Below are 71,131 nucleotides of genomic sequence, written 5' to 3'. Positions count from 1 at the left end.
ATCACTTTAAGTATATCATGCCACTCCCTTCTGGCTTGTAGAGTTTCTGCTGAGAAATCAGCTGTTAACCTTATGGGAGTTCCCTTGTATGTTATTTGTCATTTTTCCCTTGCTGCTTTCAATAATTTTTCTCTGTCTTTATTTTTTGCCAAGTTGATTACTATGTGTCTCGGCATGTTTCTCCTTGGGTTTATCCTGTATGGGACTCTCTGCGTTTCCTGGACTTGGGTGGCTATTTCCTTTCCCATGTTAGGGGCGTTTTCGAGTATAATCTCTTCAAATATTTTCTTGGGTCCTTTCTCTCTCTCTTCTCCTTCTGGGACCCCTATAACGCGAATGTTGTTGTGTTTAATGTTGTCCCAGAGGTCTCTTAGGCTGTCTTCATTTCTTTTCATTCTTTTTTCTTTATTCTGTTCCACAGCAGTAAATTCCACCATTCTGTCTTCCAGATCTCTTATCCGTTCTTCTGCCTCATTCTGTTTTGATGACTGTAGCTTTGTTGTATAGTTTGAAATCAGGAACGTGATACCTCCATTTTTTTTAAATTTATTTTTTGGCTGCATTGGGTCTTTGTTGCTGCCCATGGGCTTTCTCTAGTTGTGGTGAGCGGGGCTACTCTTTGTTGTGGTGCGAAGGCTTCTCATCTTGGTGGCTTCTCTTGTTGCGGAGCACAGGTTCTAGGAGTGCAGGCTTCTGTAGTTGTGGCACAGGGGCTCAGTAGTTGTGGCTCATGGGCTCTAGAGTACAGGCTCAGTAGTTGTGGCACATGGGCTTAGTTGCTCCATGACACGTGGGATCTTCCTGGACCAGGGCTCAAACCTGTGTCCCCTGCATTGACAGGTGGACTCTTAACCACTGCGTCACCAGAGAAGTCCTGATACCTCCAGTTTTGCTCTTCTTTCTCAAGATTGTTTTGGCTATCCAGGGTCATTTTTGTTTCCATACGAATGTTAGAATTATTTGTTCTGCTTCTGTGAAAAATGCCATTGGTATTTGATAGGGATTGCATTGAATCTGTAGGCTGCCTTGGGTAATATGGTCATTTTAACAATATTAATTCTTCCAATCCATGAACACGGTACATCTTTCCATCCATTTGAGTCTTCTTCAATTTCTTTCATCAGTATCTTATGGTTTTCCAAGTACAGCTCTTTTACCTCCTTAGGTAGGTTTATTGCAGGTATCTTATTCTTTTTGATGCAATTGTAAATGGGATTGTTTTCTTAATTTCTCTCTCTGATAATTTGTTGTTAGTATATAGAAATGTAACAGATTTCTGTGTATTAATTTTGTATCTTGCAACTTTATTGAATTCACCATGGATTCTAGTAGTTTATTGGCAGCATCTTTAGGATTTTCTATGTATAGTATCATGTCATCTGAAAATAGTGACAGTTTTAGTTTTTCTTTCCCAGTTTGGATTCCTTTTATTTCTTCTTCTTGTTTGCTGAGGCTAGGCCTTCTAATACTATGTCAAATAAAAGTGGTGAGAGTGGGCATCCTTTTCTTGTTCCTGACCTTAGAGGAAATGCTTTCAGCTTTTCACTGTTGAGTATGATGTTAGCTGTGGGCTGGTCATATATGGCCTTTATTATGTTGAGGCATGTTCCGTCTATACCTGGTTTGCTGAGATTTTTTTTTAAATCATAAATGGATGTTGAATTTTGTCAAAAGTTTTTTTTTACATCTATTGAGATGATCATATGATTTTTAAAAATTTGTTAATGTGGTGTATCATATTGATTGATTTGTGGATATTGAACCATCCTTGCATCCCTGGAATAAATTCTAGAATATTTGCATCTATGTTCATCAGTTATATTGGCCTGTAATTTTCTGTTTTTGTGATACCTTTGGTTTTGGTGTCAGGGTGATGCTGGCCTCATAGAAAGTTCAGAAGCACTCCTTCTCTGTAATTTTTGGAATAGTTTGAGAAGAATAGGTATTAACTCTTCTCTAAATGTTTCGTAGAATTCACCTGTGAAGCTATCTGGTACTGGACTTTTGTTTTTGGGGAGCTTTTGAAATTATTGATTCAATTTCATTACTGGTAATTGGTCTATTCATATTTTCTATTTCTTCTCTGGTTCAGTCTTGGGAGATCGTACATTTCTAGGAATTCATCCATTTCTTCTAAGTTGTCTATTTTATTTGCATATAATTGTTCTTAGTAATATCTTATGATCCTTTGTACTTCTGTGGTGTCAGTTGTAATTTCTCCTTTTTCATTTCTGACTTTATTGGCTTGGGCCCTCTCTTTTTTTCTTGATGAGTCTAGCTAAAGGTTTATCAATTTTGTTTATCTTTTCAAAGAACCAGCTGTTAGTTTCATTGATCTTTTCTTTCTTTCCTTCTTTTTTTTTTTTTAGTCTCTAATTTATTTCTGCTCTGATCTTTCTGATTTGTTCCTTCTACTAACTTTGGGTTTTGTATGTTCTTTTCCTAGTTCCTTTAGGTGTAAGGTTATGTTGTTTGTTTGAGATTTTTCTTATTTCCTGAGGTAGATTTGTATCACTATAAATTTCACTTTTAGAATTGCTTTTGTAGTGTCCCATAGATTTTGGATTGTTGTGTTTTCATTTTCATTTGCCTCCAGGTATTTTTAAATTTCTTCTTTGATTTCTTCAGTGACCCATTTGTTGTTTAGTAGCATATTGTTTAGCCTCTACATGTTTGTGTTTTTGCAATTATTGTTCCTTGTAGTTGATTTCTAGTCTCGTAACCTTGTAGTCAGAAAAAAAGCTTGATATGATTTTAATCTTCTTAAATTTACTGAGACTTGTTTTGTGGCCTGGCGTGTGATGTATCCTGGAAAATGTTCCATGTGTGCTTAAAAAGAATGTGTATTCTGCTGCTTTTGGATGGAATGTTCTATATATATCTATTAAGTCCATTTCATCCAATGTGTCATTTAAGGCCAGTGTTTCCTTATGGATTTTCTGTCTGGATGGTCTGTACATTGACGTAAGTGAGGTATTAAAGTCCCCTACTATTATAGTGTTACAGTCAATTTCTCCCTTTGTCTGTTATTTTTTGCTTTATGTATTAGGTGCTCCTTTATTGGGTGCATGTATATTTACAATTGCTATATCTTTTTCTTGGATTGAATGCTTGATCATTATGAAATGTCCCTCTTTGTCTCTTGTTATATTTTAAAATCTATTTTTTATATAAGTATTTCTACCTTGGCATTCTTTTCATTTCCATTTACAGGAAATACCTTTTTCCATCCCCCCACTTTCAGTCTGTGTGTCTCTTTAGATTTGAAATGAGTCTCTTTTAGGCAGCATATATATGCGTCTTGTTTTTGTATCCATTCAGCCACTCCATGTCTTTTTTTTAAAAAGTTTTTATTAGAGTATAGTTGCTTTACAATGTTGTGTTAGTTCTGCTGTATAACAATGTGAATCAGCTATATGTATACATATATCCCCTCTTTTTTGGACTTCCTTCCCATTTAGGTCACCACAGAGCATTGAGTTCCCTGTGCTATATAGTAGGTTCTCATTAGTTATCTATTTTATACATAGTAGTGTATATATGTCAATCCCAGTCTCCCATTTCCTCCCACCCCCTTTCCCCCTTGGTGTTCATATGTTTGTTCTCTATGTCTGTGCCTCTATTTCTGCTTTGCAAATAAGTTAATCTGTATCATTTTTCTAGATTCCACATATAGGCAATATTATACAATATTTGTTTTTCTCTTTCTGACGTACTTCACTTGTATGACAGTCTTTATGTCCATCCACATCTCTGCAAATGGCACAATTTCATTCCTTTTTATGGCTGAGTAATATTCCATTGTATATATGTACCACATCTTCTTTATCAGTTCCTCTGTTGATGGACAGTTAAGTTGCTTTCATGTCCTGGCTATCGTACATACTGCTGCAATGAACATTGGGGTGTATGTATCTTTTTGAATTATGGTTTTCTCTGGGTATATGCCCAGGAGTGGGATTGCTGGGTCATATGGTAGTTCTATTTTTAGTTTTTTAAGGAACCTCCATACTGTTCTCCACAGTGTCAGCCACTCTATGTCCTTTGTTTGGAGCATTTAGTCCATTTATATTTACGGTGATTATTGATAGGTATGTACTTATTGCCATTTTGATAATTGTTTTGGGATTGTTTTTGTGGTTCTTTTTTTGTTCCTTTCTTCTTCTTTTGCTCTCTTCCCTTGTGATTTGATGACTATCTTTAGTGTTATCTTTGGATTCCTCTCTCTTTGCTGTGATTGCATCTATTACAGATTTTTGGTCTATGGTTATTTTTTTTTTAAACCCAGATTTATAGAATTGCCATTACATGATGCTATCTTTTTTTTAAATTTAATTTAATTTAATTTATTTATTTTTGTCTGTGTCGGGTCTTCGTTTCTGTGCGAGGGCTTTCTCTAGTTGCGGCAAGCGGGGGCCACTCTTCATCGCGGTGTGCGGGCCTTACACTATCGCGGCCTCTCTTGTTGCGGAGAACAGGCTCCAAACGCGCAGGCTCAGTAATTGTGGCTCACGGGCCCAGCTGCTCTGTGGCATGTGGGATCTTCCCAGACCAGGGCTCGAACCCGTGTCCCCTGCATTAGCAGGCAGATTCCCAACCACTGCGCCACCAGGGAAGCCCAGGTCTGTGGTTATTATGAGGTTTATATATAGCAATATATATGTGTGTGGATGTGTGTGTGTGTGTGTGTGTGAAAAATTTAAATTACTGATTTCTTAAGTTCGAATGCATTTTAACAATCCTACATTTTTACTTCCTCCCACTGCACTGTTTAACATTTTTGACGTCATATTTTACATGTTCTTTGTTTTGTGTATACCTCAACTACTTATTGTGGATATAGATGATTTTACTACCTTCGTCTACTACCTTCCCACTACCTTTATACATGGTTGATTTACTACCTTCAACTGTATATTTGCCTTTACCAAAGAAATTTTTCCTTTCATAATTTTCATATTTCTAGTTGTGGCCTTTTATTTTTCATGTAGAGAAGTCCCTTTAACATTTCTTGTAAAGCTGGTTTGATGATGCTGAACTCTTTTAGCTCTTGCTTGTCTGTCAAATTTTTGATCTCTCCACCAGGTCTGAATGAAAGCCTTGCCAGGTAGAGTATTCTTGGTTGTAAGTTTTTCCCCTCCATCACTTTAAATATATCATGCCACTCCCTCTGGCCTGCAGAGGTTCTATTGAAAAGTCAGCTGATAGCCTTATGAGAGTTCCCTTGTATGTAACTTGTTGCTTTTTCCTTGCTGCTTTTAATATTCTCTCTTATCTTTAATTTTTTGCCATTTTAGTTATAGTGTGTCTTGATGTGTTCCTCTTTGGTTTGATCCTGTTTGGGACTCTCTATGCTTCCTGTATTGGGAAGTCTATTTCCTTTCCAAGGTTAAGGAAGTTTTCAGTTATTGTGCCTTCAAATATGTTCTCTGCCCCTTTCTCTTTTCTCCTTCTGGGACCCTTATAATGCGAATGTTAGTATACTTGATGTTGTTCCAGAGGTCTCTTAAACTGTCCTCATTTTAAAAAAAAATCTTACTTATTTTATTTAATTTATTTATTCATTTATTTATTATTTTTTATTTTTGGCTGTGTTGGGTCTTCGTTGCGGTGCATGGGCTTGTCTCTAGTTGCAGTGTGTGGGCTTCTCTTTAGTTGTGGTGTGCGGGTTTTGTTTTTGTTTTTTTTTCTCTCTAGTTGTGGCGCATGGGCTTAATTGCCTCACGGCATGTGGGATCTTAATTCCCTGACCAGGGATCGAACCCGCGTCCCCTGCATTGGAAGGTGGATTCTTTACCACTGGACCACCAGGGAAGTCCTTGTCTTCATTTCTTTTTATTCTTTATGCTTTTTTCTGTTCAACTTCAGTGATTTCCACTACTCTGTCTTCCAGCTCACTGATCTGTACCTCTGCATCATCTAATCTACCATGGATTCCTTCTAGTGTATTTTTTATTTCAGTTATTGTATTCTTCATCTCTATTTGGTTCTTCTTTATATTTTCTAACACTTTGTCAAAACTTCTAACTTCTCACTCTGTTCATCCAATCTTTTCCTGAGTTTTTTTAACATCTTTACAATAATTATCTTGAACTCTTTATTGGGTAGATTGCTTATTCCACTTCACTTAGTTCTTCTGGGGTTTGATCTTGTTCCTTCATCTGGAACATATTCCCCTGTTACCTCATTTTGCCTAAGTTGCTGTTTTTATTTCTATGTATTTGGTAGGTTGGTTATGGTTCCAGACCTAGGATAAGTGGCCTTTTGTAGAAGACATCCTATGCGTTCCAACAGCACACTCTTCTTTGTTTACCAGAGCTATATGCTCTAGGAGTACCTCCTATCTGGGCTGCATGGGTCCTTCTGTTGTGGTGAGCTAACTACTATGCATGGTCTGGTAGATGTGGCTGTCCCCCAGTCTGGTTGGTTGCTGCCATGCCTGATGCAAAGGCTTGCTGGCCTCTGGTGGGTGGGGCCAGGTCATTAGGTGGCTTCCTGCAGGGCCCCAAGTGTCCTGGATCTAGTCAGCCCACTTCTGGGTGTGGCCAGATTCCAGAGCAGCTGTCTGAGGGGCACAAGTTGTCCCAGAGCTGGCATTGGCCTTCTGGTGGTTGCACTAGTTCCTGACATGGCATGCTGCATGGCTGTGGTGGTCCTGAGGCTGATGCCTGCCCACTGGTGGGTAAGGTCAGGTCTTGGGGCTAGTGCTGGCCTACTGGTGGGTGGAGCTGAGTCCTAGGGTCTCTGGCTGCAAGGCCCGTGTGCCCTGGAGCTGGCATCAGTGCACTGGTGGGGGTGACTGAGGCCCAGGGCGTCCTAGGGCTAGTGCTAGCTCATTGGAGGGTGGAGCCGGGTCCCAGGGTCTCTGACTGCAGGGCCCTGGCAGTCCCAGAGTTAGTTGACCTGCTGGTGTCTGGGGCTGGGGCCTAGGAGGTCCTGGAGCTGGTGTCTGCCTACTGGTGGGTGAGGCTGGTCCCAGGGCTAGTGCTGGCCCACTGATAGGCTGAGCTAGGTTCTAGGTTCTCTGGCTGCAGGGCCCTGGGGGTCTCAGGGCTTGGGCTGATGCACTGGTGTGCAGGGCTGGGTCCTGGGCCCTCTGGTGGATGGGGCTGTGTCCCTGCCCAGCTAGTTGCTTGGCCTGAGTTGTCCTAGTACTGGTGCTGATAGGCTGGTAGATGGGCCCGGTTTCTAGTGCTAATAAGCTAGAGGGAGGATTCTAAAATGGGTCTTGCCTGCACCAGTGTCCTTATGGTAGAATGAGCTCTCCAAAATGGCTGCCACCAGTGTCCGTGTCCCCTGGGTGAGCTGCAGTTGCCCCCTGCCTCTCCAGGAAGCTCTCCAAGATCAGCAGCTAGGTCTGACCCAGACTTCTTTCAAACTACTTCTTCTGCCCTGGGTTCTGGAGAATGCGAAATTTTGTCTGTGCCCTTTATGAATGGAGTCTCTATTTCCCACAGCCCTCTGGCTCTCCTGAAATTAAGTTCTGCTTGCCTTCAAAGCCAAACGTTCTGGGGGTTGTCTTCCCAGTGCAGGACCCCTGGGCTGGGGAGCCCGATGTGGGGCTCAGACCCCTCAATCCTTTAGGAGAACCTCTGCAATTCTTATTATCCTCCTGTTTGTGGGTTGCCCACCCAGGGGCACAGATCTTGACCATACTGCATCTCTGCCCCTTCTACCCATCTCGTTGTGGTTCCTTCTTTATATCTTTAATTTTAGAAGATCTTTTCTGCTAATCTTCAGGTCTTTCTCATCAGTAGTTGCTCTGTGAATAGTTGTTATTTTCATGTGGGGGGAGGCGAACTCAGGGTTTTCCTGCTCTGCCATCTTGGCCACTCTCCTAGCAACACATTCTTTTATTACTCTTTTAGTTGTTAACCTAAAAAATTACAACATGCATTCTTGACTAAAAGCTACCTGCAATTAGTACTTTTATTACTGCTTAATGTAAGGACCTTTCAACACTTTAACTCACTTTATTCCCTTTTAAGTTGAGTTGTTGTCATGTGCTGTTAACGTCATAAATTTTAATTCATTGTGGTTTTTTTTAACCCACAAGACATTTTTGTAAAAAACTTTGAAACAATCTCAAACCTACAGAAAATTTTAAATACACTATAAAAAAGTTTTTTCCCCGAACCTTTTATGTGTAAGTCACTGACATGATGCTCTATCACTTCAAAATATTTCCATGTGTATTTTCTAGAAAGCAAAGACCATTCTCTTACAAAACTAGATATAACCATCAAATAAGAAAATTAACATTGATACATCACTATTATCCAGTAATGAAATCCCACTCAAGTTTTGCCAGTTTTGCCAATAATATCCTTTATAGCCAAAGAATCCAATTCAGAACCAAGCATTGCATTTGGTTGGCATGTCTATTTAGTGTTCTTCAATCTGCAACAGTTCCTCTCTCTTTCCTTGACTTCCACGACCTTGACACTTGAGGATTATTATTTTGTAAATGTCCCAGTTATTTCATAAAATGTCCCACAACTTGGGTTTATCTCATGTTTCCTCATGATCATATTCAGTTTATAATTTTTTGGCAAGAATATCACTGAAGTGATGCTTTGGTCTTTTATTACATTAAGGTGGTATCTTCCAGGCTATATACATATATATCTCCCCAGTTCCTAATCAAACTACTTATTCATTCATTCATTCATATCAGTATGGACTCATGATTTCTTACTTTATTCAATGGGTTTTAATCTAATACTATCATTATTTACTGTGATTTTCAAATTTAGCCAGTGGGAGCCCTTTTAGGCTGCCTTCTGTGTCCTTTTGACACTTCCCCATCATTCTCTGAGCACTTCTTTACTTTTAGAGACAAAAATAAGTTTCAAGCTGCTCATTCTTTCTGTGCCCCAGTTATAGAATTAGCTTTTTCTCCAAGGAGCCTGGTTCCTTTTTAATGGAGAATGGTATTTAGAAACCAAGATCTAGGAGCTAGGACTTTTCATTCTTATTAGGGTTGTTATGGACTAAATGTGTCCCTACAAGATTCATATGTTAAAGCCCTAATCCCCAATGTGATAGTATTTGGAGATGAGGCCTTTGAGAGGTAATTAGGTTTAGATGAGGTCATGAGGATGGGGCCCCCATGGTGAGATTGGTCCCCTTACAAGAAGAGGAAGATACCAGAGCTCTCTCCACCATGTGAGGATACAGTGAGAAGGTGGGAACTAGGAAGAGGTCTGCAAACCAGGAAGAGGCCTATCACTAGAACCCAACCCTGCTGGCCCCCTGATCTCAGATTCACAGCCTTCAGACCTATAAGAAATAAATTTCTGTTGCTTGAGCCACTCAGTCTATGGCATTTTGTTATAGCAACCTGACTAAGATAAGGGTGTTGCTGCTCCCAGGCCCTCTCAGTGGATTAAGAGTGAGAAATATGGTACCTATTTTCTTATTATAATCCTATATGTAATCAATCTTCTGCAGCTATAATTCTCCATATATCATTTAATTTCATAAGTATATCAGTTACAATTATTTTCAAGCCTGTGTCTGAGAACTCTAATATCTGGATCTTCTGTGGGTCTGTATCTATTGCCTATTTTCTCTTAATTTTTCAGTCTCTTGATTTTTTAACATGCTTCATTATTAGTGATTAAATGTTGGACACACATAAAAAGTTGAAGAGATAATTTGAGGTGATGGATGGCTGATGCTATCTTCCTCCAGAGGGGATTTATTTAGTTTTATTAAAAAAATTTTGTTGTTGGTAAGACTTTATTTTTTAAGGGGACTTTTAGGTTCATAGCGATATTGAGGGGAACATACAGAGATTTCCCATATACTCCTGCTCCCACACATGCACTGCCTCCTGCATTATTAACCTCTCACACCAGAGTGGTCCATTTGTCACAGTTGATGAACCTACATTGACACATCATAATCACCATTAGTCCATAGTTTACCCTGGGCTTCACTCTTGATGTTGTACACAGGGGATTTATTTTCTCACTCTGGCAAGCACTCAAGGTACAGATAGATCATCTTAATCTGATCAGAGATTAAGACTGGGCTTCAGTCTTTATGAGTGCTGATCTGTTTCCCATTCCCTTTTACCCTAGGTAATGGCTGTTTGGTGGATTCAGCTGAAATTCTGTGGTGTTTATCAGGGCTCCTCCTCCTTCACGGGCACTCAACTCCATTTTACCACTTTCAGCTCCATGAGACTTCTGAAATCTCTGCTCAGCTTCTCAGACTCCCAGCCACTATTTTCTGCACTGTTTTCTCCTCGGGTTCTTAGCTTCTCAATTCACAGCTTTCAGACGCAAATGCCTTAAAAGCAAAAATGCAGCCAGATGTCTGGCTCATTTCTCTCTCTCTCTTTCTAGATTCTCTAGAATCTTGGCCTCTCAAGTCCTTGCTGCCTTGAGGGCCCTTCAATGTGACCAAAATATGTCTTTTCATGTGTTGATCAGCTATTATAGTTGTTCTCAGTGGGATGGTTAGTCTGAAACAAGTTAGTCCACCACTGACAGAAGCAGAAATTGCTTTAGACTCATGAAAGATAACTCTGGCTATTGTGTGGAGAGTTAAGAGGGGGTAAGAATGGAAATAAGGATACCAGGTAGGAGGCTTGATAAGATGATGGCTTGGACAAGTGTGAAAATAGAGGCGTATGGAAATGGACATAGGTTGAGAGATAGGGGCGAGAAGTAGAGGGAAATATAGGAGACTTATCTCTTCATCTTACAAAGAGGGGGGAAATACCTCTGGTTGGGTTGAACAGGAAACATAAGTTTAAGCATACTATTTAAAGTAAAAAAGATAACCATTAGAGGAAATAATACTAATGTGAAAATTATATTGGAAGGAATGGATGAGAGGTGCAAGTGCTTGAAGTGAGCTTAATCCTCGTCTCTCATCACATTATTTAATAGGTAATGTCAAAGAAGAAAGAAGAGGGGACACATTTGAAGAATTTTTAGGAGGTAAAATTTTCAGGGCTTGGTGATTGATTTAATTTAGTGAGTAAGGGAGGGGGGAAGGCAAAGGTAATTTACAGATTTCTAGCTTGAGCGGTTGGATGCATGCGGCATTACAACGGAGATAAAGACAATAGAGGAGTATCTAGTTCAAGAGAGAAAATGATAAACTCAGTTTTAGTCATATGTGGTGCATTGTGGTTGAGAATGTATAGTAGGTAAACATACACACGTGGGCAAAAGTTCTTACCACAATAAAATAAAAAAAGAGAAATTAACAATAAAACCGTAGCAAAAAAATATCTGGCCACTTAGAAATTTTAAATGACCTTGTCTAAAAACTCTTGGGTTAAAGTGGAAAAGAAACAAATTACAAATTGTTTATAAATACATGATAAAGCAAAAAAAGAGAAGAACCCATGCTACTGTTGTTATAGATAAATATCTTTGCTTTGTAGACCTCTGCTGTAGACTGAATGTTTGTGTCTGCCACAAATGCATATGTTGAAACCTAACCCCCAAGGTGATGATATTAGGAGATGGGACCTTTGGGAGGTGCTTAGGTCATCAGGGTGGAACCCTCATGAATAAGATTAGTGCCCTAGGGAATTCCCTGGTGGTCCAGTGGTTAGGACTCGGCGCTTTCACTACCATGGCCTGGGTTCCCTCCCTGTTTGACCGCTGGTCAGGGAGCTAAGATCCCGCAAGCCGCGCAGTGAGACCAAAAAAAAACCAAAAGTATTAGTGCCCTTATGAAAGACACCCCAGAGAGCTCCCTTGCCCCTTCCACCATGTGAGAGCACAGTGAAAAGACGTCAGCTGTCTAGGAAGCTGTTTCTCACCAGACACTGGATATGCTGCTTCCCTATCTTGGACTTCCCAGCCTCCAGAACTGTGAGAAATAAGTGTTTGTTGTTTATAAGCCCCTCAGTTTATGGTATTTTGTTATAGCAATACCAATGGACCAACACAACCTCACTGTTAACTACAGTCAGAATTCTGTACACAGAGTGGGCAGATGAGATGAGCCTCATCCCTTCTGTGATGCTAAGTGGGGCCCGTGTTTGCCTGGCAGTGCCATACATTTCATTTTGTCTTGCATTCATTTATAACCCTCAGCAGCAACTCCTCTCCCAATGATAACCTTGATATAAATTGGCTTCATACTCTAATAGAACTTGGGAATGTTGATATGCTCAAACTATGGTATCCCAATGTTTCCATAGTAACTAATGCACACCCAGGGGGAAAAGATGGAAAATAAATGAGAATAGCGTTTTAACAAAATAAGTGAGGGGCGAAGAGGCTTTAGACATGTGATTACTTCTTATTTAGGAATATGAAGATATTCATCTCCTTAATAATGGGGTTATAAAAGTTGTTACAATGAAACATGTCAGTAGCCATTTATATTCCATTTTTCTCTATAATCATCACCATTGAAAGCATTTAAATGCTTTTTTTGCCCAATAATATTGTAGAAAGTGAGTTAAAAGGACATAGTTGCTGTTCTCCTGTGAGCCTGCAATCAGGATGGGACAGGTTAGGCCAATGTTCATAGTCCAGCCTGCCAGACAGAGCTTTGCCCCAGTGAATATTGGGAGGAGTGAGGGTTCAAAGCAGCTTATTCAATCCGGTGGAATTTGTTTGCTTTGATGCAAGACTTTGCTAGCAACTCAACACTCTCCTGGTTCAAGACTACGAGTATAGGTTGCTGCTGCTCCTCCTTTCTTATTCCACCAGCTGATTTTTCCCATTCCTCCCTAACATCCTTATTCTTCCTTCCCCAAATGCATTCTATGCACCATCTCTACCAATTTCAAAACAATTTGTTCACTTTGCCTCTTGGCTGGTTCTAATGTTCTCTATGTTTGTATATATGTAGGTAGCTACATGCTCCCTATATATATCTCTGATAAACTGATAATTTACTAAAATATGAAACAATCTGTTTTAGTGCTAAACCAGTTGTTAAGGACTGAATTGTGTCCCTCCCCCTCAGTTCACATATTGAAGCCTTAACACCCAACGTGACTGTATTTGGAGATAGAGCTTATAAGGAGGCAATAAAGGTTAAGTGAACTCATAAGGGTGGGGCCCTAATCTAATAAGACTGGTGTCCTTATAAGAAGAGGAAGAAAGACCAGATCTCTCTCCCTCACCCCCACCTCCATTTCTTTCTCTTTCTGCATGCCAGAGAGGAAAAGGCCACGTAAGGACACAGCAAGAAGACAGCTGTCTGCAAGTCAGGAAGAGAGCTCTCACTAGGAACCTAATCAAGCTGGTACCTTGATCTGGGACTTCTAGCCTCTAGAATTGTGAGAGAATAAATTTCTGTGTTTAAACGACCCAGTCTATGTATTTTGTTATGGCAGAGCGAGCAGACGAACATATCAGAGTTACATGCGCAACCAATTAAGCTGTTATCAGATAGGAGCAGACTTTGTAAGAGCGAAGAAATACCTTTTTTATTTTAGAATAACAGAGATCAAATTTCTACAGATAAATATAATAGCTAATGGGATATTATTCAACCCGGAACAGAAACACAGAGAGTAGAAGGGCAAAGGTATACTGAATAGCTCCAGGTAGTTAGATAGCCTGGTTTAGCTGATTCAGCTTAGCCAGCTTCCTTCCCCATTTAGAAGAGAAATTAAGAAACACATTCTTTTTTTTTTAACATATTCATATCACCTTTTGAAAATTAGTCTTCAGCTTACCTTCTATGCAAATGAATTCAGAGATTAGAAGCAAGATGTGATGGGAGGTGCCAGTAGGGTGAGGTTCCTTAATGGGAATTAAAGTCAATTTCTTGGAGTTTCCAGGGAAAGATACATCAGACTAGTGACCGTTTACCTTGGATGGCCAGAGATCTGGTAGACATTCTCAAGTTCAGATAAAAAAGGAGTATATCTTCATAAGAGAGGCTCAGTTTGGACAAGGAACATTTCTATTTTGTTTTGTTTGTTTTTAACTTGTGACATTCTGTTTTACAGTCACTGGGTAATGTGGAAGTTTTCAGGAAGTGAAGGTCTCAATAAAGCATTCTCTCCTCCCAAGGGATTTGGTCTCTATCATCATTACATCCAAATTAAAACAAGGCAGAGACTATTTATTCCTGGATAGAATGGTCGTCTCTTGTCATCTATGACACAGAGTGCTAAAAGCTCCTGGTCAATCAATTATATATCATATTAAAATGTAATTAAAATTTTGTCACTGCGTTTTTTCAGACCTCTAAATATCCTTAAAATTAGTGCTTTAGTGAGGTAGATGGACATTATAGTTTACTATAGACAATTTTCTTCTACCTATTTCAGCACAATTCAAAGAAAATCACATCAACAAGGAACATATATTCGCAAACATTAATTTCTTTTTAGTTTTTTCTCGGTGTGGGATTCAGTCTAACAGATTGTCTGAATATATATTTAATACTTCAGTTCTGAGTATAAGAAATGGGATAATTTTGTATACATTTGTAGCTGGGTAGAGGTTTGGCTTGAGATCCAAATACTGTAGTTTTGTACAGTACATTGATATAGACATTAATTACAATTTCTGTTAGCTAATATATGCACATGGAGCAAAATTCCAAAGCTATAAAAGAGTGTACACTGAAAATTAGCTTTCTCTCCCACCCTTATATCCAAGTTCTCCAGTTTCCACCTCTGAAGGCAAGCACTGTTACCAGTCTCTTGTGTTTCCTTCTACAGATCTTCCACAGTGCGTTGATGGTGGAACAAGATCTTTCCCTTCCCTTGCTGGCACTCAGTACCTGGCAGCATGAAAATGCTGCTCTTTGAGGTGAAAACTAATGCTATGAGCAGTAGCAAGGAACAGTGACTGCCCTTGCTCTTCTCACAGCCCTCCTTGGAAACCATATACCCAAAGCAGATCACCAGACATTTGTCTAAACCACTTCTAACTGGACATAACACTAACACAGATGCATTTATCAGGAATACACAGCAACAGAAACACCTAACAGATCCATACATTAAATATTTACTTAGTTGTGTATGTGAAAAAGTAGATTCTTTTTCTAGTTGTTGAGCAGGAAGGGGTTCTGTTTTTACGCAGTATGGACTCAGTGAGCAATTGTTCACTCTTTTCCAAGGAGTTGGAGAAGGTTTCATCAGAAAGGTGTTGTGTAAATAACAGAAGGGAGAAACCTTGGCCTCGAAGGTGCGGGAGAGGCATTCCAGCATGCGTTGTGGTCTGGGGGAAATCTTCAATTTGGAGTTTGGGTTAAGAGAAAGAAGGGAGTGTTGAATGTTGATTTGTGAAGAGCCGAGGGGATGAACTGGACTGGCAGGAAGAGGCAGTGCAGTGAAAGTGAGGTAATATGGGATGAATGGCCATTTGCGTTTGTGTGTAGTGAAGTTTTGTATAAGGATCTATGGACAGAGGTCAATCAGTCCCTCTATGCCTTCCATGTTCCTAGTACTTCCATCAGTCCAGAATTTTTCTCTAACAGAGGCACCAAAGAATGGATTGTAGGATAGTATGGTACTTTTCCTCCATTATGTTCTTCTCAGAGGTTAGTTCTATTTACTCAACAGCCATAACTTTCCTTAGTAACTTGCTATGGATCTATCATCCACACATTTATGTAAAGCAGTTTCTCAGTCTGACCACTCTTGACATTCTGGGTTGAATAATTCTTTTGTGAGGCACTGTCTTGTGCATTGTAAGATATTTAGCAACGTCTCAGGCCTCGGCCCACTTGATGTCCGTAGCGCTCCACCCCCAGTTGTGACAACCAAAAAACGTCCAGACATTGCCAATGTCCTCTGGGGCAAAATCGTCCCCAGGTGAACTTACGTAGTTTTTTGTTGTTGTTCTGTAAAACCCCCTTTTAAAAATGAACATTTATAAGTGTTTATCAAAGTGATACATTCATGTGGTTAAAAATGAAATAGTGCCAAAGGGCTTCCTTACAATAAAAAGCAACTATCTCCTGCCCCACTCCTCCCCACCTGTGGTCCCATTCCCTGAGGGTTACCACATTTAACTATTTCTGGTTTGGGTTTTTCTAATGTTCCTGTAGTATCCATCAACCTGTTTATCCATTCACTCAAACCACATATTTATTAAGCGCTGTGTTAGTTTGCTAGGGCTGCCATAACAAAATACCACAGATTGGGAGGCTTAAACAGCAGAAATTTATTCTCTCACAGTTGTGGAGCCTGGAGGTCCAGGATCAAGGTTCCAGAAAGCTTGGTTTCCTTGGAGGGCCATTTGGGAAGGATCCGTTCCAGGCCTCTCTCCTTGCCTTAAAAATGGCCACCCTCTTGCTGCCTCTTCACGTGATTGTTCCTCTGTGCATGTGCACCCCTGGTGTCTCTTCCTCTTCTTATAAGGATACCAGTCATCCTGGATTATGACCGCTTCCCAAGGGCCTCATTTTAATTTAAGCACGTCTTTAAAGACCTTATTTCCAAATACTGTTACATTCTGAAGTACTGGAGGTTGAGACTTCAACATATAAATTTTGGGAGCATGCAATTCAGCCCATAACAAGCACCTACTGTGTGCTAGTCACTGTTCTCAGCACTGGGGAAAGAGCAGTGAACAAAACACAAAAACCCCTGCTCTTATTGAGTTTACATTCCAGTGGGGGAGAGCAACAATATGCAAGATAAATAATTAAAATATATAGTATGTTAAAAGACAGTAAGTGCTACGGAGAAAAAGCAGAAAAAGGAGACAGGGAGTTCTTGGGGGCGTGGGCCTGCAATTTCAAATAGTGTAGCCAGGGAAAATCTCTCTGAGAAGGGGAGATTCTGAGTAAGGACCTGAAGGAGGTGATAGAGCAATCCATGCAAATATCTGGGGGAAAGAGCATTCTAGGCAGACAGAACAGCTGGTGCAAAATGGTCCTGTGATAGAACATGTCCAGTTTGCTCAAGGAACAGCAAGGAGGCCACTGGGGCTGACGCAGAGTGAGCAAGGGGGAGTAGCAGTAGATGCAGGGCTTGGGAGATGCTGAGGCAGATGACTGGCTGAGGTCTAGTAAGCCATTGTAATGACTTTGGCTTTTGTTCTGAATGAGATGGTGAATTAGAAACACCTTGTTTTTCCCTCCTGTGTTTCTCCTTTACTCTCACACAACTGCCATACTCACAACACTTCTGACACCAGTTGTGTACGTGGGCTTCCCTAAAACAGGCAATACTCGGTGCCACCAGCTGGGAGTCCTACACTTTAACTCAATTCTGACACTTTCCACCTGGAGGGAGCATCAGATTGCACAGGTTAAGGGCTCAGTCCCACAAGACTACTGCCTCCCCCCCAACTTCAGATGCCAATGGTGAGTTCAGGTTGTCACCTCTACTTTCGACTGATGGGCTGTAAGTCTGAGGTTCCTATGACCCCCTCCTCGGGTTCAATTAATTTGCTGGAGCAGTTCACAGAACTAAGGGAAACACTTACTTATGTTTGCCAGTTTATTATAAAAGGATATGATAAAGGATACAGATGAACAGCCAGATGAGGAGATACATAGGACGAGGCCTGGGAGGGTCCTGAGCGCAGGAGCGTCTGCCCCCTTGGAGTTGGGGTGCATCACCCTCCCAGTATATGGATGTGTTCACCAACCTGGAAGCTCTCCGAACCCACACTTTTGGGAGCTTTATGGGGGCTTCCTCACTTAGGTATGATTGACCATTAACTCCATTTCCAGCCCTTCTCCTTTCTCAAGAGAATGGGGGGTGGGCCCGAAAACTCCAAGCTACTAATCATGGCTCTGTCTTTCTGGTGACCAGCCTTCATCCAGGAGCCAGCCAGGAGCCCACCCAGCGCTGCCTCATTAGAACAAAAGACACTCCTATCACCCAGGAAATGACAAGGGTTTTAGGATCGCTTTGCCAGGAACTGGGGGGCAGAGACCAATAAAATTTTTTTCTATTATTTCACAGACGGGAAGCCATTGGGTGGCAAGGTCTGAGTTAACTTTTAAAAGAATCTCTCTAGCTGCTGTGTTAATAATAGACCAAAAGGGGGCAAGGGTGGAAGCAGAGAGACCAGTAAGGGGAGTGTTGTAATAATCCATTTTGTCTAAATGATACGTCCTTCCTTGGTTGACCAGGTCTAGACATCGTCCATCTAGTGACTTCCTGCTCTAATAAATGGAGATTTAGCTCACTTACACTGCAGCAACCACTTCTCTCTTCCTCCTAATACATCACTCCTTTTAGTTCCTCTATTTAATTCCCTTCCCAACAGACAACCATTTTAATGCGTATCTTTTTGTTTGCATGTCTTTTTTGGTTATCTTTGTGCCTTTATATAAGACACATAAATCTCTATTTCTTGTTCCATCATCTATAGATCGAATCTCTTGAGTCTATACTTTCTAAAATTAGAATATTAGTGCCTCTACGCATCCTTCCACCTCCCCTAACTTCATCTACCTTTCAATTTCTGTACCCTATGCTTCTTCATTGTTTGTTGACATTTACTTTATACTTTGTAATCATAATTAAGTTTCCGGTGATTGTCTCTAGGTTGGATTCCAAAGGTTAAAAACCGAAAAAGATAGTGTTTGTCTTATTACAGTTGTAGAGTTTTCAGTGTAAAGCCAAGAATTGGGCCTTGATTACATTTTCATGTTACAACTTCCATCAATTATTCTATATCACTCCATGTTCTAGTTGTCTTCATTATTGGAAAGTGGCATTTTTGAACAGTTTTGTATTTTCCTTGAATTTTTTTTTGGCCTAGAACAAAACTTTATTTAAAATTTGACTTCCTATGTAGGTCCTTCCTTAACAATTATGATTCGTGATAAGTAGAATTTAATGAGTAAAATTATGGTTTTTAACATGTCAGACTTCAGATTTTTCAAATGCTGAATAGAACTTCCCAAATAAATAGGAGCTGTTTGTTTTCAGTCCCATCGAAAACTACCTTAATGATGAATTGTGTATGAATGTCTTTTTTGAGCTAAAAAGGGAAAATAAAGTACCTCCAAATCATTAGGTAAAACTATAGAAGAAAAATGTTGTTGATTTGGGGTAGGAAAGGCCTTCTTAAATAAAAATTGCAAATATAAAAAAAAAACTTTAGCAAATTTGACTAAATTAAAATTTAAAACTTTTACACAAGATATCTTAAAGAGAAGTGATAAAATAGGAGAAAAAAATGCAATATGTGTCAAAGAACTGATTCAAAATTTACAACAAACTCCAATAAATCAGCAAAAATGACACCAAAAGGTAAAAAATTTTTTAAATGAGAAGCAGATATATATAAGAAATTTTTAAAACAGGAAATAAAAATGGTCAAAAGACACATGAAAAGATGCTCTACCTCACCAATACCTGGAGCAATTAAAACGAGATACAAGGGCTTCCCTGGTGGTGCAGTGGTTGAGAATCTGCCTGCCAATGCAGGGGACACGGGTTCGAGCCCTGGTCCGGGAAGATCCCACATGCCGCGGAGCAACTGGGCCTGTGAGCCACAACTACTGAGCCTGCGCGTCTGGAGCCTGTGCTCCGCAACAAGAGAGGCCGCGACAGTGAGAGGCCCGCGCACTGCGATGAAGAGTGGCCCCCGCTTGCTGCAAATAGAGAAAGCCCTCGCACAGAAACGAAGACCCAACACAGCCATAAATTAATTAATTAATTAATTAATTAATTAATTTTTAAAAAAAACCAAAAAACGAGATACAATTTCTTAACCATCGACTGGCAAACAACAAGTGTTGTTGCAGGGAGGAAATGCCTCTTTTGTCCGTTGCTGGCAGGTGAATACGCAGGAGGCTTTGTATTTTCCTTGAATTTTTGATTGCCTTTTTTTTTTTTTTTTGCTGTGGGTCGATTAAACATATGCTGTCTTTACCATATCTCTGCTATTTTCCAGCTTTCTCATTTTGTCTAGTGCTCAGAATAAATTCTATTTGTCTAGAAGCCCACTTCCTGTGTTAATTCTATCCAATTCTTCACATTTTCACATTTGATCCATGGACTTCTTGTACAGATTTTGTTTTTCTTGGCGTTTCTTCATTGCCTCTTTTTAGATTATTTCTTGCATTCTGTGCCTTTATTGTATCTTCAGTTTTCCTAGCTCTTAATCATACCATCTCTTTTGCCAACTTCCCTTTTTCCTGGATGCCTCTTTTTATGTTCTGTATGGTGTTTTTCTGGGCTGGTTGGTTCCAATATCAGCCTTAGTTTTTGTGTGTTCAGTCAATACCGTTTCCTCCAATTTCTGTCTTCCAGACATTTGTGAAATATACTGTCATCTAATGCCCCTCTTCTCTTCTTTGTTATGAGCTTATGCCTTTTTAATCCCTTTACTATAATTCTAATGGTGTCTTAGGAGAGAGTGGATATAAATGCATGTGATCATTCTGCCATATTGAATGAGAGGTATACAGCCTTATAATAATTTTTTAAATCTTTCTAAGTCCTAAAATTAATAATACTCCTTGCAACTAATTCAGACATGAAAGAAGTGTGTAAAGTAAAACTTAAAAGTTTGTTCACCACTCTCACTCCTCAGAGGTAACCACTGTTCAGTAAATATCCTTCCAGACTTTTAAAATAAAATATACATACATAAAATCATACACTTACACACACAAAATGTTTTTTTAAATTTTGTAAAGTTTGGATTTTATAAAAGTTTAGACACTTGGTTTTTAAACTTAGTATATATTGGGCATACTTGATGTCATTTTTTAATGTAAAATCTTTATTGAAATATATACACATACAGGAAGGTGACAGTCTACTCCTTCCTGTGTATACAGTTAAAGAACTTTTTGTTTGCTAACTTTTGCAATGACAAACAATGTTATAGTGAACATCTTTGTACATATATCTTTGAACATATGTGCTAGTATTTCTCAATAGAAGTAGGATTGTTGGGTCAATGGTTATATAATGTAAAAATATTAAGAGATACTACTGAACAGCCTTACTGAAAGATTTTTCCAATTTCCTCTTCTATCAACAGTATTTGAGAGGGTACACCCTTCTGAGGCATGCTCTCCTTAAAAGGTTGGAGACTCTGCTGTGCGTGGTTGAGAATTGGACTCTGCCCTGTTTCATGTTTATCTTTAATGACTTCACATGAGCTGGTCTTTTCTTGCTTAGAATATTTGAAGTTCCTTAGAGCCTGGGATCATGTCACTTACTTCTTTGGTATTTCCCATAGTGCCTAGTACAGGCTGGGCAAACTGTGGGTGCTTGACACATACTTAACGATTGACTGACCGATAAACCAGTTTATAGTTTTGGGCTACACAATCCCTTGAGGTCAGCTCCTGGAATGAGAAGGCTGGGCAGAGTGGGAGGCTAGGGCTGTGCTGGGTCAGTATCAGATGCTCTCACTTAGACATCAAGTTTAGACCATAATCTAGGAACCTAAACTGTGAGCACCTAGCACAATTCCTGGCTCAGGGATTAATAGAGACCTTAATAAATGGTCTCTATTGATGTCATTATGACTCCTGTTTAGTGAGAGGGTAGTCTTAGGACTAGTGTTGAGGGCTCTGGCACAGCATCTAAAATCATTCCTGGTGGAGTCAGAAATCCACAATCTAGAGATGAAATAAAATTCAGAACCAGCGAGAGCAGACAGGCATCAGAGGCAGAAGCAGCGGCTGGGTTTGAGCAATTTAGTTGCATTGTGATAGCACCTTCCCTGTCACCCCAGGCAGTTTTTATTGGACTTTTTGTATGTTTGGCTTTCACACGGTGGCATCTTTAAGGTGCTTCTCAGTCTCTGACAGGAGCCAACAATCCCAGCACAGAGATGTGAACACAGAAGGTGTGTAATGAAAGAGATGCCATTGATCTCTCACCTGTTGAAACAAATGATGTGGAGGCAATATTGAGGATTCACTTGAGGTGATGGTGCTACAGAACAGCCATTCCACTAGACCAAGATTACATCCCAAGCTTTTCCCAAGCAGCAGTAAGTTTCCCCGGGGATTGAGAAACTAAGTGGCCAGTCAGATAAGGATTAATTTCAGTGACGGATTTAGAGGGTCTGTAAACATGCGGCACATGGATGACAAGGGTTCGACAGAGTGAAGAATGGGTCTCCTTCTTCTTACCTTTCTCCCCCAAGTCAGCAGTGCAGGTAAAGGAGGGAGGTGGGAAACGGCAGTTACCACCGACGTCATTAGAACATACAACATTGGTTGTGTTTCTCCTATATGCCAGACATTTAGCACACACACATTACCTCCAATCCCCTTTATCACTCTATGAAGTGGGCATTAGCTCTATTTTACAGATGAGGAAATTGGCTCAGAAAGGAGAAATTACTTGCTGTAGTTTACACAAGCTACTAAGTAGCAGAGCCAGGATTTGAACCTGGGTCCTTCTGGCTGTAAAGCTTTGGAGCTTTCTACTATGCATACCATCATGTCTCTTCTGCATCAGTGATAGCAGCCCGGGCGTCAGGGAAACAGCTGTTGCTTAAGAACACTAGTTGGTCATGTGTGGACAGGGTGTCCGTGGTTCTCTCCTTTGTTCATCAATTCATTCTACAAATATATGTTTATTTATAGCCGGAAAGTAAGGAGAGGAGAGCAGGCCAGGTAGGTGAGGTGGGAAGGGACACTTGTGTGGGGAGGAGAGCAAGGGGCATGGAAGGGTTGAGGCTAAAGTAAACAGAGAGAAAAAAAAAGGGCCAACAAGAGTTGACCGCAGGATGCGGACTAAGTTTTGGGGTCTGTTCTTGGATACAGTACTGAAGGGGTCTCTGGGTGTTTACAGAAGAGATGTCTGAAGCAACACTAACAGGCAAGCTGCAACCCAGTGGTGGCACTCAGGATCTGAGGCTGTTCAGACAGCACTTTACACCTACACGCCATGAACACACACTCACACAGGAACCATCAATATGGAGACAGGTGTTTTTAAACAAGCACACCAGAATATATGTGACCGCACAGTAGAAGCCTAGACCTTTATTCCATACTGTTTCGAGTGCTCACCATGTGACTGTAACTCCCTTCAAAGGAACCAACACCGATTTGGATGCATGAAGTCTAGAGATTTGTGGAAGAGCAAACAGAAAAAAGAAAGAGAAAAGAAAAAAACGACGATCTTAGTTTATAGTCACAGTGTAGTTGGGTGTGTGTATTAAGACTTTCGGGATTATAGAAAACGATGTAATGACATAGAAGGAATTGGTATGGAATGTTTGTTCATATACATTTTCCTTATTTTTCTTTTAAAGGTGAGCACAAATAATAATAGATTGTAATAAAGCAAGCCTGACCTACACAGCCACTTAATCCCAGAGGGAATGTGACCCAGAGGAGGGAGGGGCAGAGCTCAGGAATGTGTTGCCGGACACATTGATTCCAGGACGCCCCGGACTTCACGTGCACCTGAGATGTGGACAAAGTATGTTTGGATGCTGTGGAGGTTTCTTTTTGTCCGCTCCCCAGTCAGGAGGATGGCAGCTGGGGTGACTGTGCCACTCCTAAGGGCATCTGGTGTACACAGGCTTGGGAATCCAGGGGCCTGATGGGGCTGAGGGACGTTCCTCTCCCTTCCATACCAAGTGTGTGCAATACCAGCAGCCTCCAGGATTTAAAGGGGAGAACTGGAGGCAATGATACTCATCATAAGGTTCATAAAGACTAAACCGATGATTATAATCAGCATGAGTGCTGGGGAACAATAGAACCTTTATAAAGACATACTTTCCCCTACAAATTAATTATAACACATCTCTCTCATAAGAGAATTACCTAGTGATTTTTTTTTTTGGCTGTGTGGGTCTTCGTTTCTGTGCGAGGGCCTTCTCTAGTTGCGGCAAGCGGGGGCCACTCTTCATCGCGGTGCGCGGGCCTCTCACTATCGCGGCCTCTCTTGTTGCGGAGCACAGGCTCCAGACGCGCAGGCTCAGTAGTTGTGGCTCACGGGCCCAGTTGCTCCGCGGCATGTGGGATCTTCCCGGACCAGGGCTCGAACCCGTGTCCCCTGCATTGTCAGGCAGACTCTCAACCACTGCGCCACCAGGGAAGCCCACCTAGTGATTTTTTAATCCTTTAAAATTTTTGATTGAAGGGTGCCATGAAAGTGTCAAATGTAACTATCATTAGGTAGCATTTTGCTTCATATCATGTGGGACCCAAATCCTGTAAAAGGAGAAATAGTTCTTGACCATGCATGTGGTCCTTCAACTAACACAAAAAACTGCTGTGGGAAGAGCTTTGGCAGTCTCTTTTGTATTCATTGCAAATACCTTCACCCTAGAGAAACTTTATTCAAGCTCAGGAAAATAGCTGACAATCTGGGCACTCTCCCTAACCGTGTGACAGGTAAGGAAAGGCCACCTTCAGCCCTCTCTCATATTTCCCGTTATATTTGGAAGCCAAGAGCCATCCTAGTGGAAACAGACCTAGTGTCTTTTAAAGTCTGTTGTATAATATTGATACCATGGTTCTCAACTGTTTTCCCCACTCCAATCTTACTCTAAAGGATGCCACTCACTCAGATGAGTAGCAGTGGCTCATCATGGTAATAACTGCCCTGCTGAGGAAGGTGACAGAAGGAAAGAATCAATGTGGTTGGTGGGTGGAGATTCTGCCTTGGATCCCCGCTCCCCGCTCTCCCCGCCCCGCCCCCCGCCTCATTTTCACAAGCTCTTCAAATCTAATACGAATTTACAAGCATTTTGGGGCAATCTTTACTTCATTATCTACCTGAAAGAATTTACGTCCTGTAAGTAGAGTTTCTCTAAACTCATCACTGTCAACTTTTTGTTTACGACACTGCAAAATTATTCTATTCTTGGGGACAGTTATCCCTTTCAAGTTCCTTTTTACGTTTGTTTGTTTTGTTCTGAAAGCCTTAGAGATGCAGGCCAGGGTGACTGGGACAGAGGTGGGGTCCCTACCTAGTGAATAGGACTTGGGAGGCAGGGGACTTGTTTTTACGCCGGTAAAGAGTAAAATCCCGAGTCACAGTTGATTTCATGCAAGTAGGGCTGGAGAGGCCCAGGGAGGACCTAGTTTGGGGTGAGCACCGGGATCTGTGAGCCAGTGTTGCTCCAGCGTCTCACGGTACGTGTGGGGGGGAGGCAGGTCCCCTGTCCCTCCTGGTCCCATTGGCACTACCCTTCACCCCAGTCTCTGCGGAACTATATTAATAGAAGGCGACACTTCACACATTGGCGCTCAGACCCCAAAGGGAGTCTGGCAATGGCTTGGCAGGTGGGCACGAAGCCGGGAGATGGGTGGGGGAGTGGGGCGGAGGCATCGTCGAGCGGCGTTTGGCTCAGCCAATGGTAGTTCGGGGCAGGGGTGGCAGAGGCGGAGGCACCGAGGCGGATCAGCCAATGGAGGGCGAGCAACTACTGGAACGACCTGGTGACGTGAGGAGCGTTCCATTCGCCCAGCGGTGGGCGGTTGCCACAGCTGGTTTAGGGCCCCGACCACTGGGGCCCCTTGTCAGGAGGAGGCAGCCTCCGGGCTGGGGAGAAGCCGCTGCCACCTCGGGCGGCCGACGCGGTCCCCTGGGACAGTGCACTTCCTGGCCTCGGTTCCCGGCCGAGTTCGGTCTCCGGGGTTCAGGTAACAAGGGGTGGGGGTGGGGGTGGGGGTGGGGGTCTCCGGGGTTCGGCTGCGTGGTAAGCTACCGCTCCCTCGGCTGCACCGGGACGCGCGGACCCTGGGTCTCTTCTTCTCGGCTAGGCAACTGCCGAGCCCCTGGCCGGGGGTGACTACACGTGGCGGGGCGTGTGTGAGTGTGTACGAGCGTGCGGAGGTGGCGCTCGTCCCAACCTGCCCGGGGCGGTGGTCGGCGGCGTGGCCGAGGCAGGGCGGGCCTCCCGAGGCCGCGCCCGCCGCCCGCCCGGGACTCCGGCCTCGGGCCCCGTGCCGCTGGGCCGGTCGCTGGTTCTTGACGGATTTTGATCTTTGTTCTCCCAGGCCCGGCTCCCCTTCCTGGTCTCTCTTCTCTCGCTGGGCCGGTTTATCAGGAGAAGATTATTTTCCAGGTTAGTTTTACACAAAGGAAGTGTTCTCTGTACCTCTGGTGCCCCCTCCCCTTTCCCAAGCCTTCCACCTTCTCCTTTCCCTGCTCAGTTCCTCGTCTCTCTTGGGACCCTTACCCTCTCCAGTCCAGGAATGATTTCGAGTTGGTTGTTCCTCATCAGTCAGTTGGGCTGCAGGCTTCCGCCTCATTCTTGCCAGCGCGGGGCATGTGGTATCAGTAAATAGAGGCCACAGCACCGCACCTGAGAGGAGGAGAAGGGTGGCAGTGGCGGAGAAAGGCTGGGCCTGGGGATTCAGGATGCTAAGTGGAGATGGTACTTCTGAAATGTCCCAGAAAGCACCTTTATGACTTTTCTTGACTGCTGCCGTGCCCCCCTCCCGCCCCTCCTCCCCCCAGCCATAGCAGAACCTCTCCTGCTTAAGTCAGCCTTTCACCTACAGGTCTGTGATGTGGTTTCATTAAGATTCCCACAAATGTTAGGCTAGACCAGCAAGGTTGGTTCATTTCCCGGACTCAGGAAGTTAGGGGGGTTTGATTAGGGGAAATCTGTTTTGAGTAAATACAACCTGGGTTTGTGTACAGAGTGTCCACAACCTAGCTCTGCCAGAGGATGACTTGTTCCCTGGTGTGATTCACATTTGAGTGGCTAATTGGAGAAAGAAGGCGAAGAAGTGGAGGAGGGGTGGGAATGGCTCCTTAAGGACAAAAACTCTCCTATTATTTTTAGAGTCCTCTTTGTGATGATTATAGAAGAATATGGTATAGTGGAAAGTTCCCTGGACTTAAAGTCAGCAGACCTGTTTTCTTGGCTTAGCTTCGTGGCTTTGTGACCCTGGAGAAGTTATCTCCCCTCTTCGGTCTTCACTTTACTCATTTCCAAAACAAAGTAATTGGGCCTATCAACTACAAAATCCCTTCTAGTTCCAAGGTTCTATGATAATCACATCATCAGTATTATATTGGAAGTAAAGGGGTATATTTAAGGAGATATGCTAGCCCCCTTCTCTTTTTGAGAACCTTTAACCTTTTCTTCTTTTAGGGGACAAAAACAGATTGGAAATAAACTCTCCCATTTCTTCACCCCCATCCCTTCAAGTGGTGCTCATCTTTCTGCCTCTGGGAAAGGAAGATTGAACTGCATTTTCTTGTTCCTGCCTCATTTTTTTTTTTTTTGTGCTTTTTCTTAGGGCTAGAAATTGGACTTCTGATGATGTTTGACGCAGCGGCAGCAATAGCAGGCAACGTGATTTCAAAGCTGGGCTCAGCTTTTGTTTCTTCCCTCTTGTAATCACAAAACCCATTTTGGACCAGGAATTCCAATCATGTCTGTGATGGTGGTGAGAAAGAAGGTGACACGGAAATGGGAGAAACTCCCAGGCAGGAACACCTTCTGTTGTGATGGCCGCGTGATGATGGCCCGGCAAAAGGGCATCTTCTATTTGACCCTCTTCCTCATCCTGGGGACGTGTACACTCTTCTTCGCCTTCGAGTGAGTTTCCATTGAGTAGAGTTGCCTGATTATGGTTCCCTTGGGTCCAGGGGAAGAACCTTCTTTCTGGAGAGTTTGTGGCTAGTCCTTGGATGGCTGTCATTGTCCTCTTGGGCAATGTCTATAGGTCATGCCAACTGAATTCATTGCTTTGAGCTTATAGCAGAGTATGTGCCTCCTAAAAAGACCAAGACCTTTGATACCAATTTTATAGCACTGATTTGGGGCCACCCCTGGAACACTTGGGAAATAAAAGAGTTTGTCTTTATTACTCACCTCCCCTTTTCAGTGTTCTCCTTAGGTGCTTAGTGACAGACTGCCTCTTCCCTACCCCTCCCGAGCCTAGGGGCACTCCCCATGGTCATAACTCCACCCTGAAATACTCACTTATTCTGTTATTCTGGGTCCTATTTCGTTAGGGCTCAGCTCTCAGCTAGCTGTTAAATTGAAAAGCCAACTGAATTGGGAACCTGCAGATTGGTTCCAGCCTCAGCTGTGCCACAGTCTAGCTGTGTGTGTGGCACATATGTGCTTATTAAATGTGAGTTGCTCTTTCTTTCACTCAAAATCGCTCAACATAAACAACTCTCTATTCTGTGTGTGCCTGATACCAGCCTTGGAGTTATTTTTTCTGTGCTGTGATAGCTAGTACTAGAGCCACTGTTTGAAGTCTGTGTAGGTCACTGCTCAAGGGAAGCGGCCAGTTGGATTCTAGGGTTCTGTGGCGTGACTCCTGGGTATGCTGAGAATGCTGTACAGTCTAGGGGTGGGAGTAATGCTAATCGGTTTGGGATTACAGTATTATGAGGAAGGCCTTGAGGAGCCAAGAGGTGTGTTTGTGAACTGTGAACCACACCTAATATGAGCCTGCTACAGTTCCTGTGCTCCGGTGACCTGGAAATGGAGCTCCCATGAGGGGGTGTGGCCATGGGACGGAGGACGGGGCTTCTTGGCCAGACTTTGTGGGTAATTAAAATGAGCTCTGGTCTCTTGGGGCTCATTTTTGTCTTTCTTCTATAAGGGCTTCAGGCTTACCCAATGCATCAAGAGTGATTTTTTTTCAGGCTGCTTTACCGGACTTTTTGATGGTTGCAGCTGGCTTGAGTAACAGCAGAGGAAGGAGAGGGACGTAGTTTATAACAGGGCTAGGAAAGTAAGGTCAGAGGACCTCTTTGTCAAAGGCACTTCTGTTGCTGCTATTGCTGCTGACTTTGTAAAGTATTTGGCAAAGTCAGACACTTTGATGTTGGCTTCTTAGCTGCTTTCCAGTCTGAGTTTCATGGCTGAGTGTGTGTGTGTGTACCTGTGTGTGGTACAAGTGAGCGTGTGCAGGTGGGCAGGCATATGCATAACATTTAAAAAAATGTTTCCCCACTCCTCACCCTTCTCCAAGTTTTCTTTGCTTTATTCCTGCCTTGCTTCTTTTTGGAAGTGCAGAGATGAACTCTGCTTTCTAGCATTCTCACTCCTTCCTCTGTTGAATCACTAGCTCTTTTTGCCACCCTCCCTGCCCCGCCCAGGGGTAAATTGTTGTGGTTGGAACCATTCAAAACAGAGATGAGATTTGTTTCTAGACCCTGAGTGAGCTGGTAATTCTGGGCCCAGGAAACCTCTGGTTTTACTGGCCAAGGGAACTTGAAATTTGGAGCTACTGGCATTTGGCCCTTTTTGCATCTGGGAGCCAGACAGAGTCTGATATGGATCTGTTCCACTTCGGCCCTGAAGGCCTCTGAAGAAAACTGCCTGTGGGATGAAGCTTGTAATTAGCCAAGTTACTGTTTGACAGAGGCAGGTTGGGTTTTCTACCAAGATGACTTTTTCCCCCAAGTTATTTCTTGCGCTTTGCCCTCAGATATGAAGGGTGAGGTTGTTTGTAAACTGCCCTGGGTTCCAGCTGTCTGTGGGGTAGAGTAAATATTTTTGAGGGTAGGGCTGGGGGAGGGAGTAAGAAGGCCGGAGGGGAGAAGGAAGTAAACGTGTTAGCTGAGCAGTGGAATGGGGAAGTCTACATCTGACCAAAGGGGAGAGGACCCTGGCAATGAATCCTGTTTTTACTGAGAATGGTAGAATCTGTGTTTGTGAACGTGCATGCATCTGTCTGTCATATGCAGACACACAGGCACTCTAGGTGGCGGCTGCCTTGAGCCTAACCAATGACAGGCTGTACAGAGGACACCAGCATGCCTCTGAGGAAGGAAGTTTCTTTCTGGTCGACCTTTTTCTTTGGGGTCTATAATTTACTACCAACCACGTGGTGATGGATAGGGTTTGGGGGCAGAACATGGGCTCCTTCGCTAGTATGAGAACTTAGGGAGACCTCAAGAAATCAGCTGATCTAGCCCCCTGCCTTCAGGCAGTTGAGGATGTCTGAACCACCAGTGACAAAGGACTGTCTCTTTTCATCTTTAAATTGTCTAGGAGCGTAGACTATACATCCCCTGGCTGCTGCATTTTGGCCTTGAGGAAGAAAGTTCAGATCTTGAGGCACATCTGGACCTGCATTTTAGTAACAGCGTCCTGCTTGCAGCAGGTGCATAGGAACGAGTGCGAGGTGATTTATAACCACCCATGGCACAGCCCTGGGTCAGCCAGATGGCTTGAGAAATCTGGTCAGGCGTGTGGGCGCCCCTTGATGAAAAACATGCAGTGTTAGTAGTGCCAGTGGACATCTTTTTATTTTTGGATTTTGCCTTTACACGTTTAGATTTCTCAAAGGAGGGCCCTGTAATTTTCAGTGGACAGACAGTAGGTTGAATACGTAAAATGAAAAAAGGTGGTCCATCCAGGAGCGAGTTAGCTCTGTATTGTTAGAGAAGTGTTTCCAAAGAAGCTGGGTAGCCATCTCTCAGGGCTGCTGTCACAGAGTGGATTCCTGCCCAGGATGGGAAATTGGGCTAGATTATCACTAGGCCTCTTGCAACTCTTAGAGTCTGAAATTCTATATAACTCTTGTGTCTGTCTGGAAAATTCAAATACACACACAGAAAAGGAGGGGATAGAAGATTACTAGTAGGTAGCTGTATTTTAAATGTAATTGTATCTATAGTAAATGTCTTTGAATTTTGAAGCAGGGTGTAAATTGTACGGTGCTTCAAAAAAAGAATTTCCTTGCAAGTAGAGATTATCATACTAAGTGAAGTAAGTCAGAAAGAGAAAGATGAATACCATATGATATCACTTATATATGGACTCTAAAATGTGACACAAATGAACCTATCTACGAAACAGACAGACTCAGGGACATAGAGAAGAGACTTGTGGTTGCTGGCGGGGGTGGGGTGGGGTGGGGAAGGGATGGAGTGGGAGATTTGGGTGAGCAGATGTAAGCTTGTATATATAGAATGGATAAACAACAAGGTCCTACTGTACAGCACAGAGAACTATATTCAGTATCTTATGATAAACCATAATGGAAATGAGTATAAAAAGAAGAATGTATATATAACTGAACCAGTTTGCTGTACACCAGAAATTAACATAACATTGTAAATCAACTATACTTCAAAAAAATACTTTAGTAAAAAAAAAAAAAAAAGAACTTCCTAATGTATTCTTAGGATGAGGTATTTAGGAAGTGTGAGCTTTGAGCACATGAACCGTTCTCAGTCCTTTCTGCCCAAACCCTGTCCAGCTTGTGTGATGAACACATAGCAAACAGCTTGGCCGGGAATGTCAGGACACTATAGCAGAATGACACTGACAACCTGTGAGCTGTCCAGCTACTGAAAGGCTATTGTGGTATTTAGTCAAATTCAACTTCCTCATAAAGCTTGGGGAAAGGACCAAGTGCACTGTGTTCTGGAAGTGGCTTCCTAGCTGTGTCTTTTAACGTTGTGACCAGATCACTAGTGGGGTCGAGGTCCTGAGACTTCTCTTGTGGCAAGAATGATTGTGTGACTCTTGACCCCTGAAGTAGAAGTAATTTGCTGCTATGATCAGTGCTTATGCCTCACTGTGCTGTATCTAGAGGAAACCGTATCAAAGGCACTATCAAACCCTGTTGGACTGACCCTCCTGGGTGCTCCTGATGTACAGAGGAGTCATTGAATTGGATGAACTGACAAAGGTTTTGTAGCACTGCTTAGTAATTGTCCCACTTCTAGCCTATTCATATTCTACCTCTTTTTCAAGTCCCTTCTTGAGTCTTCCTTCCTTCATGAAATTTTTCTAGTAATTTCTGCATTCTCAGAGTCCTGAGAATGTACATACCAGTCATTTAATACGTAATTATATGACATTTTTTATATTTCTGAATTCTGTGGTGATTACACTTCGAGCTCTTTCAATGTCAGGGACCATCTTCTGTGTCTGTGTGGCCCCCACAGTGCCCCCTGCCAGGCCTTTCGTAGAGCAGGTGATGAATAAATGCTGCTGAATTGATACATTCTGGATGCACTTAAAATGTAACAGTCTTGACTCACAGAATCATAGAGTGATAGAGCCGGAGGGGGCCTTGGAGACTATCCCCATCCTTTTGCAGGTGACGAAACCAAGTCTGCAGAAATGGGGTTATTTCATCAAGATCGATCGGCCAGCCAGTGCCTTTATATGACACTACTTTTCATCTCATTGTTACTTTTTGAATACGGAATCCTGAAGACGCGCAGATTACTGAAGATGTGCATAGTGCCAAATGCTGGACCGGCATATTCTGGGGTCTTGCTAGCTAGTGTTTGTGTTACCTTAGTGGACTCCAGGTTATTTTGGCCTCCCTAGCCCATGCTCCTAGAAAACGAAGGCATCTTTGTGGAAAACTGACAGCGTTCCAGCATGGCATTCTGGTAGCCTTGCAGGGACAAGGGAGCCCATGTGTAAGTGTGAACTTAGCAAGTAAGCTTTGTGTGTTACAAGAGATTATCACTGCCGTCGCTGCTCCTAGTCCCTGCTGCCAGGGTGAGGACAGCTCGGAGAAAACTTAAGCAGTGTGTGCTCTCTACCATGTTACTCTGTGTGTGATGGTGATGAGAGGGACACCATGTCCCCATGGACAGGAGCAAGAGAAGAGGCAATCTGATAACAAACTTAGCAGGTTTGAGGAGACACAGGGCTAGGTAGACCAAAGCCAGACTCTGACATGGCAGAATATCTGTGCCTATAGTAACAAGGTCCAGGTTCCTGAATTCCTTAGGTGAGATTAGGAAGAGGAAAAAGTGACTTTATCATGATCTCTAACCAAGAGAGTATTCTCTGGAGAGCTGCTCTGTGGAGGTTCAGTCTTGTGCTTATCCCGCCCAAGATTCTGTCTGTGACTTGGCCAACCAAAGACAGTTTTAGAAAGGCATCAATCTGTTAACAGTACTTAGCTAAACTCAACTTCCTGATAAAGCATGTCCCCTGGAGAAGGATTGAGTCATGTCTCCTGAACAGTGTGCTTTCCGTTAACAATTCTTTACGGTTCTGTCATTCAGAATTCATCTGTATATTTTCAGCCTCTACTACCTTTTGTGGTAATGAGTTTCACACTGTCAGTCTCCACTGAATGCGTCTCCCATCTTTTGAGAATGAGTCTTAATTGAGTATAGTGATCGTCTATTTTAGGAAAAGTGAGCGCGAAGAACAGGGATGTCCCTAGCATGCCTATATCAGTTGAGATGTTTATTGAGGGAGAGGAGTCCTAAATCTTCCTCCTCAGAGATGCCAGAAGTGGTATTGTGTTTAAGAACAAAAAAAAGGCATCTTATGCCTCTTGCAATAACAAGAGGCTAGTGAATTCAGGGTAATGAGGGAGATGTGTCTGGAATGGAGCAAGGAGGAGGCAAGAACCTTATGATAATGATTAGATAAGGCCAGTTAAAGGAGGGCCTCGGAATACTGGCCTGAGGAGTTGGGGGCTTAATATAATAGGCAGCAGGGAATTGTTCTAAGTTCTTGATCAGGAGGATATTATAATTGAAATTTGTTATATTTGTTATAATTGAAATGTGAAATTTATTATTATAACTGAAATTTGGCAACTACTTAGCGGGTTGGCCTGGATAGAGATTTTGGCCTTCCTCAGTGAGAGGATGGCTCATTGCCTCACAGTTGAAAAGGTCCCTCTTTGGCTAATTTTCCCCATTGCTCCTGGAGCAAAACAGGGTTATGCATTTTCCTTTGACCTTCACATAGCAGTAAATCTGGAGGCTGATACTAAATTATGTTTTTAGTGTCCAAGGAAACTTTTTCCCTCGTAGCAGACTCTGAGTGTCATCAGAAGAATGTTGAACCAGTCTTATGGGGGTTGTACATGTTTACTGTGCTCTAGAGGTAGGTCATATGTAAAAGGACAGACAGCCGTCCGTATCAGGGAGGACTTATAGCGAAGGCTTATTTCTGTTATCTGGGATCAAGGGCCATTATGGGGTTCTAACCCTTGGGCCATTCCTGCTGTTCCAAGTACAGCTCTTCCTTAAAGCCAACCTTAATGGCTGCTCTGGGAGCAGTTTCAAGCAGCCATCAGCTTCCCAAGAGAGCTCTTCTCTGACCACTTACAGTCCTTAGAGTCGGACTCACCATGTGAACACTTGATTATTGGTCTTATCTTATTTAGCTGTTTCATATGTTAGTTATGTTTTCCTCAACAAAATTAACTCCCGTTTCTCTTCTTCTTCATTTGTTAGACCCATAAATACTTGTTGGCTGATTGATTGCATTGATAAAAGGACAACAACAAAAAACACAGCCAGAAAGCTATTAGGGACACTTAGAAGCAGAGTACAGAACACCAGTCCACCCTGCCAGTCTGTGAGGCAGCCCTGCCATGGAATCTGTCTGGTTTCTTACCAGCTCCCCTCATGAATCTCTTTTGAGTTTTTTCGTGTGAATTGAAGTCTGTGTCATTAGCATTGTCCCTCCAGTGAACGCTAGTGTGCTAGGGATGGGGGCTGGGACATGACACACCAGCTCAGCCTGGCACTGCTGGTTACTGCTGGTCAGTACCACCATGTGGCCCATGAGACATGTGGGAGTCCTGTCGTCTAGTCCAGCTACGGAAGCTTGAGGCCAATCAAGACGTTGGTAGAGGATGGCTTAAAATGATGATGCCTCTTCAGGTGGCAGAAATGAAGACTTAGTGGGCACATGGTTGCATTTATAAGATTCACAAGGGAGAAAAGCAACTTCTAACCCCCTGGTACTCTGAAGACAAAGGAGAGTTCTGTGTCAAGAAGTGTATGGTTATCATTATTCGTATCGATATAGATGGAAAGTACTACGGGGTTTCAAGAACAGCTTATATTTGTGGATGACAGATCCAGTGTTTCACTAGGACAAATTCGTGATGCTTGAGGATACTCCTGACTTTTGAGGTCGATACTGGGAATTACCCCCAAATCTTCACATAGCTTATTCCTATACAAGACAGATCTCTAGCTTACTGCAATTATGGGACTGACCTAGGTGGGTATTAAAGACAGACAGATGGGTTGTAGTTCACAGTGGTCTTAGCCACTGGCTCTCTTATTTCCTCTTATTCGGGGTAGAAAGGCCTGCGGGTCCCACATCTGCCTTGCCAGCCACACCCACTCACTAGTGACAACTGGCTGCCAGTATCCTTGTCTCTGGAGAACAATACAATGGGCCTGTTGTGTACTTGTTGACATACAGAGTGGATTGTTTTAGCAGGTGCAGATGATAGTCTGTGTGGAGATTACAGAGACATTTATCCTTAATGGCGTAGTGTAATTGAAATCTAAGTTGTCCTTTGTCCGGTCAACAAGCAGGTGTTGAAATGGGACTTAGTTAAGCTTGGTCCTTCTGTGCATGGGGGCGACATTAGTATGTGTGTGGGGGGTGTGTGTGTGCGTGTGTGTTCTACCTTCTCTGTATCTTTTCCCTCTAATAAAACAGTTTAAACTCCCTTAGGTGGCCAATCAGATGGCTCTGATTTTTCTGAGGGTTTTCGTTGGAGACTATACACCCAGGGCAGTTTGAATCCTGGAGACGTCACTTCTTTGTTTTCAAGAGTGATTTGAGAGATGGGCAGTGACGAAGAAGATGGCTGTTTTCTGTCAGCGTGGTAATTTCATTTGGCTTGTTTGTGAAACGGAGCCTCGTGATTCTCCCGTGTCCCTTTGGGTCCCTGATAAGTGGAGGTGACTTTTCTGAATTCCCTTCTTAATTATCTGTACCAGTGAAGGGGAACAGTGGAAAAGAGGGTAATCCACAAGCTAGTGATATGCAAGGACCTTCATTACCCTGAACTCAGCCAGATCCTACCCTTGGCTTTTAGGAGAAGGAAGAAAATCTTACAAAAGCAAGCTAAAACCGAGGATTTTATTAAAAAACAAACGAGCAGGCAAGCAAACAAAAAGCCACAGAAATCATTTTGCAAGTTCACTCCGTATGTTCACCTTCGTGGCAAACTGCTCAGTAAGTTGGTTTGCACTCCCCATGCAGTCGTGTGTGTGGCACGGAGGCAGGGGGAGGATCTCATGGGGATTGTTCCAAACCTGCAGCGAAGGTACAACCCAGGGTTAAACGTTTACTCTGAGTGGACAGCAGCTTGCTTAATCCCTATGCAGATGACATAAGCCTTTTTCCTTAGCTTACTTTCCTCACTCTGCCTCTGGTCCTTGCTCATCCACTTATAGTCTGCCTCCAAGAGAAGATGTCTATGTTGAAGGAGGAAATATGCCTCAGGAGGAGGAGAGTAAAAATAGGTCAGTGGTAACTCTCATCACGTATTTCCATTTATTTGGTTTGATACTCAGTTCAACTCGACAAGTATTTGTTGATAGCCTCTTTGTTCTCATACTTGTATTAGGCTCTGGGAGATAGAGAACCGTGATGATAATGTTAATAGCTGACATTTACTTAGCGTTTACTATGTGTCAAGGGCAGTTCTAAGCACTTTATTTCTATTCATGCATTTGAACCACACAACCACCCTATGAAATACTGTCATTATCATCCTCATTTCACAGATAAGGAGACTGAAGTTAACTCAGTTACCCAACTAGGAGCTGGTAGAGCCAGAATTCAAACCCAGGCATTCCCACTTCTAAAAGACAAGGTTCTTGCTCTTATGAAGTTCAGTTGGGGGAGTTGAGGTCAACATAGTGAAAAACAGTGCAGTTTAGGATAGGCCTTTGGAAGAGCCAAGACCTCGCTAAATCCCAGATTCTTCAGCTATTATAGATGTAGTGTGAGAAGTGGATGCTGTAATGCGCCTGAAGAGCTTAGTGCATATGGTGTGTGCTCAATAAATTGTGGCTGCGATGATGACAGTGACGGCATTGATGGCTTTGGATCTGAAAGACGAGTAGAGCGGGGATATCCAGAGAGAAAGAGGAATGGCCTTCCAGGTGAATTATGGAAAGAGGGGAACAAACATGATGTTGAGAAGGGGTGCTAAGGAGATACAGTTTTCTTATTCCCTTGCTTATGGTCACTAGTCACCTACTGGCTCAGCTCTTTGAGGAAGGAAGAGGAGTGAGTGGATGTTGCAGAGTCAGTCAGCAGCCCTGAAGCTTTTCACTGGCCTTCAAGCACGCTGGACATACCGTCTATCTGACACTGGGACTCTGCTTCATGACTGGTCCTCATCTTTTCTTCCCCCTCCTTGAGCTCAGGCCTAATGCCAGATGAGTGGGTATGAATAGCTCTAGACATTCCCAGAGTGAGAGCAACCTATGGTGCTTACAATCCAGGTTCAGTTGGGTCCCTGACCTGAACAGGTATGAGCCTTTGCTGAGGTACAGAGGAAATGTGACCCCCAGCAGGCTGATGGGAGGGACTGGGCTTGAGGGTAGCGGAGGTTCCTTAGGCTATCTTCTGTATGTTATAGGTGGCATCAATCAATGAAGTATTTGTTGAGCGCCTAGAATGTGCAGAACCAAATGTTAGGACTTTTCAGTAATTCGAGAGAAGTAAAAAATATGGTCCCTGCCCTTGAGGTACTATAATTTTGTTGTGGAGATCAGATTGACATACCGGTAACAATTCCAGGTCAATATAGGGTAGGAATAACTAGATGTTCAATTGCTTGCTTTCTTCAGATGCCGCTACCTGGCTGTCCAGCTGTCTCCTGCCATCCCTGTGTTTGCTGCCATGCTCTTCCTTTTCTCCATGGCTACACTGCTGAGGACCAGCTTCAGTGATCCTGGAGTGATCCCTCGGGCCCTACCAGATGAAGCAGCTTTCATAGAAATGGAGATAGGTGAGTTTTCTAACCAGCTGGCAAGATATTGTACAGTGGGTGGCTTTGATTAGTAAGGGAATGGAATCATAATTGTAGTTGCAGACTAATAATCACTTCTAGCCTTTTCCCTCTGAGATCCTGAATCTGAGATCATTACCACCCTGTGAAGAACGTGAACTTCATTCTTCCCTGTTCTGGGTTGCATTTTAGGAGGGATTTCCTACCAAGGTCCTGCTGCACTGTTCCCAAGAGGATTTTTTAAAAAACTTTTTGGGGGTCGTCAACTCATTTGATTTTTTTTTGTATTTATTTAATTAATTTATTTATTTTGGCTGCGTTGGGTCTTTGTTGCTGTGCTCAGGCTTTCTCTAGTTGTGGCGAGCAGGGGCTACACTTCACTGTGGTGTACGGGCTTCTCATTGCGGTGGCTTCTCTTGTTGCGGAGCACAGGCTGTAGGCGCGTGGGCTTCAGTAGTTGTGGCACGTGGGCTCAGTAGTTGTGGCTCACGGGCTCTAGAGTGCAGGCTCAGTAGTTGTGGCGCACAGACTTAGTTGCTCCGCGGCATGTGGGATCTTCCTGGACCAGGGCTCGAACCCATGTCCCCTGCATTGGCAGACGGATTCTTAACCACTGTGCCACCAGGGAAGCCCAACTCATTTGATTTTTTTCAAAATTATTTATTTATTTATTTATATTTTTGGCTGCGTAGGGTCTTAGTTGCAGCACGCGGGATCTTTTGTTGCAGTGCGTGGGCTTCTTTCTAGTTGTGGCTCACAGGTTTCTCTCTAGTTGTGGCACACGGGCTTCTCTCTAGTTGTGGCGTGTGGGCTCCAGAGTGCACAGGCTCAGTAGTTGCGGCACAAGGGCTCTCTAGTTGTGACGTGCAGGCTCCAAAGCGTGTGGGCTCTGTAGTGTGGCACACGGGCTCCAGAGCACGTGGGCTCAGTAGTTGCAGCACGCGGGCTTAGTTGCCCCGCAGATGTGGGATCTTAGTTCCCCGACCAGGGATCAAACTCGCGTCCCCTTCATTGGAAGGTGGATCCTTGACCACTGGACCACCAGGGAAGTCCCTCATTTGATTTTCTTGATGAAAACTATAAACCTCTTCATAAAAATATTCTTATATGCATCACATACATACAATTTTGGATATAATTTCAGGGATTCATAGATCTTTTGAGGCACATGAGTGGGTTTCTAACCAAGAATTCCTGCTGTAGGGGAACACACAAGATGAGAGGGGACAGGAACCATTGGGAATTCTAGGAATGGTAAAGGAAGTGGTTACAGGCTAATCACAGTACAGTCTGCAGCTCAGGGTAGGGCTCTTTGGGACAGAAATGAAGAGCTACACTAACCAGGAGCCAGGGTGCCTTCATGAATTGAAGCAGAGCATCCCAGGACTCGAGGAGGGGAGCTCCTGGGAGACTCCTGGAGCTCACACTGGGAAAGAAGGCTCTGATGCCAGTTCTAGGAGGGACTGGGAGCCCACCAGATCCAACAGTGGTGCCTACCTAAATTGTTCTCAAATCTGGTACCCAAGTAGCTCGAGTCAGCATCCAGGCCACGTACAGTAGAAGAAAGGGACCCAGGACTTGTAAGACGAAAAGCTGTACCAGTGGAGCACCAATCTGTGGTTAGCCTTTAGTTCTTTCAGGTGCTTTGTTGTTGTTGTTGTTGTTTGTTTGTTGGGATTTTAATATTTTATTGAATTAAAAAGACACAAACACATTGGGGTTCTAATAGGTATTATATTTATATATTATTTTTGAGAGAATTTACATTTGTATAATTATTATGTATAATTATCCCCAAGAAGATAGTACATCTTTCTGTATTTTTAGACTGAATTTTGTGCCCTTTAATAGAATTTTTATACTTTTTTTTAACATAGTTTCTATACTTCTCATATTGAGTTTATTCCTGTTTATATGCATGCTATTGTCAAGGAAATATTTTCTCCCAGTTCTAGTTGGTTTCTTTTTTTCCCCCACAGTTTTATTGAGATATAATTGGCATATGACATTGTGTAAGTTTAAGGTGTACAACGTTTTGATTTGATACTTTTTCAGGTTGCTTTGAAGGCTTCCAGCTTTTGTATTTCTTTTGTTTATTTAGCTGTGTTTATTTAGCTTCTTAGTGGATTTCTTTTTGAAAAATTTCAGCCTGTTTTAGTTGCAGTAAGGGGACATAGATTTGTGCACATCTGAGCTCAGACTACTTAGGGGTGGGGAGAGGGTGGGAACTGTGGGAAGGAAACAGAGGCGAGGTGTGTTGGCGCAGCTGGAGTTGGGGGAGACCTGGACTAGTTAGGAGCAAGATAGGAAGGGACAGTTGTGAGTGTAGTCTTTTCTCTCTCTGGGTTAGTCTTTTGTCGTCCTCTTTCCATCACGTATAGAGAAACTGAAGGTCAAGGCAGTGCCTTGACTTGATCTTGCCTCTCACAGCAGGCTGTTAGCAAGGTTAGCTCTGTTTTGCCAGATTGCTGGGCCCAGGGCCCAGGCTTGAGCTGTCAGGTTGTTACCTCTGCATTTAGCATGTTTCTCTCAATAGTAGAGTGCGTTCTTGAGTTCATACGTATGTTTATGTTAGCAAGTTTTTGTCAACTTACATTCAGCCCTGTACTGGGTATGCTGTGGGTAGGGGCTGGGTGGGGGAGAGAAGAAGGCATGTGGTTGGTTCCCTTGCATCATAGCGTGCCTCATGGGCAGGGAGAGCCTTGAACTCTCTCCCAGGTGCCCTCATGTAAAGCACATGCAGAGGAATGTTAGGGTGGCATGCTGGTACTTATATCATCCTCTAATGAATAGCTATCCCCATTCTTTTAAGACTTGTGTCACACTGTTATTGTTTGATTTCACAGCATCCACCCCACTCCGCAAAAAAAGGAAAAAAGTTCCATATGGCAGATATTTTTAAAATCAAAGTGAATTGAAAAAATATTCTGTTTTTAGAATTATCCTGCACAGCAAGGGTGCAATGAGACAGGCACTCTCATATGCTGCAGATGGGCGGGTGTGCAAATTGGTACAATCTGTCTCGGAAGCAGTTTCGCAATAAGTGATATGGGCTTTAAGGGTTCATACCCTTTGAGCCAGTAATTTCACTTCTCTCAGGATTAGCTAAAGGAAATAATCAGAGGTTTACACAAATACTTGTAGAAGGATTTTTAATGCATCATTTTTTCTTTTTCCTAGCTATTTTAATGACAGCAACTTCATATATTACTGCTCAGACTTCAACATGCTTTTCTTTTTTTCTTTATGTTTTAGAAATTAATTTTAACACATGAACATATTCTTGAGGAAGGGAGGAGGGGATTGGGATTAGGGTGGAGATCAAAGGGGACTTAAGCTTTGTCTGTAATGTTTTAAGTTTTTGCATGCAGCATCATTTAAATAGCAAAATACCAGAGGCAACTTAAATGCCCAATAACATGAATTGGTTAAATAAATTACAGTACATGCATATGATAGAACACTGTATTGCCAATAATGATGTTTTCGGAAAAAAAATTAACAACCATGGAAAAATGCTTACTGTATAACGTTAAGTGAAAAATACAAGGTATAAAATTGTATCTAAAATATAATCTCAAATTTAAAAAATCATGAATGTTTATTTATTTGTTAAGAGTAGAAGGAAAGGGACTTCCCTGGTGGCACAGCGGTTAAGAATCCGGGTGCCAATGCAGGGGACACGGGTTCGAGCCCTGGTCCGGGAAGATCCTACGTGCCGTGGAGCAACAAAGTCCGTATGCCACAACTACTGAGCCTGCGCTCTAGAGCCCGCGAGCCACAACTACTGAAGCCCACGCGACTAGAGCCTGTGCTCTGCAACAAGAGAGGCCACTGCAATGAGCAGCCCACGCACCGCAACGAGGAGTAGCCCCCGCTCACCGCAACTAGAGAAAGCCCGCGTGCAGCAACGAAGACCCAATGCAGCCAAAAATAAATAAATAAATAAGTAAAAATTTATTTAAAAAAAAAGAGTAGAAGGAAATATACCAAAATGCATAAATATCCCTGAGTTGAGAGACCATCAGTGATTTTTTTGTCTTCTATTCATATTTTCTGTTGTTTCCAAATTTTTTACAATAAGCATGTATTACTCTTATTTTTAGATAATTGTTTTTCTGATTCTAAATATTACCAGTCTTTTTTCATGCATATATTTTACTTTTGCAAGGTAAAATCCTTTATACATGCTTCTTTTTAGCGTACATTTTCATTTTTCAGTATGTTGTGAATATTTTCCTGTCATCATTTAAAATGTGTACATCATTTGAAATGGCTGCATAATATTCCATCCCATGCATGTATCATAATGTACTTAACCAACCTCCTATTATGATATTGAGGTTATTTTCAGTCTTTCACTATTAAAAGTGACTTTTGTGACAAATATCCTGTGTTACCATCTTTTGTACATCTCTTTGTAATTTTGATAAGTTCCTAGAAGTAGAACGGGTGGGTCAAAAGTATACACATTTAAGGGCTTCCCTGGTGGCGCAGTGGTTGAGGATCTGCCTGCCAATGCAGGGGACACGGGTTCGAGCCCTGGTCTGGGAAGATCCCACATGCCGCGGAGCACCTAAGCCCGTGTGCCACAACTACTGAGCCTGCGCTCTAGAGCCCGCGAGCCACAACTATTGAGCCCATGTGCCACAACCACCGAAACCTGCGCACCTAGAGCCCATGCTCCGCAACAAGAGAGGCCACCGCAATGAGAAGCCCACACACTGCAACGAAGAGTGGCCTCCGCTTGCCGCCACTAGAGAAAGCCCGTGCGCAGCAACGAAGACCCAATTCAGCCAAAAATAAATAAATTAATTAAGTTTTTTAAAAAGTATACACATTTAAAATTTTGGTAGTCACTGCCATATTGCTTACTGGTAATGTATAAAAATACCTTCTCCCCATCCTTGCCAACACTGGGTATTTTTATTCTTTTTTTTTAACACTTTATTGGAGTGTAATTGCTTTACAATGGTGTGTTAGTTTCTGCTTTATAACAAAGTGAATCAGCTATACATATACATCCATCCCCATGTCTCCTCCCTCTTGCGTCTCCCTCCCATCCTCCCTATCCCACCCCTCTAGGTGGTCACAAAGCACCGAGCTGATCTCCCTGTGCTATGCGGCTGCTTCCCACTAGCTATCTCTTTTACATTTGGTAGTGTATATATGTCCATGCCACTCTCTCACTTCGTCCCAGCTTACCCTTCCACCTCCCCATGTCCTCAAGTCCATTCTCTACGTCTGCGTCTTTATTCCTGTCCTGCCCCTAGGTTCTTCTTTTTAATACTTGTTAATATAGAAGGTGGAAATGGTATCTTTATGTTAATTTTTATTTCTTTGATTATCAGTAAAGTTGTATGTTTTAATTTCATATGTTTTTTAGCCATTTTTATTTCTTCTTTTATGAATGTTTTTCTCTGTAATCAGCCAAAAAGCTTGAAGAAACACTTTTTTACATGTGCACAAAATAATTGCATGGCACTCAGTGGAATTTGGGGAGGATACTCTGTGATGTTGAGAGTCTAGTCTGGAAATGCCAGCCTGGGGGTGACAGTGGGCCTAGGGAACGTTTGATTACTCCCATTGCTCTTGGAGAGGTGGTAAGACTTTTGGTCTCAAATAATGGCTAGCAGTGGTGTTAACTGTCTTTACTGATCTACAGAAGCTACCAATGGTGCAGTACCCCAAGGCCAGCGACCACCCCCTCGTATCAAGAATTTCCAGATAAACAACCAGATTGTGAAGCTGAAATACTGTTATACATGCAAGATCTTCCGGCCTCCCCGGGCCTCTCATTGCAGCATCTGTGACAACTGTGTGGGTGAGTAAAACCAAAGAGACGTTGCCTGGGGGAAAGGCTGAGTTGAAGAAGAGGGTCAGGGTGATTTTTCTCAGGAAAAATCAGTGGGGGTGGGAAGATAGATTTAGATAGGAAACAAGCTAGATTTTTAGTTAAGAAACTTTAGATGGGAAGCAAGCTTCCGAACAATTGTAAATCTACTGTACTTCTGTAGATCAAATCATAATTTAAATATCCTCTAGTTTAAAAAAAAAAAACAACCTCTTTGGTAAATAAAGAAATAAACTTTACCTGTTTTTCAAATCTAGATTTTCTTCTACTGGATCTGTTTCAAGTGGAACCCACCTTACATAGGGGGAGGAGAATCCTAGTCCACTGGAGGGCAGCATCGGGGAAGGAAGGGCTAAATGAGAAGTGGTATTCCCAGGAAGAAAAAAATTGCTAGCATTTATTGAATTCCTAATATATACTAGGCACGTGCTAAGTGCTTTCCCTTTCTCTCATTTAAGACTCATAAGAACCCCATAAGATAGGTATTATCCCCATTTTACAGATGAAGAAATAGATGAAGCACCTTTGTTAGGTTCATATAATTAAATTAGTATGAGATGAAGCTGGAACAGCTCTGATTCCAAAACCCTCATTTGTTCTTTCTCTGCTTCTGCTGCAAGGGTGGGGGGTGTATGTGTGCATAATACAGAGGTCTGTGCTTCTATCTGCATATATGTGACTTAGTTGTAATCACTGCCTAGTGTATGCTGAGCCCTGGGAAAGATCAAAAACAGGCAGTAATTATGTCTGTTGATAGGCAGATATGTGTAATTCCTTATATTATCAATAGGCATACTTCCAGCATTCTTTATATATGCCATGGAGCATGCCTGAGTACATTGCTTTCCTCTCATTAGCCAATTCTTTTTAGGTTAAGGTTGGGAAGATATATCTTACTTTATATGGTAAAAGCTATATGTAGATAGGATTTTTATAAATTGAAACTCATTTTAAATGAGCCAGGAAACTTGATATTTCAAGAAAGTGTGATGTGAAGGTTTTCAAAAAGTATTCCCTCTCCTTATTAATATTCTTAAACATAAAGAACTCATGCAAATTGATTTTTTAAAAAAGAAGCAATAACATTTCAGTAGAAATATGGACAGCAGATAAAACAGGAAATGCAATTACTTAGTTAACATGAAAAAAAGGTTCATCTCTACTAAAAAGCAAAAAAATAAAAATTAAAACAAGATCTTTTTAAACCTAGAAATTTAGCAAGGAAAACCTGATAACGCTTAGTCCTACACTGGTAGGAGTGTAAATTGGAACAAACTTTTTGGAAGGCAACCTAATAAACTTCATGAAAACCTTAAAACATGTATAACCCTTTGATGCCAGTGACTTGCCTTCTAGGGATCTATCCCAAGAAAATAATTAGGGATGTGGTAAAGATTTAGGTATGGACATATTTACCTCCAGATTATTATAGTAATGAAAAATTGGAAAGAAACTAACTGTCCACCAGTAGATAAATGGTCAAATAAATTGTGGGACGTAACATACAGTGGACTTCTATGGGTAAAGCTCATACCAGAAAGCTAAATGAAATAAAAAAGCTAAAATAAATTAAAAAGCTAAAAAATAGAAGATAGGCTACATTTATAGTGTGATCTCAGTTACACATTTAAAAAAATATAAGTATGTATAAAGAATTATGCAAGGAAGTACTCTAGAATGCTTACTGTCTATTATCTATAGGTTGTGGGGTAATAAGGGATTTTGTTTCCTCCATTAGAAAAAAATTATTTTCAAGTTTTCTACAATGAGCATGTATTACCTGTATCAATATTATCAGAAAAAAGTGTGATTTATAATATATTGATGGTAAAAATATTGAATATATCTGTATAAATCTGCATTTTTCAGTGTTTTCTATATGGCAGGTTTGCTTAAAGTAAGGCTATCTTCCTTCCCTTTTCTGAAAAGATATAGCCCTTTAACTAGGAGATGCACCTGTTTTTACAGCCTTATTTTTTGACTGGTACACAGCTCACTGTGCCTTAAAAATGATGTATTTTATTCTTTGTGCTTTTTTCATTCATTAAAATAATACATGTTCATTGTAGAAAATATGGGAAGTACAGGTATTAATAAAACTTAATCCCAAACTCACTCTCCATTTTGCTGTATTTCCTTCTAGTCTTTCTCTTGTTTGTGAAATTGGATCATACTAGAGTTTTTAGTCCTGCCTTTGTCACTTACCATTATATCCTGAGCATTTTTCTACATCTTTAATAAATGTTTTTTGAATATATTATTTTAATGACTGCATAATCCATCATATGGCTATATTCTAGTTTATTTAGGTGGTCTCCTATCAGTAGATATTATTCACGATCCTGTTTTATTCATTATTATAAAACTGCAATCAAAATTATTAAATTAAAAAAAATTATTGAATTTAAGGATGTGGCGAAATTGGAACCTTCATACATTGCTGGTGGGAATGTAAAATGGTGCAGCTGCTGTGGAGAGCATTTTGGCAGTTCTTCAGAAAGTTAACATAGAATTATATGACCCAGCAATTCCACTCTTGGGTAATACCTGTATTACCCAGTGTGCTCGGGCTGCCAACAAAATACCACAGACTGAGTAGCTTAAATAACAGAAATTTAATTTCTCACAGGGCTGGAGGTTAGAAGTCCAAAATCACAGTGCCGACTGGGTTGATTTCTGGTGAGGCTTGCAGGTGGCCACCTTCTTGCCGTGTCCTCATATGGCCTTTTCTCTGTGCTCGCGCACTTCTGGTATCTCTTCCTTTTCTTCTTACAAGGATACCAGTTGTTTTGGATTAGGGCCCCACCCTTATGACCTCATTTAACTTTAGTTACCTCCTTAGAGGCCCTATCTGCAAATACAGTCACACTGGGGTTAGGGCTTCAACATATGAATTTTAGGGGGGACACAATTCTGTCCATAACAATGCCAAAAAATAATTGCAAACAGGAATTCAAACATACTTGTACATCAGTGTTCACATCAGCACTGTTCACGATAGCCAAAAGATGGAGACAATCCAAGTGGTGGTTTGGGGGTGATGAAAATTTTTGGAACTAGGTAGTTGTGATGGTTGTACAGCATTGTGAATGTAATTAATGCCAGTGAATTTTACACTTAAAATTGGTTAAAATGGCAAATTGTACGTTTTATATATTTTACCACAATAAAAAGTTTAATAAAAAAGTATTGAACTTAAATTTCTGTGCACATCTCATTTCCTTATGAGAAATTATTAAAAATGGATTTATTCTGCCGAAGGGGTGTGAGCATTATTAAGGCTCTTGATACATACGGGCAAGTTGCTTTCCAGAAAGGTTCTCTCAATTTGTACTTCCACAAACAGTATATTAGAGTGTACATTTTACTGTGTTCTCACTAGCACTGAATATTATTTTTTATATTCTTATTTTGACAGGCAGAAAAGTGTCTTATTGTTGTATTAGTATTGCGATGAGTTAGTGAATCTGAAAATGTTTAAATATATGTTTATATGGTATTTATTAACTGTTTTGCTTTTTGACTATTTTTGAAGGAGTATTTGTATTTTGTTATTGATTTGTAAGGACTTTTCATAGACTAAGTTACAAAATTCACATACTTTCTCGGGGTTTTTTTCCTCTTTAATTTTCTTTATAGTATGTTTAACATATATGAAATATTTTTTAAAGTGTATGGAATCAAATCTATTTTTCTTTGTCATCTGTGGTTTTCTTCCATTACTTTTATGCTTAGAAAGTCCTTCTCCATACAGGAGACAAATGTTCACCTATTCTTTATGGTTACTTTAAGGTTTCACTTTGTTTTTACATTTAACTCTTTAATTCATCTGGAATTAATTTTGGTAAATAGTGTGAGGGAAAAAGATCTAACCTTATTTTCAATCAAGTAACCAATTGTCTCTGAGTTGTTGATGGAATGATACTTCCTTTCTCTACTGGTTTTGAAGCACTACCATTCTCAGACAGTAAATTTTTATATATTCTGTTTCTGGGTGATTTCCATTCCATTGAGCTATGCCACACCATTTCAGGTATGTAGGTTTATAATTTTTTTACTAACTGGAGTTTAAGAAAAACCACACTACTCATTTTTCAAAATTTCCTTGACTATTTACACCTATTTATTCTTCCTGCGCTTAGTAGACACACTTACTAAGACTTTTCTTTGGAAAAGCAAGGTCTCTGCTGTTAACTGACAGTGAGACAGATCACTTAACCCCTCAGTGTCTCAGTTTTCTCATCTGTAAAATGGAGAAAAGAATATCTTCTTTTGCCCAGCTTCCAGGATGATTGTGGGGATCAAATGAGATGGCTGTGAAAACATTGTGGAAAAGTGAAAAATAAAAACCAGTGTTGTTTGTGTTTTTTAAAATTTATTTTGGAAGGAAATAGTTTTTTTTTGGTTTTATTTATTTATTTATTTGAATTTTATTTTATTTATTTTTTTATACAGCAGGTTCTTATTAGTCATCCATTTTATACACATCAGTGTATACAAAACCAGTGTTTTTTACAGTTGAAATAGGCAGCGATCCTAGGGGTCTTGGACTTAGGTATTAAGTGGATGGCAGGGTTGTGCTTAGTTTTGGAGGTTTTGGCACTGGACTCTCTCTTTCTCCCACAGAACGCTTCGACCATCACTGCCCCTGGGTGGGGAATTGTGTTGGAAAGAGGAACTACCGCTACTTCTACCTCTTCATCCTTTCTCTGTCCCTCCTCACGATCTATGTCTTTGCCTTCAACATCGTCTACGTGGCCCTCAGTGAGTATACAGGGCAGTGTATGTTGCTGGAGGGGTGGGTGGTGGGAGAAGGCTTGAGGACAGCTTAGGGGAGTGGTTCCGTATCCTGGTGGGACTTTACCATTGCGAAGGCACCTTAGGACCAGTTAGAAGTGAGCACTACTATCCGCTCCTGCACAGAGCTCCAAACCTCAGCTCACATCAGTTAGGATTTACCAGTGTGCTGGCCTTCTCAGTGGCCCTCTGCTGGAGACCAGCACCATAATTACTGGTCTGTACCTAGAGTACTGGGCATTTCTGAGGTGATCCCAAAGGTTGGGGATGTATTTTTGGCTGTGTCACCTCTTTTGCCTCATAAGACCTGCCCTTGTGTCAGGTGGTAGAAGGGGTTATACCAGAGAAATGTCTTTTAGTGGCTCATGGTCTACTTTGGAAGATAGAAAATATACACCTGTGTGTGTGTGTGTGTCCACGTGCACACATACACACACATAAAACAGCCCAAGGGCAGATGGGACGCGGAGTTAAAGGAGTGGTCGTAATCAAGACAGCTTCCTGGGGAGAGATGAGTCCTGAGCTGGATTTTGAACAGTGAAGAGATATGGATTGATGAAGAGAGAGGATTTTTCTTGGATATTTCTGATTTCTTTCATCTATGAATGAATATCCCCCTCCATGGCCATAGCTGGAGGCTAGGGAAAAGGGAGGGGAGCCAGATGCTTGGTTTGTGGCCGACTCTCTAGTCCAGTGTTGGGTCCTGTATTGAGAAGGTGAACCCTTTAGTCAAGAGAGTACCAGCTTGGAGGTGTGAGTCCCTTGCCTGAAAGAGGGCTTATCTCTTGCCAGCTTGTAACAAGGGGTAGGGAGGGAAGAAAGTGAGTAGGCACTAGGGTACGTGTGTATTTTTTACTAAAGTTACTAATCTTTCTCTCTACTCCTCCTCCCAATTTCACAGAATCCTTGAAAATTGGCTTCCTGGAGACATTGAAAGAAACTCCTGGAACATATCCTCCCCTGGCAGGATGTCCCTGTGAAGCCCTCTTAAACTACTTTTCAGCATGCTTTCTGTCTGCAGTTCTCCACCATCTCATTTTTCAGACATCAGAGAGTGCCAACGTCTAAAATTTTTAAATGTAGCCTTAGTGGTAGTGACTAGAATGGAGGATGGCCAGGGCTTAAAGGGAGGTCTTTCCTTCACCTTTGTCTCCACTGCCTCCCTCCCAAGTCCTTCTGATCCCAGGCTCAGCCTTGCCTTCTCTAGTGGGCTATACTTTGCTCTCAATAAACCTCTTGTGTCACTTACTAGAAGTCCCACCTTCCTGTTACAGCTAAGGCTTATTTTGTACAGCAGTTACATTTCTGAAAAGGAGATTCAGATGGGATTTCTAGAAATCACATTCTGGTTTCTTTCCCACCAATTTTTTCGTCTATAAAGTTTATTTTTGGATGTGTTTTCCATTGGCAGTGATGGCCAACATTGTTTAGCTTTGGACCCCTCCTAAATGTCCCCTTTGAAGAGCCAATGATGAATAAACAGACAAACACCTAAATAGACTAGATCTGTTAGAGAGCTACTTGTAGTGAATAAACAGGCGTCCTTTACCTTTCATGAGGGATATAGCCAGCAAGTTTAGAATTCACCCGTTGTTATGTATGGATATATATTTGTGATACATGTTCCAAGGGGTAAAGATGGTGTGACTGGTGTCATGAGTATGGGCTGCGGCATCAAGTCCCCTGGTGTGGCTTCTTCAACATTCCTTAACAACACCTCACTGTTCTAGAAGTACTCATTTGCTTCTTCACACTCTGGTCCGTCGTGGGACTGACTGGATTCCACACTTTCCTTGTGGCTCTCAACCAGACAACCAATGAAGATGTGAGTCAACTTTTCCTCTCCTCATTACATGTGCTTCTACCAAAAGCCTATTCTCTAATTACCTGCTGGAGAACTGAGTCTCCAGGGCCTGGGAGGTTGAGGCAGGCAGAAGCCAGGTGTGGGAGATTGTTAAACCAGGTGTGTAGAAGAAAAAGCAGACTCCTTTGTTTGGAGCTGAATGCCTGTAGGGAATTAGGAAGAAGAGATTGAATGGTTGGATGAGCACAAGGTCTTTAGCTGTTCATAGGTCCTTAAAAGCTAACTGGTACCTCTGGGTTTGGAATGGAGAGGGACAGTTGCATTGAATAAGTCCTTGCTTTTAAAAAGTTACCGATTGGGACTTCCCTGGTGGCGCAGTGGTTAAGAATCCGCCTGCCAATGCAGGGGACACCGGTTCGAGCCCTGGTCTGGGAAGATCCCACATGCCACGGAGCAACGAAGCCCGTGCGCCACAACAACTGAGCCTGCGTGCCGCACCTACTGAAGCCCGCGCGCCTAGAGCCCATGCTCCGCAACAAGAGAAGCCACTGCAATGGGAAGCCCGTGCACTGCGACAGAGTGGCCCCCACTCGCCGCAACTAGAGAAAGCCCACGCGCAGCAACGAAGACCCAACATAGCCTAAACTAAATAAATTAATGAATTAAAAACAAAAAGTTACCGATTAATCCATATTCATTGTAGAAAATCAGGAAATACAGATGAGCAAAAAATAGCAAATAAGTCCCTGTAATTTTACGTCCTAGGCATCACCATTGTTAATGGTATGATCTATAGTCTTCTAGACTTGTCTAGACTTGTTCCCATGTTTGTTTATGTGAATATATTATGTATTTTTAAATGGAAATAATAACGCTCAGGTATCTATCTGCTTTTTTACTCTATTGTGAATATTTTTCCGTGGGTATGCATGTATTTCTTTTTTTTTTCTGTTGTGGTAAAAGACACATAAAATGCACCATCTTTTTTTTTTTTTTTTTGGCTGTGCTGGGTCTTCGTTGCTGCGCACCGGCTTTCTCTAGTTGCAGTGAGCGGGGGCTGCTCTTCGTTGCAGTGCGTGGGCTTCTCATTGTGGTGGCTTCTCTTGTTGCGGAGCACGGGCTCTAGGCGCGTGGGCTCAGTAGCTGTGGCGCAGGGGCTTAGTTGTTCCGCGGCATGTGGGATCTTCCCGGACCAGGGATCGAACCCGTGTCCCCTGCAGTGGCAGGTGGATTCTTAACCACTGGACCACCAGGGAAGTCCTTAAAATGTACCATCTTAAACCATTTTTTAAGTTTACAGTTCAGTGGCATTAGTACATTCACATTGTTGTGCAACCATCACCACCATCCATCTCCAGAACTTTTTCATCTTCCTGTGCTGCATGTATTTCTTCAACATAATGTTTAATGTAAGCCTTGGCTTTTATCTTGCAGATCAAAGGCTCATGGACAGGGAAGAATCGTGTCCAGAATCCCTATAGCCATGGCAATATTGTGAAGAACTGCTGTGAAGTGCTGTGTGGCCCTTTGCCCCCCAGGTACTCAGAGGACTACAAGATCCTGGAACTCTTGGGACAAGCAGTTTGACCTGATCCTGGCACCTGGTCTGATGCATTCTTCTGAACATGGCCTCTTCGTGTCAAAAGAGGTCTTCCCGGGGATTGTCCCTTGGTGCCATATCTACATGGACCATAGGCCATGGGCTGGTTGTTTTGAAGGGATAACCTTTCATTCTTATTTTATCTATTTGTTCCCTTGTTAATGTGGTATTCCCTGGTTTGTGGAAGAAAAAGTGAATGGAAGGTAGGAGATGTGTGCTAGGATCAGACTAGACTGCCAAAGGGCAGGTTTATATTTTCCAGCACACACAGGAAGATTCAGTGGGGTGGGTGGATGGAGAGGTGGATGCAAAGTGCTTTGTTAACTCTCCTGTCTCCTTCAGTGTGCTGGATCGAAGGGGTATTTTGCCACTGGAGGAAAGTGGAAGTCGACCTCCCAGTACTCAAGAGGCCAGTACCAGCCTCTTGCCTCAGAGCCCAGTAAGTGTTCCTGACTTTTTAAGGCTTTTAGACTTTAAGACTGAGTCGGGGATAGAGGGTGTAGACTAAATTTACACCTTAGAGATATAATTAGGCAATTTTGTGTCCAATCACTCCAGCTTCCCTGTCTCTGCTTCTGCCCTGACATTGCCTTAAGATCTTTGTGCCCTTGACATAGATTAAGATCTAGTCATTTCTTCAACATTCTGTGCCAGCCAATGTGCTAGGTGCTAGGGATACACCAGTGAACAAGTCACACGATGCGTCTGCTCTTACGGAGCTCATTGTCTAGTGGGGACGAGAGAAAACAGGTTATTAGTCCGTGTAGTGAAAAGTGCCTTGATGAGGGAAGCATAAAATGCTATAGGAGCAATGACAGGGGTCGGGGGGTGGGTTGGAGTTAGTGGTGTGGTTACCTAGGTAGAAGGGGGCTTCCTCACTGGAATATGCAGATGTGGAAACTCTCCCAGCTATACTGATCACATATGCTTTAACAAAGTATGTTCCTAAAAAGTTATTAGTTGAACTTTCTTTTTTTTGTAATAGCTCTGTTGAGATATAATTCAGATACCATAAAATACCTGTTTAAAATGTAGGACTCACTGGTTTGTAATATGTTCACAGAATTGTGCTATCATCACAACAATCCATTTTGAAACATTTTCATTGCCCCCCAAAAAAAGCCCTGTACCCATTAGCAGTCACTCTCCCTTTCCCCCCAGCTCCCTCAGCCCCATCCCCGGGGAACTATTCATCTCCTTTCTTTTGCTGTAGACTTCTTCTGTACATTTCATATAAATAGAATCATATTATACGTGGTCTTTTGTGACTGGCTTCTTTCATTTAGCCTTGTATTTTCAAGGTTCATCTATGTTGTAGCATGTAGCAGTACTTCTTTCCTTTATATGGCTGAATAATATTCTGTTATATAGATAGACTACATTTTATTTATCCATTCATCAACTGATAGACATTTAGGTTGTTTCCACCTTTTGGTTATTATGAATAATGCTGTAATGAACATGTGTATGCAAGTTTTTACATAGACATATGTTTTCATTTCTCTTGGCTATGTACATGGAATTGAAATTGCTGGGTCATATAGTAACTTTATGTTTAACCTTTTGAGGAACTGCTGTACTCCAAAGTGGCTGTACCATTTTTCATCCCCGCCAGTCACATATGAGGGTTCCAATTTCTCCATATCCTGGGCAACACTTGTTATTATCATCCACCAGTTTGATTCTAGCCATCCATCCTAGTGTGTATGAAGTCGTATTTCACTGTAATCTTGATTTGCATCTCCCTGATGAATAATGATGTCGAGCATCTTTTCATGATTTTATTGGCCATTTCTGTATCTTCTTTGGAGAAGTGTCTATTCAGATCCTTTGTCAATTTTTAAATTGGGTTGTTTGGGTTTTTTTATTGTTGAGTTGTAAGAGTTCTTAATTCTGTATGTAAGTCCCTTATCAGAGAAATGATTCTTCTAAGAGTTTTAGAGTTTTAGCTCTTACATTTAGGTCTTTGATCCATTTTGAGTTAAGTTTTATATATTGTGTGAGGTAGAGGGTTCAAATTCTTTCTTTTTTTTAATTAATTTTTTTAAAATTTATTTTTGGCTGCATTTCGCCTTCGTTGCTGTGCATGGGCTTTCTCCAGTTGTGGCGAGCAGGGGCTACTCTCCGTTGCGATGCGTGGGCTTCTCACTGTGGTGGCTTCTCTTGTTGCAGAGCACGGGCTCTAGGCGCACGGGCTTCAGTAGTTGTGGCACACGAGCTCAGTAGTTGTGGCTCACGGGCTCTAGGCGCGCAGGCTCAGTAGTTGTGGTGCACGGGCTTCGTTGCTCCGCAGCATGTGGGATCTTCCCGGACCAAGGCTCGAACCCGTGTCCCCTGCATTGGCAGGCGGATTCTTAACCACTGCGCCACCAGGGAAGCCCCAGATTCTTTCTTTTGCATGTGGATAGCCAGTTGTCTCAGCACAGTTGGTTGAAGATTATTCTTACTCCGTTGAATTGTCTTGGCACCGTTGTCAAAAATCAATTGAGCGTAAACATGAGAGTTTGTTTCTGGACTCTCAGTCCTATTCCACTGATCAGTAAATTTATTCTTTTTTTTTTCTTTTTTCTTTTTTTAAAAATGTATTTATTTATTTATTTTTGGCTGAGTTGGGTCTTTGTTGCTGCTCGCGGGCTTTCTCTAGTTGCCGTGAGCGGGGGCTAGTCTTCCTTGCGGTGCAAGGGCTTCTCATTGTGGCGGCCTCTCTTGCTGCGGAGCATGGACTCTAGGCATGCAGGCTTCAGTAGTTGTGGCGCACGGGCTTAGTTGCTCCGCGGCATGTGGGATCTTCCCGGACCAGGGCACAAACTCGTGACCCCTGCATTGGCAGGCGGATTCTTAACCACTGTGCCACCAGGGAAGCCCCAGTAAGTTTATTCTTAATTCCAGTATCACACTGTCTGGGTTGCTGTAGCATTGTAGTAAGTTTTGAAATTAGGAAGTGTGAGTCCTCCAAATTTATTCTTTATTCAGTTGTTTTGGCTGTGGTCCCTTGTATTTCCATATGAATCCTAGAATCAGCTTGTCAATTTCTGCAACGATGCCAGGTGGAATTTTGATGGGGATTGCATTGAATCTATAGATCAGTTTGGGGAGTATTATCATCCTAACAAGATTAAGTAAGTCTCCTGAGCCATTAACACATGGACTGTCTTTTCATCTATTTAGGTCTTTTTAAATTTCTTTCAACAATGTTTTGTAGTTTTCAGAGTATAAGTTTTACACTTCTTTTGTTACACTTATTCATAAACATTTTTTTCTTTTTGATGTTATTATGAATGAAGTTATTTCGGATTGTTCATTGGGAGTATATAGAAATACAATTGGGTTTTTTGTATATTGATTCTGTATCCTGAAACCTTGCTAAACTTTTTTTATTAGTTCTAATAGATTTTTAGTAGACTTGAACTTTCTTTTAAAATCAAATTCTCCTGGAATTCCCTGGCGGTCCAGTGGTGAGGACTTAGCACTTTCACTGCCATGGGCCGGGGTTCAATCCCTGGTTGGGGAACTAAGATCTCACAAGCCACGCAGCGCGGCCAAAAAAAAGAAATCGAATCCTACTCTTAGGTGAATGCTATTTGTAAGTTAGATAATTGTTCTCTACTTTGCCTTTCTTAAATTTTTAATTTTCTTTTTTCAAGTACAGCAAACTCATGTTTATATATCATTATCATCATTTTGAATATTGTTTTTCTGATGAGTCTGATCTTAAATCATTACAATATAGGCTAGTGATTCTCAGTTGAATGTGGGGAAGGGGGGTATTTTAGAATCACTCAGGAGGCATTTTCAAACCAGATATACCATCTGAAGATTTTACCACCCCACCCTCTTTGGTTTAGAATCATTGTTCTAGGGAGGTATGTGTTAGGGCCGAAAGAAGATTGAGAACCACCGTGTCAGGCCTTGTTAGACAACTATTTTATAACAGTCTGTTGTGAAGGAGGGAAGGTGGTCTGTGTAATTATTTGTGGTCCCTTTTATTATTATCATGCATAATAATAGAAACATCTGTCCACAACAGACAGTTAAGAATAGAACTCAAATAAACTTCAATTGCCTTCTGCTGAGAAGACAACAGTCTAGTCTTGGTTCTGAGTTTGGTGTTGGTGGTGGCGTATCTGTAGCATCAGTGTGGTTGATGGGTTCAGAGGAAGAGTTCAGTGTCTGTGGATTACCTCCATTTGGATTTTGAGGGAGAGCTTTGTATTGAATTTGATATCTTTTCCTTCTCAGGCTCCAACAGACCATCTAAGCTCCGATGAGATGCCGGAGGACACCAGCACTCCTGAAGAGATGCCACCCCCAGAGCCCCCAGAGCCCTCACAGGAGGCCACTGAAGCTGAGAAGTAGCCTATCTATGGAAGAGACTTTTGTTGTGTATGATTAGGGCTGTGAGAGATTTAATGGGAGAAGATAACCTGAGACAGAGAGCAAGTAAGCTGTTCCTATTACTGTTTTTCTTTGGTCTTTATTCACCGAGTTGTAAACTGGCATTTTCTTGCTGCAAGCTTTTTTTAAATTTCTGGACTCCAAGCAGTTGCAGAAGATGTCAGTCACCTCTGGTAACTGGACAAATGGGTCCCTTGGGCCCTGGCACTGGTTTTCCATGGCCTCAGCCACAGAGGCTCCTTGGACTCCCCTCTCTTCCCAGATCCCAGCTCTCCTGCTTGGGGTCACTGGCCCAATTCTGGGGTAAAGTTTCTTGAGACTGGCTCAAATCCTCTCAAGCTGCTGCACGTCATGAGTCCAGGGGCAGTCACAGAGAACTCTGGCCAGGGAATTCTAACTGGATTCTTGAGGCCTTCAGAATGGAGGGGGATGGAGAGTGGGGTTGAAAGATTCTCCTGGCTACGAAGTGCCAACATTGCCAGCAAATTCTTTCAGGAATGGAGCAGGCAGTTTCCACTTGTTGTATTTATTCGTGCAGCTTCTCCTTTGTCCCCTGTCCACTCTCTAACACCCAAGCCCCACTCTTTTCCAGTGAGATATATGTAAGTAATTGCAGTATAGATAACAATTCACATTTCTCGTAGACTACCCAGAAACTTTTTAATACCTGTGCTGTTCTCAATAAGAACTTATGAGATGCCAACGGCACGGCCCCTCGCACTCTCTGTCTCATCTATCCTCCTCTCTCATTAGCCCCTTTTAATTTGTTTTCCTTTTGACTCTTGTTCCCGTTGGGAGCAGGAACGGCAGTAATAAAAGTCTGCACTTTGGTGGTTCCTTTTCCTCAGAGGAAGCCCGAGTGCTCACTTAAACACTACCCCCTCAGACTCCCTGTGTGAGGCCTGCAGAGGCCCTGTATGCACAAATGGGGAAACTAAGGCACAGAGAGGCTCTCCTCTCCTCTCCTCTCCCCCTATGTCCCCTCAAAAAAGAAAAAAAAAAAGAAAAAAAAGGATAACCAGTACTTCCATTAGGCCTCGGCTGAGTGAGGAGGGAAAGCCCCGCACTGCTGCCCTCCTGGGGGACCCACTCCAAGGCCTTGGCCCACCTCGGGCTTGGTAACCACACCGGGGGCTTCCTCCAGGCCCCGCTCTTCCAGCACTTCCACCGGCAGAGTCCCAGAGCCGCTTCACCCTGGGGGTGGGCTGTGGCCCCCAGTCAGCTCTACTCAGGACCTGCTCTATTTCAGGGAAGAAGATTTATGTATTATATGTGGCTATATTTCCTAGAGCACCTGTGTTTTTCTAAGCCAGGGTCCTGTCTGGATGACTTCCGGGGAGGGGGGGAGCGTAAACCAGAACTTTTAATCTATTTGAAGGCGATTAAACTGTGTCTAATGCAAACTGCCTGCCTCCTCCTTCCCCCTTCCATTTCAAGAACCACCGTGGGGGTGTGAATATCTTTGGGGGGTGGGGTGGGGGTGGGGGTTGAAGGGGGTGCCTGTTACTACGCATACTTCCATTTTCCAGGGGGCCCTTGGGTTGGAGAGGTAGCTCCCAAACTCTCCATTGACCTATACTACATTCTGGGTTGAAGTTTACCTTATTCTGGGCTATGAAAAGAGGCCTTTCAAGGCCATGAACAGTGTTAGAAAGATTGGGAGGGTCAGGGGTTATATTAAATTAAGAGAACAAGTTCTTTAATAGGGTATTGTTTTTATGCAGATGGATGCTGTTAATTGCAAATGAGTCTTGGTTATTAAAGCAGGCTCCTCAGGGCCTCCCCTTGGAAATATTTTGTTAGTGATCTTTTACAAGTGATGGTGTATATTTCTTTTTAAATGGTCTGTAATCAAGATTCCTTACCAATTCTTGTCTCGCTCTTCCCAGTTAATCAGAAGTAATGAAATTTGGCCGCTCCTAGCTTTTTCTCTAAGTCTTCCTATTTTCTTGTAGCAGGATTTGAGTTTAGCAATCCTTAGAGAGACAGAGAGACAGACTGGGACTCTGACTGACTCAGATTCCTGTCCTATCTGCCTCTACTTTCTCATTCTTTTTCTGGCTCTCTCAGTTTTGTCCTTGTAGTTAGATTTTAGTTAGTTCAAAATAAGGCCAAGCCTGGAGAGTTGGGAAGATATTAGGTTTTTCCAGTTAACCTGCCACTCAGATGAACCCATTTTTAGTCAGTTCTCAACCCATCCTGTCTTAGCCCATCTCCTCTCTCCTCCCTCAACTTACCTCAGCCACTCTTCTGTTGACCCTTGGGTCAGTTAGAGAAGCTTTCTTTTTCTGAGGTGAAGGGTCAGAATGGAAACCCCTTATCATTAGTGTGAAATGATTTTTTTTTAAAAGCTTCTGCTTTTCCCTACTCCCTGCCCTTGTTCTTTTCCTATATAAATCTTCTGCATTTAAGACCTGGGCCTGCAGATCTGTCCCGTTCATACCATGCACCAGCTGGGACTGTTCCTAGTCTGAGTTCTGATCAGAGGGGAGATTGAAGAATTGGTCCCTCCCAGGGGAATAGGCTTTAAATTGTTTGCTCTTTTCAATGGCTGACATTCTTTCCACCTCTCCCCTTCCTCCCCATTCCTTAAGTTTCCTATGCACCCCACTTCCCCAGACCAGGATGGTTGGCACAGATCCAAAACCTCTGGGGGTTGGTGGAATTTGGCTCTTTGAGGCCTCTTTTTTTTCTTTCATGTCCCTTTGGCCCTGGGGCCCTGCTTGCCACAGTGGAGAACACCATCTCCCCCTTTGCTTTTTTCACCAGTGGCAGCAGTGGGTTCTAACTCTATAGCAGCTAAACTCCATTCTTCCTGCCCTGACCTTCCTGCGTTTACCCTTAAGGCCCCTTTTCCTGCTGACCAAATCTCTTTACCTTGTTGGGGGAAAAAGAAGTATTTTGTTTTTAAATCTATTTTCTAACTTAAATGCAATTTAATATGTAAATCTCTGCACTTTTGTGTGAGCCTACAAATGTGTATGTGTGCTGGGTTTTTCACTCTCTGGTGTTTCCTAATAAAGAAGTCCTTCTTTTCGGGGGGAAGCCAATTAATGAAGGAGACTTGAATGGTTTTAGAAATACAGGGATGTCTGTTTCTTTGTGCTTCTGCCTCATTTCTTTACTTGTGCCTAGCGTGCGTGACCGGACCCCTCCCCCACCTTTTGACCCCCTTCTTTTGAGAGGGCCCTCAGCCTAGTGGGGCAGAGAGAGGGACCTGAACTGTGTGTCTGGTACCCCTCTGGGACCACTTGGATTGGCTCAAGTGGTAACCTAGCAACCTAGCCCCCCTCCCTCTCCCCATAGCCTGGCCCTGTTAGTCCTTTTCTTCTAGCTCAGTTCATTTTGTACCCCTTGAGGCTTGGGGCCAGGCTAGGGAAAATCACCAAGGGATCACAGTAATTTTTTTTTTTTAATGATAATTTGCTCTTGTGCCTTGGTGATACTAAAGAAGACCAATACTTCCAATAATTCAAAAAGCATTTGTGTCAGTTTTGAGAATACATTCTAGGAATTGCTTGCTGTTCTTCAGCAATGGGTTTTAGAAACAGTATCAAAGGCTAAAACTGCAAATATCATTAGTTTTAAAGGATGCAAGCCCAACTCACAAAAGAGGGAGTCACTGTGGATTTCATGTTTTGGATAAATATGAAAGGGGAATGGGAACTAACATATTTTTACAGTTTTAATATCATACACTGAATTTCCAGTAATGCAACAATTGTGTAAATTGAGTGAAGATGGTACTTTATTTTATTCAGAAGTTTACCAAGAGTTGTGACTTTTGAAAATCATGTCACCAGTAGCAATGCCATTCATGGATTTTTAAGTTGACAATACTTAGTCTTCCTTTGTAGCAGCTGCATTTGCAGTGAATCTAAATATATAAGTGGAAGCATCTGACTGTTAGATCTTTTAGTATAGTCTTGTGCAGGCATTTGCGTACTGAAATATCTATTATCTGATTATAAATGACTTTCCTTTTATTTCTCCTTTATACTATAGTTAGTGTATTATATTGCTATTCTGGAAATTATGTGTATAAGCAGTTTATATTAACTATGAAATTCATTTCAGGGTGGCAAAGGGTACATTGCAAAATACTGTATATACCAATGGAGGGTTGGGGCTGATAGGGTTGAGAGCTGTTGGACTAGATTATCTCAAAGGTCCCTTTCTACCTCTAAATATTTGGAAAATTTAGAAAATCAACAAAAACACCCCCCCCATCCCCTTATACCTTTAATGTGCTTTTTAAATTTTAAAAGTAACACATGTTCATCAAATTTAAAAGTAGCACATGTTGAAAATTTTGAAAGTACAGGAAAGTAAGAAGATTGAAAAATCACTCATAAACACATCACCAAATATAATAATCACTGTTAATGTTTTGGTGTATTTCTTTCTGGTCTTTTTTCTGTGCATATATATTTTTGAACATAACTGGAATTCAAGTATAAATATAGTTTTGTAATCTTGCTTTTTTTACTTAGCATTTTGCATATCATTAGAAGTTATTTGAAAATACTTCTTAATGACTCCATAATATGTGCATAACCTTTTCCCTATTGTCAGACATTTAGGTGTCTCCAATTTTTCATTATTATGAATACTGCTGTGATGAACTTCCGTATATATGGGCATATCTTATTTCCTTAGGATAGATTCCTAGAGGTGGAATTACTGAGTCAAAGGGAGCGCTCTTTTAAAGGCTCTTGATAAATATGGCCAAATTGCTTTACAGAAAGGCTGTCCCAGTTTGTCCTACCAGCTTTGTATCAGAGAGCCTCCTTCAACACACCTCATTTAAACATTTGGTAATTTAGTAGCTAGCGGTAAACTGGTATCTTGATGCCTTCATTTCTTAATTTCTATTTCTTCCGTTAATAATGAGGTTAAACATTTTCCACACCTCCCCTCTGCTTTATGTTTCTTGCTATTTGTATTCTGCGAATTGGCCGTCCAAGTCCTTTATCTTTCTTCTGGTATTAGGGGTTTTTCTACTCAATTAATAAATGAAAGCTTGGAGCTCACCCTCCACCATGGGCCAGGAAGTGAAGGGGCCTTGATTTAGAAGTGGTTTTACAACTCTGGAGCACGGCATTGAATTACTTCCCTAACGTTCCATGTCCCTTCGCTTTCTTCAAGCCCCCCTCACACTGCCTTTTCTGCCAGCCACTGCCCATCTTCAGCTATCTGACTGTTCCAACTTGGCCAAGTGGGTGATAGTTTTGTGCCCCAAATTAGAGACGTGGTTGTCATGAAACCTGGCCTCTGTCCATGACACCCCTGAAAGGAAAACACTGATCACGTGGTCCACGTCGCTTGTGCTCACTCTGGCTCTCTCTCTCTCATCAGAAAATTAAGTACTGTGACGTATCTAAGGTCACATGGACAGTTACTGGTAAAGCAGAGACCAGAATCCAGATGTCCTCACTCCCAGTCCAGAGAGTTTTCTGGCATAACCCCCTGCCCCTCAGTCGAGCAGGTGTAGACAGAGAAAGGAGTTTGAATAATTCCAAGTGTCACTTGAATGAAATGAGCCTTTCCTTCATGTAACGTTCAATAAATACTTATTGAAAACTTGTTGACCATGTGCTAGGGTTAACTTTAGGAGAAATTGCATTGCTGACCCCATTCTCTTGTGAGTTGAGAAACAGCAGTAATTTTAGGATTTTTTTTGCCATTTTGGGTGAATTTTACCAATGATCTCTCCCTTTTAGGCATGCAGAGGGCTGGCTATATATAGTCAGACTGATACGGGGGTAGTTGTTGGGTTTTTGTTTTAGACTTAAATCTCTTAAACCTCTCTACAGACCCCTGCACTTAGGTTGAACTGATGGTGGGGTTTCTTTAGCACAGAAAGTCAGGAAGTTGCCTTGCCGAGTTCCCACAGTCAAATCGCCTGTCCCTTTGTGAGGGCCATTGCCCTGGGCTCTCTCTGACGCTATCCCTGGCAGGTCCCAGAGGCAATGGTATACAAATGCTGTATTGGTAACTGTGAAGTTCTAGGAAAAGGTGAAGCCTACATATCAAGTGCTATAGAATTCCGTTTATTTAGGACCTTCCTGGAGGAGGAATGTTGGCTGGGTCTAGAGGGGAGGCAGTTCCTTCCCACTTGATTGTGTTGTTGGCTGAATAATATAGAATGTGGCCGACGTTGTATGAGAAGCCAAGGTAGCCTCTATTGTGAAGGAGAGGTGGGAGAGCCACTTCTTTTCCCTAGCTGGGAAACCTCATACCTCATCCTGAATTTCCTGACTTGGGAGGGGGGAAGGTGTTGAACCTCACTGAGACTACCATGATCAGTGCCCATTTTCCCCTTTACAAACCTCTTTTAGCTTTTGTTTTAATGCCCTTGGTCTCTAATGGCCCCACTGAGGCCTCCACTTCTGTGAAAAGCCTGGGCGGGGTTTCTATGAGTGAGAGGCAGACCATGATGGTCTAGAGTTTGGGTGGGAGCAGGAGAGGGAATTTGTGGAGGCGGTAGCCGTTTCTGTGGGGGGGAGGTGGGGGAGCTGATCAGGACCTACCTGGGGAAATAAAGGCAAGGAGTGACAGGCAGGGGCGATGGTTTAGCTAGAATGTGCTGATACCCCCAACTGCTTCCCCTGATGGGCTGGGGAGGTATCTCTAATCCTGAACTGGAGAGGAGCTGGCTGGACTCTACACTTTTTCTTTTTGAATCTGGCCTTTATCCTCTTCCTTCTAGCAGCCCATGGATGTCCAGCGGAATTGCCTAAAATAAGTCTGATACCCAGGGCTGATCATCGTACTGTAGGCTGGGCAGAGCTAGGGCTGTCTCAGGCTCTCAGGTGGGCTTTCTCTCCATCACCAGCCTCTCCGGACACCAGAGCTGGCACCCTCTACCCTGAATCCTAGCACCCTCTGGGAGCTTTGATATAGCATGTCTCTGAGCTACAGCAGCTAGTCTGCAGACAAGCACATGTCAGCGTGGCCTTTGTGCCCATTCTTGAGCTCAGTACCTTGGAGGTTACAAAAAAGTTCAAAAAACCCCAGCATTTATTGTCACTATGTGCCAGAAACTTTATACGCTATCTCATTTATTTCTCTGATAACCCCAAGAGGTAGGTATTATTAGCTCATTATTCATTTTTGTTTAATTTAATTTTTATTTATTTTAAATTATTTTTAAATTGAGATATAATTAACATATAACATTGTGTAAGTTTAAGGTGTGCAATGTGTTCACTTGATATATTTATATATCGCAATATAGATCATTATTCTTATTTTACAGAAAAGAAATATATGTGTATGTAATTACCTCAAATTCTGTAACTAACTAGTAAGTGGTGGAGCCAGGATTTGAAGACACTTTAGAATGCCAAAGCCTTTGCTCTGGGTCACTACACTAGCTAGGGGTCCAAGGTGAGACTAGCCTTGAAGGGAATGAAATGGAGGTTGCAGGGTGGTGACTTGTTATCATTCATTGAGCGTGAATTTTGTGCTTGACACTGTGCTAAGTATTCTACATACACTAGTTCATTCAATCTGTGTAACAACCCCATGAGGCTAGTACTATTATCCCCACTGTACTGATGTGGAAAGTGAGGCTCAGGGAGGTTAAGCGGCTTGTCCAAAGTGACCCAGCTAGTGAGTGACAGAGCCAAGACTTGAACTCAGGTTGGCCAGAGCTCCTAACTGCTAGTCTTCACCTTCCTGCCCTAGAGGAGCCTCCACTTACTGGAAAGGCCCAAGGGCACAGGAAGAGCCCCATTGCCCTCTTGCACCAGCCCTCCCCCACCTTCCAAGGGGAGCTAGAGGCTACGGCTCCCTGGGCCTCTGACATCCGAGGCTCGGGTGGGGGTATAGGGTCTCCAGCTGTGAAGACTCAGCCTCATGGACACCAGTCTTCGGTTTGCTGGGCTCAGGACGCCACTTGGCATCTTCTAGATGTCCGTGGGGCTGGACAGGAGCTTCCAGCAGCCCTGCCTGAACAAGGGGCTGCAGGCTTTGTGCTGCAGACCTACAGAGGCACTGCCTTCCTCGCCCTCAGGCCCTGGCCTGTAGTCTACATTTCCTCATTGCCCCTCTTCACTGGCCCCTCCCTAAGTCTGGTGATCATTGGAGCCCTTGCACAACTACCTACTTTCAGCCTGTATTCAGCCTACAGACCAAACTGAAGCCCCGTAGCTCTGAGACACACACCCCCCCCCCAACCCAGGGCAGGGGAGGACTTTAAAACATCATTTTCTCAGTCATTCCTCTTTTTCTGAAGTTTTCCTCTCCCCAGCTTGGAGCTAATAGATAGGTATTACCCAGGGGGTTTCAAAGGTTTAGGAATCTCCTCTGATAGGCTCCCCTTGGTGTATGTGGATTTTAAGCACTTTGGGTCTTATTCACCCCCACTCCCCATCTTTCCAAAAGCCTGCATCAAAAGTCAGCAGGATCATGACTTTGCTGCTACCGTAAATTGGAGGCTTAGGCCTATTTATTTATTTAGTTTCATTGTTTTCAAAAATTAAAATATTGTTCCTTTTTATAGATATAAAAATAATACTTTTGAAATTCAAATAAGACAAGAATGTATTAACACTTCTCTTCCTCGCTCCCCTAATCCCACCCACCCCCTCACAAGATCACTGGTAACCATTTGGTGCAGATTTTTCTGGTCTTTATTCTTGTGTATGTTTCCTTTTCTTAAATAAAAATGGAATCACCCTATAAATAAAGTTTATTACTCACTTTTCCCCCATGATATTGCACAGACTTCTTTTTCAAGAACGTTTGTACGTTATTTGTATAATTTTAAAATTTCAATTTAAACAATAAAAATTCACAAAGATTTTCCCCGTGTCATTAAATATTTTTCTACAACGTCATGTTTAATGATACTGTATGAATGAACCATAAGGTATCTAACTAATTCCCCATTTGCGTTGTTTCCAATTTCTTACACAAAGCTGTCGTGAATATCTTTGTCCATATATTTGTGGGCACTTGTGTGGCTCTTTGTAGGGATGGAATCCTGGGAAGGGAATGGCTGGGTCAAAGGGTGTCAGAGGTACATCACAGAGTGATAGATTGCCCTCCGGAAGGCTGGCGGGGCTCTGAAAGCTTGTTGGGCTTCCCACTCAACATCTTCAACCTGTCTGAGCCTCAGTTTCCTCCTCTGTAAATTGGGAAGATGATGGTACTACCTCAGGGGGAGGGGATAGCATGAGGATCACAGGAGAGATACATGCAAAGTGCGTGGAGCCCAGCACACGTGTCGCTGCTTACGAAATGACAGCAACTATTCAGTACCACTAGGGCGGTGAGGCCATTTGGGCTGCTGGAAGCCACTAAGGGTAGTGGGACGAGTGCAGCTGAGAACAAAGCTCACACTCCAGTTTGCCCTCCCTAGTGCAGTTAATGCCGGAGAACCAAAGGAAGCCAGGAGTCTCCAGCCCACCTCCCAGGAGATGGTGTAGCTTCAGTGGGCACACGGTGGGACCCAGGAAGAGGTGACCTCAGAGGGAAGGTCCTGCTCACTGCAGATCTCCCTCTTGGACAACCCTCGGAGCAGGCCCTTTGTCGCGGGGTGCGGGGGGCTGGGTGGGCAATGAATAGTTCCTATAGGAAGAGGGGAATAGCTACCCCCCACCCTCAGACCCCAGCAAGGCTGGTGGCCATGGGAGCCTGAGCTCTGAGGAGGGCTGGTTAGTGGTCAGCAGGGTCAAGGGCACTGAGCATCTTTGGGGAAGGGACAGACGGCCCTGACAGTGGAGAACATTTTGCTGAGTCCAGCTTTGAAGGAGACTGGTCTGTTCCACCCGCCCCCCCAACACTCTCTCCATAGGAAAGATAACCGGAGACGGTGATTTAGTTCTACCTGTTTATTGCTACCAACCCATCTCCCTCCACCCCCCTCATATTTACACCCAAACCGCTCCCCCAAGATGGCTTCTACCAGAGTTCCTGGTACTAGGTCCAAGTGTCCACTAAACAGGCAGTCCAAGACATGGCGGGCACTGTTTGCCCTCAGGCCAGTTGGGCCCCGGGAAAGGGTTACTCTGGGAATTCTGGGCATAGACTTGGTACTGGGGTCAAGTACTAGGATACTTGACTCTCCCTCCCCTTTTGGAGCTCAAGGTACAAGAAAACCTTTAGCAGAGTAAAGGTGGGATAGTGGACTCCCCAGTATCAAGCTTTGTGCTTTCTTTGCTTGTAAGGACCCACATGAGAGGCCAAGTCTTGCTCCTGAGGGGCCGGTCTGCCCTTGGAAGCCAGGTCGGGCCATCTGCCATTGGCCTTGGGTGAAGTGTCATTTAAGGGGCTGGAAGTGGAAGGGGAGGGCGCTTGTTGTCTGAGGTGTGGGCATTGTTTTAAGCTGGGGGAGTTGCAGCTTGGCTTGAGTTACGTGGGGAAGTATGGAATGGAGGAGCAGGAGGAGACGTTTCATTTGGGAGCCCAAGGCCCCTCCAGCCCCTTTAGTAAACCCCACTGGTGTCCTGGGCCACAGGTAATGGGACAGCAGACGTTTAATATCACAGAATGTCAGAGTTGGCCCTCAGCAACTATCCATTCTTATCCTGACCTGTCCTAGACCCAGATTGAGGAAGGCACTCGGTTCAAGTGGCACAGTGATTTAGTGGCTAAACCTGTAAGAAAATTAAGGTGAAGAAAGTAGGAAAGATACATGTACACGTGGCTTTCTTCAAACCTTATTTAGAGAATCTGGATTCACCTGTGATCAGTTAGAGTTCTTTTCGATGACCAGGTTCCCTAGGGTATTGAGATTGACCTGAACCACCGACTCGGCCCCCTTTCCAGGAGCAGCGCGACAGGGGAGGGTGGTGTGGAGGCAAGGAGGGTTTGGAGGCCTTGGTGGTGAGGGACGTGGGCCCGGTGGCCCCTCAGTGCCCCCCTTGCTCCGGCCGCAGCTGGAAGGGCTGTGCTGTCCAGTAGCTGGTGGAGGGAGGCGGCCCGGCTTCGGCGGCTTGGCGTGCACTCCAGCAGCGCCTGTAGGGCTCGGCCGGCCTCCACTGCCCTAGGCACCCCTGGGGGAGCGGGGCCGGGCTCGGTGCCGGTCCTCCGGCCCGGGGCCACCGCGGGAGGCTGGGTCCAGCCCCGCGGCCTGGGCTGCTCGGGCCCAGCCTCGGCCCACACTGCCTCCTCAAGGTGCCCCGGCCAGGGAGAGGCCGTGTAGCTGCTCCTCGGCACCCGCCAGCTCTGCCTCGTCGCGCCCGCTCTCTGAGCCCTCGAAGCAGCCCGAGTCACGCGGGATGTCCACCTTGGGCTCCGCCACTGTGTGCGCCACTGGCTCCTGGCCGCTCTCGGCACCCTCTTCCGCCTCCTCGCTGCCGGCTGCCAGGGGCCAGGGAGGGAGAGGAATGTGGGGGGCTTGGCCCTTAGCTGGGAGGGGCTTCAGAAACCCTGGGGGCCCATGTGGGTGGAAGGACCCTGGGAAGCCCGCCGGAGGCCGTCTCTTCTTCTGGTCGCCCACCACCAACCACCCCTGCCCTTTCTCGGCCCTTCTGGTGGGAGTGGTTTCCAGGCCAGCTCTCCCGCCCAGGAGCTCAGACTTCCTCAGCACTGAGCTGGTAGCCAGGACACCTGCTCTTGAATCGTGGCTCTGTCGTTACCCAACGTGGATGCCTCGAGTCCACGCCTTATCTTCTCTGGCCCTAAGTCTCCCGTTTGATCCCAAAGGGAGTTGAGCCCGATCGTTCCTAAAACCCCTTCTCATCACAAGCTCTGCCCGAGACCGGAATTCAAGTGTGGAAGGTGCCTGCCCGCGGCAGAGGGGCGCCGGGGCAGGGCCAGGCAGGCCTCGCCGCCCAACACGCCCAGCACCAGCGCTCACGCCCCTCCCCCGCTCCCAAGCCACTCACTGTCGTAGTCCAGCAGCAGCTCGGCAGCCGTGAGCAGCTTGGCCCGATGCTGTGGGTCCATGATATTCAGCTCGTTGAGGTGTGTTTCCCGCAGCTCTTTGAAGTCCTCCAGCGTCTGGTAGCCGTTGAGCAGCAGGGTGGACGTGTGCTCCTGTGGGCAGAAGCAGGCCACCAGCGCGGCCGCTTACAAGCCGCCCCCACCTAGGACCCGTCTCTCCCCGCAGAGCTGACCTGCCCTGGCCCCCATCCCTTGCTCCTAGACACTAGACTAGGCCCCAGCTCAAACCTCAAGGCCGATGCGCTCCAGCAGCTCATGCAGGGTCTTGGGCTTGGGCCTCTTGCCCTTGCTCTGTCGGCGGCTGGGGCGGGCAGGTCCCACAGCCTCCTCGGGCAGCACGTCCACGTAGATGAACTTGAAAGAGCCCAGCCTGCCATTGAGCAGGCCCAGCCACGTGCCCACAGGCGGCTTTTCGATGATCTGGATCACATCTCCTTTCTGTGGGAGGAGAGCAGAGCAGAACAGAGCAGGGGTGAGGTGGCCCCTTGGCCTCCTGTACCCCCTACCTGTATGGGGTACAGCCTGCCAGGCTCAGCAGGGGCCTGGATGCCAACCTTACCTGCAGTTTCAGTGAGTCGTGGTCATAGGGGCTGGGAGTGAAGTCGGTGTGGACTCGTGCCCGGCCACAGAAGGGCCCTGTGTACTGGGGGACAGGTGGTTCCTCCCCGAAGCTGCCAGAGCCTGGGCTGGGGCTGCAGAGCTCACTGCCTGCAGGAAATGGGGCAGGGAGGAAGGTCACCTTTGTCCCCAGACAGCTGGGGCAGTGCCCAGCAGGTACCTTTCCAGGGGGTCTGGCTAGAAATCCCAAGGATACATGCTGGGGAAGAAAACTGAGCTCTAGTAAGTCTCACACTGCAGAAGGGATTCTGACCCAACCCCTCTGCCACCCTGAAGGAGCATAGCTTCCCCCCTGGCGCCCCAGGCATGAAAATAGTTGACCATAGAAGGAGGAATGGCTCACAGATCAAAGACTGGGCAAATTGGGAGGGTCTCTAGAGACCAACTGGGCCAACACCCCAATGAACAGATGAGGAAAACTGAGGCCAGACAGGCCAAGTGACCTGCCCAAGGCCTCTCACCTTATAATTGGCAGCACTGGGTCTGTTAGACTCCAGGCTTCCTGACTCCCACTCCAGTGCTCCTGGAAGCCACCTTCCACCCAGGAAGCCACATCGTGCATCAATATTTTACTTTCTCTACTTAATAAGACTCTGTGTCGAGTTACAACATCACACGGAAACTCAAGACTTTCTCTCTGGGAAGGGCAGGATGAGGGCCTAAGAGGCTTTCAGTGGGGGTAGGGAGGTGTCTTTGGAGCCAGAGAAAGATCAGAGAACTTGGAACTAATCCGAAGGGAGAGAACGGCAGTGCCTCTGTCGGTCTGCAGCGCAAAGCCTGCAGCCCCTTGTCCAGGCAGGGCTGCTGGAAGCTCCTGTCCAGCCCCACGGACATCTAGAAGATGCCAAGTGGCGTCCTGAGCCCAGCAAACCGAAGACTGGTGTCCATGAGGCTGAGTCTTCACAGCTGGAGACCCTATACCCCCACCCGAGCCTCGGATGTCAGAGGCCCAGGGAGCCGTAGCCTCTAGCTCCCCTTGGAAGGTGGGGGAGGGCTGGTGCAAGAGGGCAATGGGGCTCTTCCTGTGCCCTTGGGCCCCTCCAGCAAGTGGAGGCTCCTCTAGGGCAGAACTAAGTTCAAGCCTGGGTCACCTTGGGCAAGTCACTTAACCTCCCTGAGCCTCAGTTTTCACATCAATAAAGTGGGGATAATAATAGTACTGGCCCCATGAGATTGTTGTGAAGATTTAACGTTTAGAGGGCTGGGAAAGGTCCCAGCAGGCTAACAGTAAAGGTTCATTTCTCTGTACCACCGTCTCCCAGACAGCCACGTGTATGGCCTTAACCCCGTCCTTTCCTCCAGACTCAGCAGGTGTGCCCCTCCTCCCCTACTCACCTGTGGATGCCTGGCGGCTGAGTGCTGGGAGCTCCCGCTCCTCCTGCTCAGAAAAGGCCAGCGCCATCTTCTCAGGGCCGGGGCTGTCCAGGCTGCAGTCTGGAGACGTCGGGGAGGCTGAGCCCTCCTCCAGAGTATCTCCCTGGAGGGCAGGAGAGGCAGCAAGCCCTGAGCAGCCTCGGCTGAGGTGCACATGGGGCAGCCCCGGGTGCAGAGGAAATGGGCCTGGGCTCCAGGGAGAACTGGGGCCTGGCTGGAGCCCCAGCTCTGCCTCTCGCGGGCTGCATGGCGCCCTCTGGGCCCTAGTTTCCTCTTCCGTGAAGTGGGACTGACAGTCCTTGCCCTGCCCACGTCATGGAATGAGGCTCAACGGGGGTGCCATGTGAATGCACTTTGTCAGCTCAAAGTGCCAACTTACACACAGAAAAGGCCTCAGTGCCAGAATTGAAACTCAGAGCTGTTACTAGGGCATAGCCAGGCAGACCACGGCGCTGGAGAGTCCCTACTTTTGACTGTGCTCCTATGTGCCAGACAGAGGATTTCATTTAATCCTCACTTGAGGATATGTGCTCGATCGTCCCAAGTTTACAGATGAGAAGTAATGGAGGAACGTTCCCGAGGCCACGCAGGAGCCCACAGACAAGTCGGTCTGACTCTAGAGCTCCTGGGCCTCCCCACACCTCTGTGCGGTGGTAACTTTCACAAATGACTCAATGGCAATAAAGGCCTTGATTTGTAGAAGTTGCCAACTCCTGTGTTGTAAATACTCCCCACCGTGGGCAACAGAGAAATACCACTCTGGTGTCACTGAATGAGTAGCATCATGGGCTATTTCCCCCCGCAAAGACTGTAGATGCCAGTAACCTCAAGGGCACAGAGAACAGTGAAAGGTAGTACAAGAATTAGGAAATGAGTTTTAAGACTGACTTTAGTCTTTTTATTTTTAAAATAATAGATTTAATTCTAAGTTGGTAGAAGCTAATTTTCAGTAATGGTTGTATCTTACACCTGGCTCACAAAATCCCTGAAAATTTGACCAACTGCTATCCGGAGCTGGCATGAGCCAGTTAGCACACTGCTGCCAGGGCACCTCCTCCAAGAACCAGGAGCAAACCGGACTCGCTGTGTGACTTTAGCTACTTGGATGTGCCTGCCCCACAGCTGTGTGTTCTGCCCTCCCTCCCTGGGCCAAAGCCAGCCTTGTCGATTTTCTTTCATAGGGCCTCTTGGAATCAAGCCTTCCCAATCACAGGGGCTAGTTCCAAGCAAAAGTTTGCGG

The 71,131-nt window shown here is 43.7% G+C and overlaps 2 protein-coding genes across 3 annotated transcripts in view; one reads left to right on the top strand and one right to left on the bottom strand.

The window, feature by feature from the left end:
* The first annotated feature begins 25,308 nt into the window (after positions 1–25,308).
* On the top strand, positions 25,309–57,404 carry ZDHHC9 (zinc finger DHHC-type palmitoyltransferase 9). 2 transcript variants are annotated; one of them, XM_036840431.1, is made up of 11 exons: positions 25,309–25,500; positions 25,858–25,925; positions 27,112–27,413; positions 37,391–37,551; positions 43,217–43,375; positions 48,032–48,169; positions 49,104–49,152; positions 49,925–50,027; positions 51,441–51,544; positions 51,949–52,045; positions 55,846–57,404. In XM_036840431.1, the coding sequence occupies exons 3-11, from the start codon at positions 27,247–27,249 to the stop codon at positions 55,960–55,962; spliced, it is 1,095 nt and encodes a 364-aa protein (XP_036696326.1). In that variant the 5' UTR covers positions 25,309–25,500; positions 25,858–25,925; positions 27,112–27,246; the 3' UTR covers positions 55,963–57,404. The 2 variants fall into 2 exon arrangements, with proteins under 2 accessions (XP_036696326.1, XP_036696327.1); XM_036840432.1 differs by lacking the exon at positions 25,858–25,925 and having other exon boundaries at positions 25,314–25,500; positions 55,846–57,001.
* An 8,498-nt stretch (positions 57,405–65,902) lies between these two features.
* SASH3 (SAM and SH3 domain containing 3) overlaps positions 65,903–71,131 on the bottom strand; it is a 13,799-nt gene continuing 8,570 nt past the window's right edge. The window contains exons 4-8 of the mRNA XM_036840098.1: positions 69,853–69,994; positions 68,459–68,607; positions 68,128–68,337; positions 67,842–67,992; positions 65,903–67,314 (exon numbers count right to left, since the gene is read on the bottom strand). Of these exons, the coding sequence (XP_036695993.1) occupies positions 67,124–67,314; positions 67,842–67,992; positions 68,128–68,337; positions 68,459–68,607; positions 69,853–69,994 (843 nt within the window). The 3' untranslated portion in view covers positions 65,903–67,123. The remainder of the gene's footprint in view (positions 67,315–67,841; positions 67,993–68,127; positions 68,338–68,458; positions 68,608–69,852; positions 69,995–71,131) is intronic.

This window comes from Balaenoptera musculus, chromosome X, assembly GCF_009873245.2.
Source record: "Balaenoptera musculus isolate JJ_BM4_2016_0621 chromosome X, mBalMus1.pri.v3, whole genome shotgun sequence".
NCBI classification, from domain to species: Eukaryota; Metazoa; Chordata; class Mammalia; order Artiodactyla; family Balaenopteridae; genus Balaenoptera; species Balaenoptera musculus.
The sequence above is the reverse complement of the archived record's forward strand: the minus strand, read 5'-3'. Positions and strand labels throughout refer to the sequence as shown.

Coding starts and splice junctions, on each gene's coding strand:
- ZDHHC9 (XM_036840431.1), top strand. CDS start 27,247: ATGTCTGTGATGGTGGTGAGAAAGAAGGTGACACGGAAATGGGAGAAA. Junction 27,414..37,390: donor ACACTCTTCTTCGCCTTCGA/GTGAGTTTCCAT, acceptor TGCTTTCTTCAG/ATGCCGCTACCTGGCTGTCC. Junction 52,046..55,845: donor GCCTCTTGCCTCAGAGCCCA/GTAAGTGTTCCT, acceptor TTTCCTTCTCAG/GCTCCAACAGACCATCTAAG.